The sequence below is a fragment of the Cryptomeria japonica genome, chromosome 7 (assembly GCF_030272615.1).
Source record: "Cryptomeria japonica chromosome 7, Sugi_1.0, whole genome shotgun sequence".
NCBI classification, from domain to species: domain Eukaryota; kingdom Viridiplantae; phylum Streptophyta; class Pinopsida; order Cupressales; family Cupressaceae; genus Cryptomeria; species Cryptomeria japonica.
The window spans coordinates 100,460,946-100,533,034 of NC_081411.1; the positions used below are offsets into that span (position 1 = coordinate 100,460,946).

A 72,089-nucleotide genomic window follows, 5' to 3' on the forward strand; every position below is an offset into this window, starting at 1 on the left:
ATAAAAAGACATAAATTTTATTGCATATGGGAGGGAATCTCATCTTTCTAACCACACAGATATTACTATGTTTTGGCTGGTATTTTTAGTCACATTTTTTATTGTATATTGGTGTGAATCACATCTTTCTAATCATATATATTTTATTGTGTTGGTATTTTATTAGGTATATTCATTGTGTTAGTGGCAATCCCCTGATTCTAACCATACAAATTTTATTGTGTTGTGGTTGGTTTTTTTCTCATACAAAGGGTTTTTTTTGTTTGTCACTGGGGGTATGATTTTTTAGTCTATGTGTTTGTCTTTCTGTTTGGAAAATTGTTGATTAATATATCTACAACAATATATGAAAGATTTGATATTGTGGTTGGTTCTAATTATGCAAATTGAAAATGTGAGATAGAATTATGGATCTTGTTTTTTAACGAAGATCATTATGTGCAATGGTAAGGATTTAATTCTTAAGCCTATGTATTTGTGTTTGGGGATTTTCTATTATTTTAACTTTGACCTTATTTGAAATCTTTTATATTGTGGTTGTTTCTAATTATGAAAATAGAGATTTAAAATAAAATTAATTGCACAAATGAAAGACCTATGAGAATTAATAAAATAAGACAAATATGCAAAGGTAAATACACATGATAATGCAAAATTAAATGATGATTGCATGGATAATTTTTTCTAACAAATTATATTTGAAATTAAACTCATGTTAAAGATCTTGAAACAACAAAGAAGATAACCAATAAATGGAATATTATAGAAAAGAGCATGAGCGATCACATTTCAAGATTAAATAGTCCGATCAATCAGTTAGAAATAATAAAGATAGTTAATGAAGATTCAAAATTTATAGGATTTTGATTGAGATTGTTTCAAATGAGAAAATATTTCATATGTGCATGGAGCTAAATAAAAATTCCAAGAATATGAAATTGGAATAAGCATATGGTACTTTGTGTAATGTGTTGACTCTCAAAGGTTCTCCATTTTCTCAAGTTAGCAATTAAAACTAAGACAAGGTGAATAATAATTTCAATAAAGAAGAAAAAAATGCTAATGATGGGAGCATTCTTCTTCATTAGACTTTTGTTAAATTGAGGAAGAATCACAAGTTACATTGTCATGAATCAATAAATAATCCTAATGAATTAGGAAGACACTTAGAATGTGATAGGAAATATGTGTAATTATCATTTATTGAAATTTATGAAAAGATTGCATACATCAAATGTACAAAAAATTAGACTTGAATAATAATAATTTGCACGTAGATCAAGTTTTGAAAGTTGTCTTAAATACTAATTTTTATTTACATATAGAATGTTAATTTCAACTTCATATTTTGAACGATAAACATATTTTACATGTCCTTTCCAATTTAAATTACCATAAAAAATAGCATTAAAAGTTAATCTTAATGTGTAGGTGAAAAGACTCTCATTGTTTTGGCAATCTAACACAAGGGAGAACTTACTACAATTAGTAGCAACACTCTCTACAATAATAACATGACTTATAATAAATGTTTGTAGTTGCCCATACCTAAGAATTACTCTTGTATCATTTTTTAAAAAGGATTAGGAAAGGTCAAGTTTACATTTAATTTCTCTTATGTTGTAACATATATCAGTCTTATATGCCATTCTTGGTTGTTGTTAGTTTTTTACTGCAAGTGTTCAATAATGTATATGATCGAGGACTAGTTGTTCAAATGTCATCATGTTGCCTAGTATTGACATTTTGCATACATAAGATAGTTTCAGAAGGTTCTAGTATATGAAGTTTCAATATGTAGGAAACAATATTTAATGCTCTAGTGGAAGAATATTTTACATCCTTCAAGACTATGAAGATCATGATGTGTGGATTTGGATATGTAGTTTATGTTTTATGAATGATGTACTATCAAATATATAGGTCCCCTGATTTATCAAATGATGAGGTTAGTTGTTGTTGTTTCCTAACCCTAAGGTTATCTGTTAGATTGGTCTAGAAATTACCTATTGGCTTTCGAACATAAGGATTCAAGGGTTGCAGTTTGGAGGATATTTTCATTTGGTGTGTGCAATATTCCAGTTCAATTTTCAAGTGTTGGTTTTGTTTTGCATGTCAACTATGTTGATATGTGCTCAACATGCTCTAATATGTTGAGTCTTAGTTGTTGTGGTTGATCTATCTTGTTCATATTATGCTCTTTTGGTTTGAATATGCTTTAGAAGATGAGTTATATTTTTTATATGGATCTCATGATGACATGTGGTGATTCACACTTAGTAATTTACATTGGGAGATATTTTTGGGCCGATCGATTGATGTGTTTCATTATCTTTCTACATATTTTGTTTTGTGCTAATCTTGAAGACTGTGGTAGTGTGTGTGGTTCGATGGAATCTACTTTAATAAATCTGGTATGATGTTCTTGGGTTCCCTTTATCTCCTAGACATGACAGATGTAATTGTTTTAGGTTTGGATGATTTAAATTTTACAATATTTCTTATTCCATCTTGGCCAACATAAATGGGGGTTTCGATGAAGAACTATGTATATTAGAATGTATGGTTGTATGTACTGAGTAATGGAATAAGAATGAATCATTGTGAAGTGGATTAGAATAATATTGAAAAAGATTTTGTGTTGGTGATGTGAAAAAGTCAGTTGATAAGTGCCTTGATAGTAATATCTTCAGAGTGATAGTGATTGGAGACAATATTTATGATCAAATATGTTTGTCATAATATTGGTCCCTTGACACCAAGGTTTAAGGTCAATTCCATGATCAGGAGATCTTACTCATTTTAGTTTCAACTACTTCTCTTGTCTATCAATGGACTATGAGTCTATTTGTAGAGTTCTATATCTTGCCTTAAGATAGTGCATCTCAGTTCTACAAGTCTCTTTGTAAGTTTCCCTAAGGTTGTATGCCTTAGTATTGTAAGTCCATTAGGTACATGTCTCTCCATAGTAGAACTAGCCTAAAACCTTGTAATCAGTTTTAGCATATTGTGAGTTTGATTCTCACTACAGTTTTTCCCTTATAGGGTTTTCCATGTAAATCTAGTGTTCAGGTGTTGAATGTGCTTTGTTCTTTCATGCTTTCTAATTATAGTAGAAGATTAATCTTTCTATAGATCTAAAAGGAATTGATCCAGGTAGATTCACCCCCCCCTCCCAATGTCTTAGTCCTGGGATGTGCTCAACATTATTTACCTTCAATATTTCCTTTTCTTTGAGCCTAATATACTTATCAAGAATATTCTAAACCAACCAAACAATATTCTTACCAATATATGATTAAAATATGGATGATACTAATGGAAAATGTTAAATTTAGATAATAATTCATTCTTTTTCAAGACATGATTTATTTTATGAATTGGAAAAGGTTAAATTTATATAAATTTTGTATCAAAATATTGGCATGTTGAAAGAAACCTACAACCATCTTGGAGAGTATTTTTCAAGAATAGAAAATGCATCATTAAATTCTCATTGATGTCTTATGAACAATAAATAATTTCCCAAATGGAAAACATCCTAAAGTGCATCTCTTCATTTTATATTATTTTAATTCATGTATGTCTAATCAATCATATAAATATTAGGTCATTTGTCACAAGCTTGTTTTTTTCCTCGTTATAGTGAACCTATCTTACAAATTTATTTTAGTCTTAATTAGTATCTGCAGACGTATAAAAATGACCATATTCCTAAATGAATATTTTATGTTCATTTCTCTATTTAATTAAATCCAATTTAATTAAATTACCCGTATTCCTCTATTTAATTAAGTAAATTACTCAATTAAATTCACTATACCCATTTAATGAACAAATCATTTTATTCAATTAAATCCCTTCTATCCACTTTTAATTAAATTCAAATTTAATTAAATAGTTATCCTAAATTGAATAAATCTAATTTATTTAATTTCCCCAAATTGCAACCAAATTGAATTAAATTAACTTTATTTCAATTAAATCCTATTATCCCTCCATCCACTTGCAAAATCCTACATCTCCCACTTGCCTTCCTAAACTCCTTCCTAATTTCTTCTAGACTCTTCTAATCGCTTCTAATTAGCCTAACCCATCTTCTAAACTTTGTCACATCCCTAAGCAAGGGGAGGTCACTTCTCAAAATCTTAAAGTCTTTGATAACCATTAAAGGCTTCAAGTCTTCAACCACTTAATTTTCCAAAGTCTCCCAAACCATTAATGGTTAATTCAACCCTCTTACATGGTTAGAGACTTTTTGCCTAACTTAACCTCCATCCAACCCAAGGGTCTCATCAAGCCTTTAATGCTTTGACCATGATTATTTCTTAATCATTTGCACAAGGGTTTATCCTTGGATTAACTCTTAATCCAATGGGTAAGCCTAAGGTAAGCCTAACTTAAGCTTAACCCTTATCTCTAGATGACCATGGGGTCTTCTCAGGCATTTAATGTCTCCAACCCCTTTTCTCAACCCAACCCTATGTTAACATTTGTCATCATTTCATTGGTGCAAATTGCAAACATGGATTCCCAACTTTCAAACTCAACCCTTGATCAACTCTTTCAATCCTGACCATCCATTGCCCTATTTTTGCTATAAATAGAGCTCTCATTCCTCCATTTTCATAAATCAATCCAAGTTTGTAGTATCATACTTATGCTCAAATACATTCAAGCTTTCGTATCATTTTTATGCTCATCATTTTAGCCTCTTTTAATTAGAAATTAGTCTAAATATGCATGTTTAGAATACTTTCTTTATCATTTAGCTCAATCATAGACTAATATATCATGTTAGGATAGTATTCATGCTAACCTTGTCATCTTATAGTTAGTTTATTGCATTTTAAGATCATGCATAGCTTAGGATGCATTTCATTCTAAAATCTATCAAAAGCATCCCTTGTTCTTGCATTTGTCATCCCTAAACCATTTTGCTCAGTGATCTGAGATCAAAAACATTGGTTTGATGGACCGTGTAAGATAGAGAACCATGGGACCAACCTTGGGAAGCTGAGTGATACTTCATTACTCCATAGCTTGCACCAAGAAGTCTTGTGGGTGTGTGAGCAAGGCTCCATAGAGCTCCGTTTTTCGCATTTTGAGTTCTATCGACCCGCTTCTCCCGCATACAATATCTTATTGCCATTATTGATTTGTCAATTTTATTTATTGTGTCACAAACTTATTTTCCAAAATTTCTATTCTTTGAAAATTGGATGTATATGTTCTTACCATTTGTATTTATAAATAATGAATTAAAAAGAATTAACGCACCAATGATAATGTTGTATATTTTTTTATTGTTTGCAAGTACTATTTGTTGCTATATCTTGTATAATAGTCACTACAAGTGATCTTATATATTAAATTATCGTGAGCATCATTATTATGAGGATATTTAGATAGAAACACATAATTTATAGAATTTAAATAGGAACAACAATAAAAACTATAATATGGGTCCTTTAAAGGGAACCTGGTTTGGGCAAGAGGGGGTGGCATCAATAAAAAATCAGATAGAAAAGTGGTTGCGGCCTATGTGGTCAATCATGGTATACAAAAATAGAGGATAAAATTTAATCATCAAAGGTGATTCAAGAATGTTATTATGATGTGACACAACTCAACTAAACCATGTTGGCAAGTGGTGGGTATCATTTCTTGGTGCCAAGGTTTTACTGCTACATTAGACCATGTGATATATCAACATATCCATAGAGAAGACAATGGGATTGTAGATAGGTTAGCCAACTTGGGTCTTTTCTTTGAGGGGATTAAAATATGGATAGATCAACACAAATTGCTTATAGATACTCATTCCATGGTTAATAAGGATATTAAAATCTATGAGTCCTATAGATTATAAAATCACCTATTTTCTTTGTACCCTATCCATACCATGCATCAATCATTTAATAAAGTACACTTGCCTTTTCAAAGGAAGGGAAAGTGACATTTCTAATATTTCCCTTAATTGTGCTTTTTATAATCCTAGTTTGTATAATTCAAGCTTGGCCCCCTAGCTTTAGTTTCAAATGCTGCTATGGCTATGGAAGGTGATTTAATTTAAACAAAACCTGATAGTGGTGATAAATTCAAAACAAAATGAAGCTCTTTGGGAAAAAGTGGTTGAGGGTAATCTCGTTGACTACGTGGAAGGCATGAAGGGCTTTGATACCTCATTATCAGAATAATTTATCTAGTCGTAGGAGGATGGTGAAGTCTGTGAGAAGGTGAATTTCATAGTGTCAATGGAGATTACTATAGCTACCACTAGGCTGGTTGTCGAAGGCACATCCTTACCAAAAATTCCCAAGGGAAACTATAAGGATGAATTCAAAAGATTTATGAGCTCAGGTCAGAATGTGGCCCATCTCCTAAGTAAGTTCAAAAGGTATGACCTACTGAGAATTTAGAAAGACATGGTGTTTCTCTTGATGAAATTTGTCACCCTAGATAGGTAGTTTAAGTGTTTTTACTCCCAACTATTTCTCATGATTAATCATTTAATGTATGGTGTCAAGATGAAATTCCACATCTAGATCTTCTCATCCATTTTCCAATTTTTCATGGTGGCTAAGTCTAAAGGAACCCTTCCTTTTGACCAAGGTCTCATTATACACCTTTATAATTTTCTCATAGGTTTAACTCCAACTAGTGGCCTTGCCATTAATCCTTTTATCCTAGGTTTATATGTTGAGTTATCGATCAAATGAGTTGATTCTAAAGATTCCCCAAAGCCCCAAAATAATCCCACCTATGTTAACCCTTCTAGGACCACTAAATTTAAAAACCTCCCTACCCCCCTAGTGGTGAATGCTCTATTAAAAAGCTAGTAACTGTTGAACAAGATTCAAAGGAGATGGCTTCTTAGTCATTTGGGTTTGATTGGACCCCTAAACACTTTACGAGAAAAGCTACTACCCCTCCCTCTCCTCCTTACTCCTTGTCTCCCCCTATTATTCTCCTCAAAATTCTTTGATTAAGGATGACTTTTCCCTCTTTGTGGCCAAAGTGAATGAAATATATGAGGGGTTTAACAAGCATGAACCTACCATATGTTGGCTTTTGGGATAATTTGAGGTAGAAAACAAGAAAATCAATACAATCATAGCCCTTGATGAAGCGAACACTAGATCATCAAGTTGGGATATGGATGATAAGGACTAGGGTGCTTGGATGATAGTGAGTAAATTTGTTGTAATGGTTGAAAAGTGGGAAGGGTTGGAGAAGACAATGAAGGAGCTTAATGAGAAAATAAACAAAGGTAATGAGATGAACCATTTGGTAGAAGTGGTTGAAACATTGCATGATAATTAGGACTCGATAAAAAAAAATGAAGAATATGTTTGCACATAACATAGAGATGACCAATAAGAACTCGACTAATCTCCAAGTTATACAAGATGAAATTGTGAAGAGAGGTGCAAAGAAGTGACACCATTTGGAGTCCTCCACTACCATTGGGCTAGAGGCATGTATGTTCAAGGTTAACCCAAATTTCCCAACTATCTCCTCTAGTAAAGGTTCTCATGGGAAGCTCCTTTTCAATAAAAAGAAAATAATTTTTCCAAGATAGGAAGTTTTACTTTTCTCCACCAGGTAGGGCATCGATTCGTTCCCTCAGTGGGGGTGTGTCTTGATTTTTTGTTGGTATGTTGGTTCTACTTGTTTTGTGTTTTCTAGGTTGTGGTATTTGTGTAGGATGCCTATTGGGTTTGTTCCTTTTTTGCAGTAGGCATTCTAGCCTTGGGCACTCATCCCTTGTGAGCACTTTGTTTTTCGCCTCTCACTAGTTTTACAATTATGTAAATGTTTGAGATTCTCCTACTTTTATATATTTATAACAATAAAAACTAGAATAGTAGCATTTAGTCGAACTCCAAGGTCCCCCTTGAATCATCCATAATACATTTTGATTGAGGAAGAGCAATTACTTCACCAATTTATACATACATATTAAAAGGAAAATAAAAATCATGTGAAGTGATCATAACGTTAACTGAAAGGACCGAATCTTGATTTGCTAATTTTTTTTATCTAGTGAGTTTGTTGAGTATCTTCAAAATTCTTTAAATATAAAATTTTGTGGGGGGGAAAAAGTGACACTAAGCAAACATGCCCTAATCTCACTTTCAACCACACACTTGTGGAATACAAAAGAGCCTAGAGGTATCACACAATTGGCTACTTCTTTTTGTGGAAGAGAGAGCCACGGGCTACCTATTAGGATTTCTATTCCTTTGTTGTAATAGAAAGATGAAATGATGCAAGTTCAATTCCTAACCCCAAAGTGCAAGTATGAACTAATAACAAGATTGCAGAATTGAACTTAAACAATGGAAAGCTGTAAACACAAGGACAAGGCAAGAATGCAAATGCATACCCAGAGTCAAAATCTGAGTGAAAATGTTCGGGACGGGGGCACGGGCGCCATTGTCCTGATTCTGCCCCTGAAACTGCTCCGAAAACTGCTGTTTTGCAACCTGGAAAGCTGTCAAAAATGCTGAAAACTACTGTCTGTCAGGAGGACCAGGGCGCCCAGCGCCCCTGTCCTGGTAGGACCAGGGCGCCCCACGCCCTTGTCCTGGTCTTTTGCTCTGCAATTTGGTGTATGGTTCGGTCTCCGTCTGCTTCTTTCGGATCTGCAACTTGCGGCGTTGTCCGAATCTCGAAACCTGCACTTATATCTGAAAAGGTGTGGTGGGCGGCTATATAGGGTTTTGCCTTAGTCAAACCCCCACTTTGGTGATTTCCACCTCCACGAATAGCCAAGTTGTATTGTAAAAGTAGTGTGTGTGCAGACCTTGTGTGTGTGCAAGATCCTAAAATGCAAGTAAGCAAACTAGAGCAACCTAGAAAGTAAACCCTAATTGCTTGTAAATGATAATTTAAATGCTCCAAATCAAGATGTAAAGAGATCTAAAGCATGAATACAAGTGATATAATGAGGCTTATGCAAAGACATGAAAACAACATGAAATCATACCCAACCCCAAGGGAGGGGTACAAGCCAATCTTCAGTCGGTGATCCCTTATTGCTCTTCAATGCCTTCAAAGCCCTAAATGGATGAATGAAATTGATGAATGCTTGATAGATGGATGCTGAATGTTGTTGAAGTCTTCAAAGATCTGCTCTTTCGCTGCATATGAGGTTCCTCAAAATAAAATTCCAGATCCTTTCAAATGAAGAAAGAGAGCTCTTATATATGAAACCCTAGGTCTTAATTTCACTTTTAGGCCGACTTAGAGATTGAATCTCCCGCCAATTTCTTGGGGTTAAGCTTTATTTTATGATTGGATCGCGCTCCTAAAATTTTGGGAAAAATGTCCGAGACCGTGTGCACTCCAAGCGCCATGGTCCCGACAACTTTTCACCAAATTTTCAGGACCGTCGGATATGATGATTTTAGAGAGAATCTCAAAGTTACAGGTGATTTTGAGATGTCTCGACCCCCGAAATCAAGCCCCCAAGTTCAAAATAGGACCTAATTAAGGTTTTTGATTAAATGATGTATTGGAAGAATAAAATGAAAGGGGCACACTTTAATAAAAAGGGCCCAACTTTATGATATGGGAGATGATAAAATAGAACCTTAGACCTAATTAATTTGATTAATTAAGTGCTAAAGGGGAAATGCAATGCAAAATGCAAAATGCGCCAAGGTAGGTGCTAAACTAGGTGTGAAATTGTACCACCCTAGCAAGTGCGTACAATTTACGACGCTACATTTAGCCCCCACTTTAGCGGTCATATGAACACTACGTGCATATGCAAGCTAAAGTACAGAAAAGTAAACATTATTTGAAAAAGGATATATCCATAAGTCTGTCGAACGAAGCCCCCAGCGGTATCTGCAGTACACAGTTAGGAACCGCACCCTACAAAACACACGTTAGATCACAAAATCACCTAATGCTTACTAAGGAAGGTGATGAAAATTCAAGGGTAGCTATATGCCCCCCCCTGTTTCGGCTTGCTAATTTTAGTGAGTTGAAATAGGGTATCATGTTTACCACTTCGAATTGTTAAAGAATATTGATGACAAATGCTCACAAGAAGATTTGATATGAGATCAAAAATTAATGGAGAATCATTTGGTAAGAAAGAGGACTAAATCTCAATTCCAACACAACAAAGAGTGTGAGGATTTGAGAGTTCTCTAACACAAGATGAAGTATGTAAATGGAAACAAAATGCAAAGAGAAGAAATGAAAGGAAAAAAGCATGAATACACACATTGGTGATCCATGAGAAGAATAGTGAGAGAGAAAACATGGACTTCTTGCCCCTAGATCTTGTCTAGGTGATCCATGGGAAAAAGGACATGGAAAACTAGCCCCTAGAGTCTGTCTAGGTGATCCATGTAAGGGAGGAGAGTGAGAAAGTCTAGCCTTATGCCGCTAGTTCCACTCAACCTCGTGCATGTGTGTGTAAGGGAGGTTAGAAGCACCTCATAGGAGTCTATGCCCAAGTATGCTACAACCTGTATATGTATAGTACAAAAGCGTGACATCTCGCTCTAAGAGTCTGTGCTCTGGTTCCAAGAATAATCACCTTGCATAAAAGAAAAATGGAGACATCTCGCTCTAGGAGTATGTGCTCTGGTTCCGAGAATGACCCATTGCTCAAAAAGTGTAATGTTTATGTCATAAGAAAAGTAGAACAAGGATACCTACCTTCATCACAAAAGAAGATACCCCAAAAATGCAACAATGTCATAGATCCAAGCAAGAGAGTTTTGCACTCTTTAAGCAAGGATAAGATAGTTGAAAAGGGATATCTTGTAGTATGTGTAAAGGAGATCCTTAGAGGAGAAGAGATCTTTGTTCAAAAGACACCTATCCCCAAGAGAAAACATCTTCTAGAATAAGACAAAGAAGAGAATAAGAATGCAATACTTCCTTCTTTTGCGAGGTGAAAGTGATTCTTAATGAAGGATGACGCTCTTTTTAACCCAATTGGGAGAGTGAATTCATTATGGATGTATTTTACCAAGTGCAAAAGAGGTTGTAGTCAAGGACTTACACCCCTTGTAAGAGAGAATCCTTGAACAAACAACAACAAATGCATGCAAGGAATAACATCAAGTAATAAAGTTCACACCATCCATGAAATAGGAAAAAGTGGATCCTTAGATAAAAATAAGGAAAGATCATTGCCTCAATGAGAAGGACTTACACAATATTCTAGGGAGAGATTTGGACATAAGCAAAATGTGCTACATACCCACATGAGTTCATGCAAGCAAGACATTAGTGTATGTAAAATGCTCCTCACAAGAAGTGGTTAGGATAAGAAAGAGAATACACATCTTCTCCCATATCTAGGAAAAGAGGATTCTAAAGAAAAGATGATCAATATTTCCACATTATTACCCCATAGGGAAATTTTAACCATAAAAGGAAGAGATGTATGAAATCACTCTTGTCCCCATAGGAACAAGAGATAACATAGAAAAAATTAGGCTATTATGTTGCTTCAAAAAATATGATTGCACTTGAAATTGTACCATCATGAATGACAATGAGGCCCCAGTAAATGAGCTACCAATGTCACATAATGATGAGCAACATAATAGCCATTAATGTTATTTAAAGACATGATAGATTGAATGAGGTATTTGAATATGACATGCTGAATGCTCAACTATAAGTGAGATCAAAAACATGTATAAAGTGATAAAAATTGAACAAGAAATCTTAGAAGAGGGATGGGTGTAACTTATTAGAGCCTTATCCCTGGAGGAAAGGACTTTATGATGAATAGGAGATAAAGATCCATAAGTGGATTTAGAAATTTGAGGGGAGTCATAAAGAGATTTGTTCATCACCAAGATTTCCTTATGAGGGGAATGAGAGTTGATAGAAGTAGAAGATGATTTAGTTGAAGTGAGATCATCATCACTACTAAATATAGCATTCACATTGAGAGATGGTCTTTTAGATGCTTTGGTGGGCTTAGAAAGATTATATCCAAGTCCAAATGAATATTCATGCATGTTATGTTCTAAAGGAACTTTAATTCCTTGTTCATTTGTGCCACAACCATTTCCACTATAGCCACTCTTAGCCAAAATATGAAAACCATGACCATAACGATTAGCCATTTCAGAAAGAGAAGGTGGTTTTTCATAAGACAAAGAATCAAATCCTTCAGAATTAGAGGTGTGAGGAGAAGAAGTTTGAGAAGTAGCCACAAAATTATTGTTCATAGGTTCAGGTAAGATTGATTGATTTCTAGTTTCTTCCTTCTTTTTAACTTTAAGCTTTCTAGGAGGAACCCTATACTCACCTACAAAGGTGGCATTAAAATCAAGAGATCCCCAATCGTCTTCTGCAAGAACCTTCTTAGGATCAAAAGCCTTCTCATGTGTAGATTCAAGTTGAGAAGAATCTTCTGTAGGAACTTCAGACTCATCCAAAGAATTTTGATTATCAGAGGGTGATGATTCATCCATAGGTATCTTGTTTAACGAGTCATCACTAGAAGAGGAAGGCTTAGAAGAACTCCCTTTGGAAGTAGATGTTTGCAAACAAGATTGAAAATTAGTATCACCTATCAAGGTATATGTCTTATTATTATAAATAAATTTAACTTGTCTATGCAATGTAGAGGGGACAGCTTGCATACTGTGAATCCAAGGTCTCCCTAATAACAAGTTGTATGTTAGATTTCCCGACATAACATGGATAGGAGTAGGCAAAGTAATAGGTCCCACTGTGATGGGTAAGGTGATAATACCTAATGAAGACTTAGCCACATTATCAAAGCCTCGAATGGGACGAGAGTTAGGCTCAATAAGGGATGTATCCACATTCATCTTATGCAATAGATTAATGCTACACACATTAAGGCCAGAACCATTATCTACCAGTGTTCGTCTTATAGCAGTGTCATTTACGATAACCACAATCATCAAGGGATCATATTGATGTTGAATTTCACTAGTAGGCAACTCATCTTGTGTAAACACAATTTGAGCTTTAGGATTCATCACAGAGTTAACCAAAGACACTATATTACTAGGTGTATTAGGTGGAGGAACATTCAAATTTTTCAAGGCATCTTGTAACATTCCATGATGAGCGGAAGAAGTTTGGATCAAATCCCAAAGGGATATCTTAGCAGGAGTAGTTTTAAGTTGTTCTATGAGATCATATTCCTTACCAAGAACTTGTGAAATATGCAGAGCTTGAGGAAGAATAGGTTGGGAAGGAGGAAGTGAAGTCGGGATAACTGGAGGAGGATTAGGTTGCCTATTGTTTCTTGTGTTATAGGTATGAGCAACCGCATTATAAATCTCTCTAGTCAGTTGCTTAGCATACTCATAAGGGCTCTTAGTAGAATAACCTCCTTGCACAGTAATAATAGGTTTGTTAGGAGTGCAAAAAGAATCATTAGCATAACCACCTTGAACCACTAAGATAGGCTTATTTAAAGGTTGAGAATTTTGAGAAGGACAAGCACCTTGGACAGTGAAGAGAGGTTTGTTAGGTGTTTCATTCACATGTATCAAATTGATTGAGGATGGTTTAGAGGAATGAACAAAAGTGCTGGAAGAATTATTGATAGTCTTCTCTTGCACTAAAATCTTATCACAGATTAAATCAATTTTAGGAGAGAGACAAGGGGTAGGCGTTGATGTTCTAGTAGGAAAAGTAATACTAGGAAAGGTCATATCATCCTCTATCATCAAAGGATCTACATGGGGAATAAACTCTCTAGGAGAAGGATCAACATTACTCCCTAAAGTCTCACTTTTGAGAGGGAGATCTTTGAAAGAGATGTTAACCATCTTGCTTTGAACTAGGGTTTCCTTATGAGTAGAACCAAGTTGAGGAGAGGGAGATGCTTTATTTTTAGAGTGAGAATAATTGAGATATAAGGAAGGTGAGAAACTACCAAGGGAGTTTTGAATCTTGATTTCATCCCCTTTGGCTAGGGTTCTCTCATAGGGTAGAGAATAATCTACACCTTCTTCTAATGGTTCATCCCAAATAGTGAAGTGGTTGAAAGGAATGTTTAAAGAATTGTCAATTTCGGGAGAGGAGATAACATTGTTTATTAATTCCTCATCCTCTTTCCTCAAAATATGTTCAATATGATCTTTAGGGGAGAGAGAATTAAGGAAATTGCTTATTATCTCATCTTCTTTCTCTAAGGGATGCTTATGGGTAAGACAAACTTTAGGAGAAGGGTAAGCATTTATCATTAATTCATCATCTCTAGTTGGAATTTTGTTGGAAAAGGAAATGCCATCCCTAGGAAATGTAGGGATAATGTCATCTTCTTGCACAAAAGGATCCTCATGAAGGGAGTGTTTTTTAGGAGGAACATGAACATATTTCTCCAAAGATTCATGCTTAGGAAGGAGATCTTTGAGAGAAGTGTTCATAACCTCTTGTTGCACTAACATGCCCCCATTGGAAGGACCAACTTTAGGAAAAAATAAGTCAATGTCCATCAATACCTTTTCACTTAGAGAGGCATCATGTAGGGAAGGTGAAGTAACACTAAGAAAGGTGTTTATGATATCATTCTCTTCCTCTAGGATAGCTAAATAGGAAGGGCACATTTTAGGAGAATTGTCAAGATCACTCTTAAAGTCTTCATCCTTAGAGCATGGGAGAGTCTCAAAGGGATTGGTAGCAACTCTTTTAGGCACTAAAATGTTGTTATAGATGGGGGGAGGTTCTTTAGGAGAAGGAAAAATTGAAACAAGGGAAGCTAACCCATTATCACATCTATGAAATGAATGCATCATGACAACAATTTTCCTTTTTCAAATGATAACACATGCAAAATAGAAGGAAATGTTTAATTTTAACCAATGCAAGCACTTAGAATGTAGATTTAGAAAATTAAATTTATGATTCAAATGAGTTCCTAAATCAGATTTAAAATTATTGATCCCAACTAAGCTATCCACAAGTTCAACTTTGAATTGAAAAATTAGGGTTTTAGCGAAAATTTCCTCTAAATTTTTGAATCTTGCAAGAAATTAAAACTTGTAAATACAAATTTGAATTTGAAATAGCATAAACACTCAAATTTGAAAACATAAATCAGAATTAGAGAAGATTGGAATTCACGTAGGGTTCACCAAAATGTGTGGGGGAAAAAGTGACACTAAGCAAACATGCCCTAATCTCACTTTCAACCACACACTTGTGGAATACGAAAGAGCCTAGAGGTATCACACAATTGGCTACTTCTTTTTGTGGAAGAGAGAGCCACGGGCTACCTATTAGGATTTCTATTCCTTTGTTGTAATAGAAAGATGAAATGATGCAAGTTCAATTCCTAACCCCAAAGTGCAAGTATGAACTAATAACAAGATTGCAGAATTGAACTTAAACAATGGAAAGCTGTAAACACAAGGACAAGGCAAGAATGCAAATGCATACCCGGAGTCAAAATCTGAGTGAAAATGTTCGGGACGGGGGCGCGGGCACCACTGTCCTGATTCTACCCCTGAAACTACTCCGGAAACTGCTGTTTTGCAACCTAGAAAGCTGTCAAAAATGCTGAAAACTGCTGTCTGTCAGGAGGACCAGGGCGCCCAGCGCCCCTGTCCCAGGGACCAGGGCGCCCAATGCCCCTGTCTTGGCAGGACCAGGGTGCCCCACGCCTTTGTCCTGGTCTTTTGCTCTGCAATTTGGTGTATGGTTCGGTCTCCGTCTGCTTCTTTCGGATCTGCAACTTGCGGCGTCTTCCGAATCCCGAAACCTGCACTTATATCTGAAAAGGTGTGGTGGGCGGCTATATAGGGTTTTGCCTTAGTCAAACCCCCGCTTTGGTGATTTCCACCTTCAGGAATAGCCAAGTTGTATTGTAAAAGTAGTGTGTGTGCAGACCTTGTGTGTGTGCAAGATCCTAAAATGCAAGTAAGCAAACTAGAGCGACCTAGAAAGTAAACCCTAATTGCTTGTAAATGATAATGTAAATGCTCCAAATCAAGATGTAAAGAGATCTAAAGCATGAATACAAGTGATATAATGAGGCTTATGCAAAGACATGAAAACAACATGAAATCATACCCAACCCCAAGGGAGGGATACAAGCCAATCTTCAGTCGGTGATCCCTTATTGCTCTTCAATGCCTTCAAAGCCCTAAATGGATGAATGAAATTGATGAATGCTTGATAGATGGATGATGAATGTTTTTGAAGTCTTCAAAGATCTGCTCTTTCGCTGCATATGAGGTTCCTCAAAATAAAATTCCGGATCCTTTCAAATGAAGAAAGAGAGCTCTTATATATGAAACCCTAGGTCTTAATTTCACTTTTAGGCTGACTTAGAGATTGAATCTCCCACCAATTTCTTGGGGTTAAGCTTTATTTTATGATTGGATCGCGCTCCTAAAATTTCGAGAAAAATGTCCGAGACGGTGTGCACTTCCGGCGCCATGGTCTCGACAACTTTTCACCAAATTTTCAGGACCGTTGGATATGATGATTTTAGAGAGAATCTCAAAGTTACAGGTGATTTCGAGATGTTTCGACCCCCGAAATCAAGCCCCCAAGTTCAAAATAGGACCTAATTAAGGTTTTTGATTAAATGATGTATTGGAAGAATAAAATGAAAGGGGCACACTTTAATAAAAAGGGCCCAACTTTATGATATGGGAGATGATAAAATAGAACCTTAGACCTAATTAATTTGATTAATTAAGTGCTAAAGGTGAAGTGCAATGCAAAATGCAAAATGCACCAAGGTAGGTGCTAAACTAGGTGTGAAATTGTACCACCCTAGCAAGTGCGTACAATTTACGATGCTACAAATTTATTATTTGAACAACCCTTTTTCAGTTGATTTTTTTCGTATATTTCACTTTCCTCTTATTATGTGATTTTTCAAGTTGTCATTCCCTTCTAAAGGACTTGGAGATTTCCATTTTACATTTTTTATCCTTAGATATTTCTAGAAAGGAATGGAATGTATAATCATGAAAAAGATCAAAATTGAAAAAGATGAAAATTAAAATGAAGAGCCCCATAATATAACTACTAAATCCAATCCATGCTATCTGATATAATATTTATAAAGTTAGGAAAATAATAATAATAATAATAATAATTATAGTATATTTCTATCCATTGTGACATAAGATGAACCCACAAGTTTACTAAGCATTGTAAAAATAAAAATATATGATCTTGAAATTTTCATGAAAAGATGAAGGAGAACCCAATCAAGATTTTAGAATAGAGATCTTGTTAGCATAACTTATATTATATTACATTTTCTAATAACTAAATAACTCTAATATAGTTACACAGAGGTATGCAACTACAATGATACAAGTTCAATTAATCCTCACATGTATGCATCCTTATATAAATAAATTTTATAATTAATCCAATATTGAAATGGAAAATAGTGTATCCTTCCATTATGGTACTAGAGTGATGTGGTCTTGTACTTGTAATAGTAGCATAATATTGGATGGGATAATATAAGTTGTTTAGAGTGAAGAAATCTCATCCCTCCCAGCCCAACACCATTTCTCTCCATGAGATTTAAAAGTATCAGAAGAGGACCAAGTTTTAGACAGTGAGCACCAAGATGACTATTATCTTGATGGAGTTTCACCTAATATATTGTTTTTTTTCTTTGAAGATAAATCTTCTCAACAATGTATATATTTTTTATTCAATCAACATGTTTTTGTTTTATGTTTCATTTATGTTAGTTAAACCTTAAGTGGGGTCTCTTGGAAAGGTAATATTTGAGATTTTTGGGGGGTATATTTATAAAAATAATATAATACAGAGGGAATGTTAAATTACCTTATCATATTACATTTCCTAATAAGTAATCAACTACACAATACCTATGTGAAAGTTATGTAATTAGAATTATTCAAATATAATTACTCCTAAAATGTATACCTCCTTGGATAAATGCATATATTAGTTCATCAAATATTGAAATAGATTTTTTTTATCCTATTAGATCCTTCATCAAACTAAATCTCATATTCTAGCATTTACTAAACAAACTAGTTTGGCTGTAAAACCAAGGGACCCCTATAAAAGTCAAATTTTGACTTTTTGTGCATGATAAAACCATAAAAAAATAAATTTTCGCTGAAATAATCTCCATATCTCCCTCCATCTATAAAGTTAAATATTCATAATTTTTTAAGGAAAGGTAGTGTGACTTTAATACAAATAAATTTGTGAATCAAGGCAATTTTTGAAAAATAAAACATATTTTCCACAATAACCTCTAAATTAATGATAGCAATGAGATTAACCTCAACTCCTTTGATTGATTAGAGGCGCTTGAAAGTATTTTGACTGCTACATCATATGATGAGACTTTGGTGGAAAGGAGTTTAAAGTATTTTGAAAGTACGATGTAGCAATCAAAATACTTTCAAGCCCCTCTAAATTAATGATAGCAATGAGATTAACCTCAATTCCTTTGTTTATAATTATCAACCTATTGATTAGATTGAGTAATATTCATATCTGCCATAGGAAAATTAAGAATATTTATATGACCAAATTATAAATATACATTCGTAAATAAATATAAAAATTGTAAAACAAATAAAATATAAACTGATATAAAAATAAAGCGAACATCTTAAGGTGTATATAAATAGACGAACAATAATATGAAAAAGAAAACTCAATTATAAGCAAGAATATACTATTTCCTCTCTCACATAAAATATAAAAATTTGACACTTTTATGAGGACAATTAAATTTATTCTTACTAATCAAACATGTATCAAAATAAGTTGATCGATGTAGGAGTAGGTAATGCATGATGCTCAATTTAATTAAGGGACGATTCATAATGCTCTTTCCGTTACATATTTCCATAATATCACAACTATCTCGCTATGGGTATGTCAGACTCATGGATTGTTATAGCAGAAATTCGCTCATATTGAGTGCTATCTTGGAATTCGAGTGTCACTGCTTCCTCTAAGTCATTCACCACCATTCTCATCGTCGGTTTGTGAGTTGATTTTTCTGCCACGCATGCGTAAGCCACCTCTGCAACTTTCCAAGCACTCGATAATTTATAGCGACCACCCAAAGAAGAATCCATAAGGTCCGCTATTCTACCCCAAGAGATTAGCTCTCTTGCCTGTAAATAAACCCAATTAGAATCCTATGCATTCTTAAATAATCAACATAAAATAAAGATTGCAAATGATTTTTTATTGTATTCTTCAAAATTCAATAATTACCAATTCCACTATATTTTAACTTGGTGGAGTTGGAGAAATTATCTCCAGCAAAACCACTCCAAAACTATATACATCACTCTTTACGTTTAGCGACGTTGTCCCAAAGTATCTGCATTAACTTTTCTAATTTTTATAATAAAGTTAGCAATACCAAATATGTTGGATTATAGCATATTGTTTAATGATAGAAAGAATGTAATGCTTCAGATGAATTCAGTACAAAATCTGTAACAGAGAAGGAGGAAATACTCAGGATCAAGATAACCGAGGGTCCCTCTGACCAATGTTGAAGCATGGGTTTGGCAGTTCTCCAGCAACTTGGATAGATCAAAGTCAGCTAGCTTCGCGTTCATTATTCCATTCAAAAGTATATTAGTGCATTTTATATCTCTGTGTATGATTGGCAGATCACAGCATTGATGCAGGTATGACAAACCTGAAATAATGTAAAAATCTTGACGCTAAATACAATTCTAATATTGTACATATATAGTATAAGCAAAATAAGTAAGACAATATCGATATGCATACAATTTTAAAATTGCACCCCGATAAATAATGATAAATCAATCAATATTATCAGTTAAATTACCCTCTTGCTACTTGGAGAGAAATGTTTCGTCTGGTAATCCAACCAAGTGATTTTACCAGTGCAGTGAAAATTCTATTGCAGTTACTGATTATTAATCTCCTGTCTCATAAAGATTATTTAACTGCGAAATACTGAAAAATAACACAGCTGCAATTTCACAAATAAAAAACACGCGGAAAGAAATATGCAACACAACGACACAATATTTTTGGACAATTGTCTCTGGAAATGCCCCGAAGGGAAAACTAGTACTGCAGATGAGGAATATATATTAACTACAACAAATCAAGAGATACAAATACTGCTTGCCTCTTACTGGCAGAGTTACGATGACTTCCCAATTTCTCTTGCTAAGATTTCACCCCGCTACTATCCCAATGCTATCATTGCGCCCTTGCTAACACTGCAAGTTTCTCCACAAACTTCGTATGCTCCAAATGACCCTTGACCCCTTTTTATACTACTCTCGTTGGAAAACCAATAGCCAAGATTAATTCTCAATCAACGGGTGAGATTAATAACAACTAAACAACCCTAACAAAATTTGTTGCTAGAAGATTCTAAAAGAGATCAAATAATTATCTCTATCTAACAAAATTTGTTTAGCAAACAATTATTTACTAATTATTAGATATGGAGAACCAGCTATCCTAGCTAACCAAACTAACACTCCCTCTTAGTAAGGAAGCTGTTCTGCATGACACCCAACTTCTCTCTGAAGAAGATGAATTTTGCCTTCCCCAATGCCTTTGTCAGAATGTCTGCTACCTGCTGATCTATAGGTATAAACTGTAGCTGAACAATCCCCCGCTATACACAATCTCTGATGAAGTGATACCTCATGTCTATATGTTTCGACCTATCATGAAACACCAGATTCTCAATCAACTTGATGCAACTTTGATTGTTGCATTGTATCATTGTAGTCTCCACCTTCTGACCAAACAAGGCTGCTAGCAACTTCTGAAGCCATATAGCTTCACATGTCTCCATGCTAGCTACTACTTATTCTGACTCTGCAAAACTCAGAGCCATAGACTTCTACTTCCTACTAAACCAAGAGACAACTCCTGATCCCAGACTGAAACAACACCCTGAAGTGCTTCTCTTGTCTATTGTACTACCTACCCAATCTGCGTTAGTATAGCCCATCAACCTGATTCCTTCACCTTGAGCATACCTAATCCCATACTCGATATTACCTCGCAAATAACGCAACACATGCTCTGCCGCTGTCCAATGTACTCCCTTTGGCTCAACCATGAACTGACTAAGAGAGTTTACTGCAAATGCTATATGTGGCCTGGTGTTGACCAAATACATGAGAGAACCAATCAACTGCTTGTATAAGGTGGGATCTACATCCTTCTCCCTAGATGTGTCTACCTTCCTCCAATTCGTGATCATAGTTGTAGACATGGTTTTGCAATCCTCCATCCTGAACCTTTTCAAGATTTCTATGCAATATTTCCCTTGTCTAAGGAAAATCTCTCCATTTGTCTGCCATACATCCATGCCTAGAAAGTAGTGCATAAGTCCCAAATCCTTCATCTCGAACTCTGCTACAAGGTCCCTCTTGCACTCTTCTATGAGCCCCAATGAACCTGTTAGAAACAAGTCATCCACATATAGGAAAAGAATGAGAATCTCACCCTCAACCACCAAGTAGTAGAGGTTAGCATCTGCCTCACTCTTCACAAAACCCATTCCCTACAAGTAACTATCAATGTGCTCATACCATGCTCTAGGAGCCTGCTTGAGTCTGTACAAATCTCTCTTCAATCTACACACGTGGCTCTTTTTGTTGTGTGCTACAAAGCCTTCCGGTTGTTCTATGTATACCTCCTCTTACAACTCACCATTTAGGAATGCTGTCTTGACATCCATTTGATGGATCTGCCATCCCATCTATGTTGAAACTGAGATTACAGCTCGTATAGAAGTAGACCTAGCCACTGGAACAAATGTCTCCTCATAGTCTATTCCTTCCTTCTGAGATAACCCCTTTGCCATGAACCTTGCCTTGTAATTATCGATGCTACTATCTGCACCATGCTTGATCTTGTAGATCTAGCGCAATCCAGCCACAACCCTATCTATAGATCTAGGAACTACCTCCCACACATCATTCTACATAATTGAGGTATATTCCTCAACCATTGCATCTTGCCACACCTAATGTTTTGCAACCTCTTGATAGCTAGAAGGTTCGCTATCTACCAGCTAACTAACTAATGCAACATAGTCATCATACCTGGCTAGTTATCTCCGTTGTCTACTAATCCTCCTAGGAGTACCCACTAACTCCTGAGTATTCTTTTGTGTTTGTTGAACCTCACGGTTCCTACTCCCAACTATAGAGGATGAAATGTCAAACTCCATGTCTTTTTGATGCATCTCTTCCTGCACCTATTGCTCCATACTCTATGAACTCTCACCACCTGAGCCTATACTGGTACTAGTGACTATACTCAAGTTTTTTTGCCCTTGACTCGGTTGAGCTATCCTTGGAGCTTCTGTCGGCTCTTCACTCTAATGCTCTACTGGAAAATCTCTGGACCTCCTAAATGCATTATCCTCCATGAACTTGACATCATGCCTGACTATAATCCTTCCGGTCCCTGAAATAAATATCCGATATGCCTTTGAGGTTTCACTGTACCACACAAAGTACCCCATCTCTGCACTCTGATCTAACTTGGTACGTGTATCCCTTGGAATATGAAAATATGCCAAACTCCCAAATATCCTGAAGTGACTAACATTTGGCTTCTTTCGTGTAAAAGCTTTGTCTAGTGTCATCTTCCCTAGTGCCTTATGTGGAACCCTGTTCTGTATGTATGTTGTTGTACTACATGGTTCTACCCATAAGTAGAGGGGCAGGTCCTGATCATGTAGCATAGCCCTTGCTGCCTCTGATATGGACCGATTCTTTCTCTCAGCAACCCCATTCTATTGGAGGTTGTAAGGAACAATCCACTCTCTCTTGATTCCTTCCCTGGTACATAACTCTTGGAATTCATTCCCTTTTTACTCGCCTCCATTGTCTGACCAAAGAAAATTTATCTTCCTTCCTATCGAGTTCTCCATAAGAGCCTTGAAGTCTTGGAAGTGACTAAAAACCTCATCCTTGGTCTTCAAGAAGTATACCCAGGTCTTCCTAGAGAAATCATCAATAAAAGTAACATAGTAATTATATCCTTTGAGAGACTTCATCGAAATTGGCCCACATATATCTGAATGTACTAGATCAAGAACATCCTCAGATCGAGTGTCACTCCTTGGAAAAGATGCTTTTGCAAACTTCCCCAACACACATCTCTAACATACATCATCGTGCTCTGTGCTCACCTCTGGAACACTTGTCATAGTCTCATGAAGAAATTTAAGTGCTCCATGATGTATATGGCCCATCCTCCTATGCCATAGCTCTCCAAGATCTCTAGGACTACTGCTGCTCATGAGTGCCTTAGGAGTATCAAACTGCAACCTATAAAGTCGACTAGTCCTAACTCCAATAGCTATGAGTGATTTCCAATCCTTATGCTTGATCAACACATGAGCCGCTCTAAAGAGTACATTGTAGCCTTTATCCTGAAGGACAAATACAGAAATCAGATTCATACCTAAGCCTAGCACATGCAACACATCATGAAGGGAAATCAACTTTCCATTCTCCCTTTGAATATGAATAGGCCCTTTCCCAACTGGGTTGAGTTTGGACAAGTTCCCCATAGAGATCTGGATTCTGGTGTTCTCCTCCTTGTAATTGGAGAAATATTCTCTAACTCCTATCATATGAAATGATGCCCCACTATCTATATACTAGACACTCTATGAGGTTGAGCTAACCATACAAGCTATGAGTGCAAACTCATCCTCCATTCTACTAGAGAGCTCATCTGCACTTGTTGAAGCTACCATTTGCCTCTTCCCTTTCTTCTCATTCTTCTTCTTTTGCTAGAAATCACTAACATAGTGGCCAAATTCGTGACATTCGTAGCACTTGATCTTAGACAAGTCCTTCTTCTTCTCACTTTGTGGATTTGATCCTTTGCTAGACCCCTTCTTTGTTTTCCCTTTTCTTGCTAGGGCAATGTTTTCTTGGTCCATCTCACCTTTCTCACTCTTACTGCTGGATCCACTGACAAGGCTTATTCTAAGCTCCTCCTAAGTGAAATTTCTCCAAAGTTGATCCCAACTTGGTAAGGTGTCTCGTCCATTAATAACTTGAACAAAGACATCCCACTGCTTAGAAAACCCATTTAGGGCTATCTGTACTAGCTCATCATCACCTAGCTTATCTCTAACAGTTGCTAACTCATCCTTGACAAGTCTAAGCCTGGTGAGGTAACTTGTCACATCTTCTCCCTTGTTCATCCAAGTATTCCTCAACTTTTCTCTGAGAATCAACTTCCGATTAGTGCTCGCATTCTGGTCTAGATTTAGGATGGCTCCCACATTGCCTTCACTATATCAAAATATGTGATATGCATAACTATATGATCCTTAACACCATCAAGGATTATCCTCCTCGCTCTGGCATCTTCCTTCTTATATGTTGCAAGAGGTATTGGATTTGTAGGTACAGTCACAACAGTGGTAACATATTCCTTGATACCATTCTCTTCTAGCAATAAAGAAATTCTGGCTTTCCAGACACCAAAATTTGAGGCTCCATCTAATTTGTCCTGATGTCTTTAACCGGTTGAGGCTAGCTCAAGGGATAAAAGAAATAATAATTCTAAAGAGGTCAAACTAGGTTTTATAAACCCTTGATTTTCTTTCCTTTGCCTAGGATAAACATTTTCTACTTAGCTCTGATATCATGTGAAAATTCTATTGTAGTTACTGATTATTAATCTTCTATCTCATAAAGATTATTTAACTACAAAATACTGAAAAATAACACAACTTCAACTTCATAAATTAAAAACACGCAGAAAGAAATATGCAGCATAATGACACAATATTTTCGGACAATTGTCCCTAGAAAAACCCCAAAGGGAAAACTAGTACTGTAGATGAGGAATATATATTAACTACAACTAATCAAGAGATACAAATACTGCTTTCCTCTTACTGGCAGAGCTTCAACGACCTCCCAATTTTTCTTGTTGAGATTCCACCCCGCTACTATCCCAACGCTATCACTGCGCCCTTGCTAACACTGCAAGACTACTTGCTAACACTGCAAGTTTCTCCACAAACTTCGTATACTCCAAATGACCCTTGACCCCTTTTTATACTACTCTCATTGGAAAACCAATGGTCGAGATTAATTCTCAATCCACGATTGAGATTAATAACAACTAAACAACCCTAACAAAATTGGTTGCTAGAAGTTTCTAAAAGAGATAAAATAATTAACAAATAATTGTCCCCATCTAACAAAATTTGTTTAGCAAACAATTATTTACTAATTATTACATATGGAGAACCAATTGTCCTAGCTAACCAAACTAACACTGTCCCTGTCAGTAGACATTTAATCATCTCACCGACTTTTCGGTGCATTCTGTTTTAAATTTATCTATATCTATTGTGAAGTTGAATAAGAAACACCATATAGATGATCCTTCAATGTTCCACAATCCATATATTTGTATACCAATGATTGAAGAGTTTGCTTGCAATAATTAATAAGATTTACAAGATTGTTATGATATAACCTGCAAAGAAGAGTTACCTACAGTCAATAAAAATGCAAGCAGAGTTAGTGATACATTTAGATGCAAACGAAATAAGAAATAAGACTTGTGAAGGGAGAGAAAACCTCATTTTGAAATTCTTGTTGCCCTTGATTAGAGGCGCTTGAAAGTATTTTGGCTACTACATCATACTCAGAAAGTGTACCAAGGAATACTGAACCAAAGCCTCCCTTGCCAATTAATGTAGAATACTTATTTGTCGCAACTTTAATTTCTTTCTCTATATATTTTATCGCCAATCTATGATAATTCTTTGCATGACCTCCATCTAGTAAAATGGAGTCAGATATGAACCTCACTCAGTAAGATACAAGAAATAAAAATCTATTTATTAGCAATACCTCCTTCGATTAATGGCATAAAGAATAAAATAATACCTCCATGTATTCTTGAGGTGGAAAAATTGGATGGTCTGTGATATGAGCTTGTGGTCTATGAATGTATTTCCATAGAAAAGTTACCAATACCGCTACTATTAGTGGTGCACCAATCAAACCTCCCATGATCCAATTTTTTATTTTGTGGCTTTTGTTGACCGCTAGAAAACTACTTTGAGGTGTCACTCTTCAGTGAAGAATAAATACAAATTAGAAGTATTTTTATTTATAAAAGTTGAGTGTTATGTTCGATGCAGATTTTGTGCAACTTGAAATCTACGTAGAATATGATATGCAAAATAAGTAATATCCTCTATTCAACTTACCGAAGGTCTAGTCTAGGCTTCTTTATCCCTAGTGGCACACTTCCATTTAATTTGTTGTTTTCTAAATATCTATTTAATGTGAGGAAAATAACAAGTGCAGAAAATTTTCAAAGAAGAACAATAGCATATAAGACGTAGATTTGCGTGGAAAAATTTGGTAAAAATATACCAATAAAAAACCACGTGCAAATTTTGTCTTTTTTATTGATTTTCAGGAATTACATAGTTACAACAATCTCAAAACTGCACATCAAAGCATGACTTCGAGCAGCCTAAAACAATCGAGTTGCAGAGTCCTAGTTGAAGACAACTTACTAAATATAGTATGACTTGCACAACTGCATGTAAAACACATGTCGAAATTACTAGTGGGTAATCCATGATGATGCAACCATTGCTAGCTAAGATAGCCATGATGATGCAACCATGGCTAGCTAAGATAGCCATGATGACTCAAGCACTGCTAGCTAAGAGTCCAATTTGGACTTCACATTCCAACATTTATTACTGAAGTCACTTAATATAGTTCGACCTTTATTAGTAAAATAATATTTTGGCCTATGAGATTTGAATTAATCTTAAAAGATTATATTAGTTAGTGAATGTACAATTGATTTAACATGGGAAGCTTTGCCAATGTACTCGGGATTCCTCTAGTAAGTTGGTTATTTTGCAATTGCCTTTCAACATAACAAAAAGAACTAAATATTGCCACATAGAAATTATCTTCATTATAAAAGTATAAGAAAGTTTAGATGTTAAGAGTATAAAGTAGTTTAGATATGAAGTACGAGGGAGTTGGAGAGTAAGATTCTTTAAAGAACCGATGTCTGGTATAGAACCTAGCAAATAGTTGCTTGCTAACAGCTAGCATAATGACCACAAATTTAATGACTTCTATTTTATCTTCTATGCATGTTTCTTACAAGAAGCCTGTCAGAAATGTAGAGGTGATGAAATAAGTCCAGGTTGTAGAAATATTACCAAGTGAGTTAGTGTTGCTAAGCTTGATATAATTGGAGGGATGTGGCCACCGAGACCAACATTTGTTAGATTACGGCAATAAGTTCTGAAGAGGGGAAAATGGATTAGAAGGTCAAATGATGAACAACACAATGAAATAAGCATGAAAACACTAAAACATCAAGAGATCATTTTTACCTTACTATTTTACCTTCTCCTTCAGATTGAGCTTGATGAAGTGGATGATGAGGATGCACCCTTGATGCTCCACTTTTTGTCTTGCTTGCTTGATTTGGATGTGGAATGCTCTCCAAGTGCTCAACCAGAATAATGGATTTGATAGGATTATTGGATGGATTTTGGATGGATTTGAATTAAAAGATTGAAGGAAGAAGAGGAGAAAAGAGTAGCATGACAATGAATGAGAAGTGGATGGTTTGTGAGGAGAATAGGCTCCAATTTATAGATTGGATGAGGCCAATGGAGGGCCAAGATTGATTTGATTATGAAGGGTTGAGATTGATTTTAGATAGAAGACATGGATCAAGGGTGCCTTAGGAAGATAAACAGGAATATAAAATTCCTTGGGAAAAGGGGAGAGAAATTTGAATTTCAAACATGAGGAATTAAAAATTCCAAAATAAGGATGCATTGAGGGATTCACAAAAATTTTAATTTCTTTGAGAGACTCAATGTTGATGTGACATGAGTGGGAATTAAAAAATTGAGGGATAATGATAAGCATGATTATGAGAGATTCTGGAAGGATTCATTAGGCTAACGAGATTAAGAAAATTAATTTGTAGGAATCACGTGACTAGGTTAATTAATTAGAATTAATTAACTGAGTGGGTTTAGAGGATGTGATTATTGGAAGGGACTTTAGAGGAATAGGGGAATAATTATTTTATTTGACAAATTAATTATTGGACAATAGTGACAAAATTAATTAAATTAGATTTAATTGATTTTGAGGGGAATAAGGATAACACAATTAAATTAATTAATCATGTTGATAGGCTTAAATTAATTAAATATTAATTTAATTTATTTTAGGTGTCTACATTTTGCCCCTCTTTGATATAGCATCATGAAATGATGTTATATCAAAGAAGAATAAACCATAGTGGAAGAAAAGGATAAGGACTAGTAACATGATGCCCCAGTTATGAGATGAGGAAGAATGATGAGGAGGAAGGATGAAGAGGAAGTAGTTGTATTCCCCCTCTAGAGGACGTGCAGGTTCGAAGAACACGGGTGTGCTCTCGAAAGGAATTAGAAGAATAAGTGTTGAAAGGATGAAGATAATGAAAGAGGGAACTAGGATGGGTTGGAGTGTTGTGAATGAAATGAGACAAAGAAATGATAAATGGATTGGATTCCTTGTTGAGCAAGTATAGAGAGAAAACCTAGATTTGATATTGCCATGGATAGTCTACACCACTTATTATAAGAACCAGGATGAGATGAAGATCCGAGGCATGGATTGATGCTCAATCAAACATGAATTCCTTGCACACAATCATGCAAGTGTTGATAAACACTAATGTAGGGTTGTCGGTTCGTACAAGGAAGACCTTCAAACATACCATGCCATGAAAACTATGCCCCATTATACACCAGCCAAGACATACCAAGATATAAGATGATCAAGGAAGTCCTTAACAAGTATAGTCTTGGGACACAAGATGAAAACAAAGCGAAAAGCTCAAGCATGCAAACAACATGGACATGACCAACTGACATCTCTTGCCAAGACTAGGACATGGATTTGGATAAATTGCCAGACTAGGGAAGGATACATCCCGATGGGCAGGGTGATGGATTGATTGATGGATGACAAAAGCCAAGTTGGATGCATGAGGTCTACAGATGAGAATATTTTCACTTGGATTTGATTAGCCAAGTATGGATGGGTTCTTGGATTAGGCACAAGTCAATGTGATCTCAGGTAGATAGGGAAAGCTCGATTTGATGGATTGGAAGAAGGATAAAGGATTAGATAGGATGAAAAAAAGGGGGATGGATGATTGAATAGGATTGGATTGGGGATGGGATTATTGATTGAATTGGAAGAGATGGAGAATATTATTGGATGAGATAGGGTTAGATAGGATGGGGTGGATTGGTGGATAGGATTTGATTGACTAGAACCAATGACAAGGGAGAACCAAGGAATGGTAAAAGGATGGATGGATGAATGGATGAAGATATTATTTGGATAGATGGATCAAGTGGATGGATATGGATAGGAAATGGAGGAATAAAAGATGGAGGGTAGGGTGATGTAGATCCAAGGACTATGTTGCAAAGGAGTGCAATGCACCACACTAGAGGTAGTGGAATTAAGGATGTAAGGATGGTGGATACAGATATGGATGTGATGGGAGGATAATGTGTAATGGATATGGATGGTAGAGGATTAAGGATTGTGTTTTCCAAAGCATGCATTCATATGCCTTATTTTACCTTTATATGATCAAGATGAAAGATAGGAATGGAGGATTCATTTTGATAGGATGAGGGATATGAAATGGAGGATATGGATAGGATAGTCAAGATAAAAGATAGGAAAGGAGAATGGACTTAGATATGATGTAGATGGATGGGAGGATTGTATGGATGAAGCTTTCCCCCAACTGTAAAGTGCAAGGGGATGAGGGGATTACACATGATGCTTGTTTGCCAAGTTTTCATCATGGTACTTACCCAAGGCGCCACAAGAAGTGGTTTTCACCATTGGATGAAATTATTTTTCTTTACTTTTTTTTGATATTTTTTTTTGTATTTTTTTTCTTGATTTTTTGATTTTTTAAAAAAAATTTTAGAGTAGTTTGGATGGATAAAGATGAGGATGAGTGGATATGAAAGATAGTGGATGCATGAAAGAGGAAGTGAGGAATCAAGCATCTAGTTCCATAGATAGTATCCCTTAGTATTTCTTTGAAGTGGAGGTATTCTCATAGATGTTGGTAACAATAATTGGGGAGATGAGATGGATAGGGGATGGAAGATAAGGAATTGGAAAGGATTGGACTAACGGAATGGGATTGTGAAAAATGGATGGTGGATAATGGATGGGGTTTTGAAGAATTTGTGGAGGATCAACATTGGCACACACCTTGAAGGGTGGTGGAGTAGTGGAGGAGAGTGTTTTGAATTAGATGGGGGATAGAGTGTGGATTTTGGGAAATGACAACCCAAAATAGAAGAAGGGGATGATGGAGTTGGGATGGTAGATTTGGGGACATAGGGACCCAAAATGGATTTTGAAGATGGAGGAGTATTAGATGGGGGATTGGAGAACTTATGAATGGATGAAGCTTTTGGATTAGCAAGTTTGGATGCCAATTTTGATTTTACTTTGGGATGCATTGTTTCTTTAGGAATCCACATAGTTTTTGATTTTTTCTTTTGGGGCCTTTGTGGCCTTTTTGGTTTTTATTTCTTTCGGATCATATTTTTGTTTTGAGCATGTTGTTTTGAGAGGACATGTTGATCCTTTGATTTTTTTGGATTTTGAGCTTTGTGCTTTTTAGATTGGGCATCCAAATTGCTTCCAATAGCAATGGGATAGGTGCATGAGGATGAATTACTTAAGGATTTTATGGATGGTGGGATGATGGAGGGAGCATGTTGGAAGGTATTCAATGATGTGTGCCTTTGTTGATCTTCCTTAGGGATTAATTGAGGTGATGGAGTTGTGGATGGAGGGACGTAAGGACCTAATATGGATGGAAGGGATGTAGGATTGAGCATTGGAACATAGGGGGCCAAAATGGATGGAATGAATGAAGGGTTTAACTTTGGAACATAGGGTCCCAAAATGGATGTGGATGAGGGGAGATAATGAGATTTTAATTTGTATGAAGAAAATTTGGATTTAAGAGGAATAGAGGATGTACCAACATCTTGAGCATTAGCTTGAGGACCTTTGTTATTTCGGAAACAAGATGCAAGTCCATTTTGAGGGAGATGGTATGTGGAAGGAAGATGACGATCTTTAGATGGATTGGGATTGTGACATGGAGATGAAGGGATACTTTGATCTTGACTAGGAGGGGTATCATGAGATGGAAGAGGATCATGTGATGGAGGGAGAGGGTTGGATAGAAGAATCATATGATCATGAAAGGAAGTGGAGGGAATGCCATCATTAGATGGAGTGGAGGTAAATACATCGTGAGATGGAGAGGATTATATGCTAGCATGCTTTGGAACAAGCTTTTGGCATGTTTGGAGTTGTGGGGATTCTGTGATGGAGGAAGATATGGAAGCTTTGATGTGAGTTGATGGGGAAATGGGGGTATCATGAAGTGTGGGGGATTGGGATTTGTTCTGAGGTGGAGGTGATTGGGGTGGATGGAGGACTTGAGGAGACTTGGCCACTTTTCTTTGAGGTGAGAATTTTGTCTCCTTTGCTAGAATGTCTTGGATAAGATTATGGATGATGGATTTGGAGGATGTGGACAATATGGATTTTGGAGGATTAGGATTAGATGGAGGATTAGGATAATGGATTGGGGAATTAGGATTAATGATTAGAGGACTATAGAGTAAAGGATTTGGATGGGGAGTAGAGGTAATGAATGCCTTGTAGAAGGATAGCGTTTGGGATGTAGATGGGGGGGAGATGGAGGTATACATATTGGATTAGAGGAGTATGTGGATGAGGGATAATATGGAGATATGGAGATATGGATGGGGAATAAGATGGAGATATGGATGGGTAATAAAATGGATTTCGCTTGTCGAAGGTAGAGGAAGGATAAGAGCTATGGTATAGATTGGGATTGGGTGTAATGTGTTGAGGTGGGATAGATGAAGGTATGATAGGCAAGTGGGAGATTATGGGATTAACTTGGTAGGCAGGTTCATGAATTTCCATGAGAATCTTCTCATACCAAGCTTTGAAATTTTAGGTAGTCATGTTGAGAGTGAAGAATTAGATTGGAATTGGATGAATATATTTTGGAGGGGAAAGATTATGAAGATGATGTTAAATGAAGATGAGGATTAGGAATTGGCTTGGAATGATGATGGATTAGATTTGGATTGGAATTGGTTCAATTGGATTGGTCCTTGGATTAGGACTTGATTGGATTGGATGATTGATTGATTGGATTGGATTGAATTGGATTAGATTGGATTTGATTTGGATTGTTCCTTGGATTAGGACTTGGTTTGATTTAATTGGGATTGGATTGAATTGGATTAGATTGGATTTGATTTGGATTGGTCCTTGGATTAGGACTTAATTTGATTGGATGATTGATTGGATTGGATTGGATTGAATTGGATTGGATTAGGTTGGATTTGATTTGATTTGATTTGATTGGATTGGATTAGTCCTTGGATTAGGGCTTGGTTTGATTGGATTGGATTTGATTTGATTGGAATTTTAGAGATTTGATTGGATTAGAGGGAGAATGATTGTGGAAGAATGGATAGATAAAAGGAAGAATAAAGGGGGAGGCTACCCAAAGTCAGATGAATGATTTGGACAAAAATTTGGTTGCGAAAGGATGATTGTTTCGATGGATAAAAGTGGATTGGGTATTAGAGAATTTCTTGGATAGATAGAAATGGATTAAATATTTGATGATGACAAGATGGAATTTGGAAAGAGGGAGGATTGATTGGTTGTGGGGAATGGACTTGGAAAGAGATGTCAAGTAAAGAAAACACAATGGTCAAAAGAAGTTAGACTCAAAAGACACTCATGCTCCTTCACAACATATCCTATGGTGAGTAAGGAAAATAGTCAATAGATCCCAATTGGTTTCCCAGCTACGCTTACCCAGAGTGGACACTTAGATGCTTGACCCCACTAGCTCCCCTCTATGACACTCACTTCTCTGGGGCAGCCAAGCATCAATTCCCATGAAAACTCCTCATGACAAACTTTGTGTCTCTACTAAGTGCTATAAAAATATGGGTAGCTTCGAAGGTTCGACCTCTTGCACCAATGACTAGAAGGGTTTTGGCCACTATGCACAAGGTGTTTAGTATGGATTCCCGTTAGGAGTTACCATTCATAGTTGCGCAAGCGCAATTGAGGCCAATAGCCCAATGAAGCACCAAGAACTTAGTAGTCACGCAAGCATAATTGAGATCTCTAGGATCCTACTAAGCACCCAATGTGAGAGTGAACTCTCATAGAGCCCCAACCATTGACCCTTTCGTCATCAATGGCCTATTTATTATAATGAGTTGGGAACCCCAGGTCTGAATGTACTCACTTGGGTCATTCCCCTCTTACCTTCTCAAAGAGAAAGTTGGGAGGGAAGACTCGCTAAGGGTAAGCATGCAACAAACATGAAAAACTTAGAGGGTCTGGATTTCTGATCATCTAGCTAAATGAGAGCATACTCTCCTACCTTTACGCTTTTCACAAAACACAAAGAACAATGGTTCATTTATCCCTTAATTAGATATAGGTGCCTATTTAAGAAAAAAAGACACAATGTTTGCTTGAACCTCCTAGGCAACCTGCAAAACCACTTGATTAGTAGTTTGAAAATGAAGTCTTCAACAAGCATCCTGCAAAAGACACAAGAATGACAAAAATATTTTATTTTTTTAATTTTTGAGAATGAGTAGAAAAACAAAAATAAAAACTTTTCTAGTAAAGAAAAATGTGGATTTGGAGGAAACTTTGATGGGTAATTGGGGTTTGACTAGGTTTTTGACACTTTCTAAGGGATAGGAAAGCATAAAATGGGGATTTTAGAGGTGAGGTGAAGGAATGTAAAAAAAATTTCTAAGAGGGACAAAGAAGCAAAAATTGGAGAGAGACAATATGGAAAAATTTGGAGGTGATTGGATAAAACTGGAAGAAGTTATGGCAAACCCTAAAAACAGAGAAATGTGGGATTTCGGGATTCAAAAAGTGGAATTTGGGATAAGGCCCTCAAGGAAGGAAATGTACAAAATGAAATTGTGGGGGATCTAGTGAAGTTTGGAGGAAAAAAGAGTGAAGATAAAGAAGATATGGTAAAAAAATAGAATAATTTTTTTGATTTATTTCTGCGATCGCGCTGATTAGCAGACAGTCGCGCTAATGCGCGAGCGATCACACTAATAGATAGAATATTAATATTAAACAGACTAGATAACAAAAATAGAAAAATTTACAGTCACACTGATTAGTGGGTACTCGCGCTGATGCGCGGGCGCTCACTTCAAAACCACTAGAGTTGGAGCCCAAAAATTCAAATTTAAATTTTTAACAAAATGCTCACGCTAATCGCAGAGCGGTCGTGCTGAAGTGACAATTGAAAAGAGATAGAAGTGAGAAGAACAAAAGGAATGAAGAAGAGGAGATAGATGGATTTGCATGGTGGTCGCGCTAAAGAATAGTCAAGCGCCATAAATTTTGTGAAATTTGATGCGGTCACGTCAAAGCCGAGACGGTCACGTTGATTAGCAGGTGGTCACATTGATCTATAAAATAGTCGCGTCAATGCACATGCGCTTGCGCTGAAGCGTGAACCTGCAAAAAATCTTTGCTAAAAACTCAAATTTTTATTAAATTCGGAACGTGGATCCCACTGGGCGTGCCAGAATGAAGAGAGCAAAATGGATTAGAAGGTCAAATGATGAACAACACAATGAAATAAGCATGAAAACACTAAAACATCAAGAGATCATTTTTACCTTACTATTTTACCTTCTCCTTCGGATTGAGCTTGATGAAGTGGATGATGAGGATGCGCCCTTGATGCTCCACTTGATGTACTGCTTGCTTGATTTGGATGTGGAATGCTCTCCAAGTGCTCAACCAGAATAATGGATTTGATAGGATTATTGGATAGATTTGAATTGAAAGATTGAAGGAAGAAGAGGAGAAATGAGAAGCATGACAATGCATGAGAAGTGGATGGTTTGTGAGGAGAATAGGCTCCAATTTATAGATTGAATGAGGCCAATGGAGGGCCAAGATTGATTTGATTATGAAGGGTTGAGATTGATTTTAGATAGAAGACATGGATCAAGGGTGCCTTGGGAAAATAAACAGGAATATAAAATTCCTTGGGAAAAGGGAGGAGAAATTTGAATTTCAAACATGAGGAATTAAAAATTCCAAAATAAGGATGCATTGAGGGATTCAAACAAATTTGAATTTCTTTGAGAGATTCAATATTGATGTGACATGAGTGGAAATTAAAAATTGAGGGATAATGATAAGCATGATTATGATAGATTCTAGAAGGATTAATTAGGCTAATGAGATTAGGAAAAGTGATTTGTAGGAATCACATGACTAGGTTAATTAATTAGAATTAATTAACTGAGTGGGTTTAGAGAAAATTATTATTGGAGGGGACTTTAGAGGAATAGGGGAATAATTAATTTATTTGATAAATTAATTATTGAAGAATAGTGACAGGATTAATTAAATTAGATTTAATTGATTTTGAGAGGAATGAGGATAACACAATTAAATTAATTAATTATGTTGATAAGATTAAATTAATTTAATTAATTTTAGCTGTCTACAAGTTCAAATCAAACAAATTAAAGGCCTTTACTAAGAAAAAGAAGTTAATCAAGTGCAATGCAACATTCAATGTTATAAGGAAAGAAATTATAGGATGATCACTCTTTGTGGATTGTCGTCGTTGCTAACAAATCCCATGCAAGCATAACCTGAGGGTAAACATGGATCTCCTTCGAACCAATCATCTGCTACATTGATTGAATTCACTATTTATCTAATAGCAATTACTGCATCATCAAACATATTAGAAAGTTTGCACATTTTTTAGTTCTGTTAGAGAAATAGGGATAACTTACCATCTCCGAGGTGTGTCGTCTTTTGTATGTTCTTGATCTGATATATTCATGCCGCATTTATAAAAGGACCTGTGACTGATCCTTCCCCAAGACGTAATGTTATGTTTACAGGATAAATTACTCAAAGTTCTAAATTCCTCTGTACAACGAGGCATAGGCGAAATGAATTGAATAGCAACTCGTCTGTTATCCGATAATTGTTAATGAAGACCTGGAAATTGTTGTTCACTGAAAGGCTTGTTTCCTTAATATAGAAAAAGTAAAGTGCAAAATAATAAAAGCGGCCCTCAGAGACAGAGGTAATGGGGAATGACACTATCTAGGTCTACCACTTCTTGTGTTGAAATGGCTCTCTGCAATACAGCAGCAAGTGGTTGGTTCGGCAAGCCCTGCCCAGAAATGTCGACCGATGTACTGAGATTATCACACGTGTGATGAATTTGATATCCAGAAGTGATCAAAGGGATCCTTTGGGTAGCTACAATTGTCACAACACTAGAATCATAATATAATAAAAGTAAATAGAAAGGTTAATCGTTGAATTCACAGTAATTCAAAACGATGTGAGGAGTGTGGCTCCTTAAAATGGGAAAAAATATAGTAATTTAGAAGTTAGTGATTATTACACTTACTTTATAAACCCGGATCCACCAAAATTTCTTCTACAGAGCTTAACTAATGCATTGTTGTGGAAGTCAATTGATTTGTACAATGCAGAATTTAATGGCCTCAACTCGATCGTTGAAATGAAAACATAGCTTGACGTTTCTGTTTGAGAATTTCGAGCTAGGCATAAACTTATACTTTCACTCTTGGCTTCCAAGACAATTTCGTGAGGCCCAAAACCTGGCGGATCCGATAGGACTTCAATCCACTTGATCCATTTATAAATAAATTAAAAACACAAGCTAAAGGAATACTAGTTTCGAATCCTTCCTTGAAAAATGTAGCTCTGACCAAGTAAAGTAAACCAGGCTTGACAGGAATTAAGTAGCAATATTTATTCGCTACCAAATTTGTAAAATAGGCAAATGTCTGATGCTGCAGATCGGTTACGGATACATCAGTAATGAAGGAAGTGTTCTGACTTTGAGTGAAAGGGGTATCTGAAATCCAGAGTATGCCACTGGAGTCAGTTCGGTTTGTAGAAGAGCCACAGTTGATGCTCAGAAAGCCTACACAGTAAAGGAAATTAACCAGAATGAGAATGCGAACACAAAGATCTTAGGTTTGAACGCAGTAAAATTAGTGGAAAAAAAAAAAAACTTACCGTCTGTGTTCGACTATGTACAACAAATGAATAAGACGATGAAACTCATGACAACGAAAAATGTTAAATTTGTGGACTTCATGATGATTAAAAGAAATGCGAACACAAGGCACAACTGGTGTATGTGATTAAAAGAAATCAACCATCTAAGGAAAAGACATTGTAAGGACAGGATATCAAATAATTGTATACTTCGTTAAGAAGCCATAACCTTCTTTATAGTAGAAAAGGTGGGGACGGTGGCTGGGATTGTTAATTAGATGTTCACATTTCTGGATTACTAAAGCTACATGACCATTTCAAATGGTTTTAAGGCCATATTCTTTTTCAACTCCCTTGGCCCACTAATGTAAGAAATAACCGCGTGCGGATGACTTTTGTGTTAGTATAATGTATTGCATTGTTCGTAAATGTATTACATTGATTAGGGTAGACAGTTAGAGAGGTAGTGTTTCTACGGTTAAACTATTTAACTATTTCTGCCATCTCCACCACTTTATAAAATGCATATCAAATGTAATATTTGATATTTGAATAAAAGAATATTTTATGTATTTTTTATAACAAGTGGTATCAGAGCGGTCTTCCTAAACGCATGTGAATATGCAATGAGTATTTGAAGCTGTGCATATGTTTATGTGTCTTTGAAAATCGTGTGAGAGAACAACAAACAATCTTTGTGTCTATGCTACGACAATCCAAGCAATCTTTGTGTATGTAAATTGATTGTAGTTCCCTCTTTCTTTAATCTGCAAGGGGAAGTTAGGGCTTAGAAACAAATATTGCAATTTTAGTGAAGTAATTACTGAAAAATAAAAGGGATATTTCATTATGGAGATTGTGGTTGATACGCTAGATAAATATTCTGGTTTTAATTTTCATACATGGAAAATAAAAATTCAGATGCACTTAATGAATAAAAATTTATGGGGAATAGTGAGTGGAAAAGAAACGAAACCTACATATGAATCTAAATTATTAGAGTGGGAGAACAGAGATGATAAAGCCAAAGCTATTATTGGTCTTGCCTTTTTTGATTCATAATTACATCATATAGATTTGGATAAATCATCAGAAGATAATTGGGATAACTTAAATAAATTATTTCGAGCAAAGGCATTAAATGCAAAATTCTCTCTAAAACTTCAATTGTTTAAGTTCAAAATGGAAAATGGAGTCAAAATGTCAAGTCATATAAGTAGTTTGAGATCTCTTATTAGACATGTTGTCTTCAAAATTTGATTCTCTCTGAACATCCTTAAAATAATATGATTTGAACCTGATGTAGAAATGACATCAACGATAAGGAAATTCTCAAGACAACATATCACAAGGTTTGGATTGACCTTCTACACTTCGGACTAACCTAGAGCCCAGGCGGGTATACCTTTGTGAATTAAATTCACACTTTTAAATATAAACCCACAACAAACTAGTCCTGAAAACCAGTGGATCTATTCACCTTGAAATTAACTGAAAACAAAGAGTGGAGTTATACTTAGATTCAGCGTTTCGATCAACAAAACATGCAATAAACAACTTTGAATCAATACCAGTGCCTTATCCAAGGTCACAGAGTCATCTAAAACTCAAATAATACTCCTTAAACAAAATATCTTTACGCATCCCATTGGTTTGATTTCTATGGATCCTTGTATATGCCTGACATCTATAAGAATTTATGCGTTCCAAATTAAGCTATGATCATCAAGATTCAAAGTCTCTCCCAAAGAATTTACTGGTATGAGTGATCCCTGCATCTTTAATTTCCCTCCTCAAGAGAAAAGCTAGCTAACACTCCTACTAAAAATTGCCTTACAATCCCATTTCAAACAGAATAACCCTAGATTATTCAGAATGAAAACAGTAAACAAATTGCAAACACACTTGAAGACAACACAAATCTTCACTCGAAACCAACGGTCTGTATATTAATATCAAGCTCAGAAGATATTACAAGAAGTTTTTTGAATTTTCTCCATTAAACTTAGAAAAGCTCAGATAAATTTCTGCAGCGTTTTCTTACAACTTTTTGCGATCCCTTTTCCTCTAGTCCTGATATCCATTTATAACAACATGGATGCACAAAGCTTCAGACTTCTCGACGAGAGTTTGTTACAATCATTTCTTTTCAAAATAAAGAGGTTACAAGCTTTTCGAAAAAATAGTTACAAGCTCCTTTCGGCCTCTACAGTTTCTTCAACAACCTGTTCAGTTGCAACCTCTTCTACCTTTTCTAGGGCGCTCTCCAATTGTTCCGAATCATGGGTGGCATATTTAATTGTCCACTCACCATACACCTCTTCTGTCGGCCATGAGAAATTAATCACTTTATCCTTGGTCTTAGTCAACCTTTTCCAAGAATTTCTCATTTTGTTGACTTTTGAATTGAGAAAACTATAATGTGACTTAATTTTCTCTATCTCTTGTATTGTGACAACAAAGAAAGAAGCATCATCAAGATCAATAATTCCTTTAACCCTTGCTAACAATTTAGCTTCTATCTCTTTGAGCCACATTTGTTTGTCCTTTAATTGATCCAGGCTAGTAAAAACTCCTGGGAGCAACTCAAAAACTTGATCAGTGTACTCCTTTTTGCACAAACTAACCTTCCTATCAACATTATCCACCTCTGTTGCTAATTGCATTTAGACTTTAGCGACATTAGAACTGGATTTGATGATGGGATTGGCCCTTGCTTCATCGCAGGACACACACATAAACTCTAAATCTTCTCCCTAGGCCTCCATTTGTCAAAAATAGGTGTCAAGATGGCCTTGTCTCTCCTGAGCTCATTCCATATATCCATAATTTTACCTACATTTTTGTAGAGCAATGAGGCATTTATTGTATCTACAAAACTAGAAATTGTAGCCCTTACTCTCTCCTCATACATCTTTGCATATAAGGCCTGAGCCTATTTCAAGTTTTCTAATTCTTGAGGAGTAATTTCAACCATTTGAGAGCTGGAGGGTGTTGGAGAAGGTGGAAACTCAATGATAGGACTAGTAGGTGGAGGTCTTGCAGGAGAAGAGGAGATCATCAGTGTTGAAGACTCACCTTGATGGTATTGTCCGGTAAACTAGCTCTGCAGCTTGGCAATGATGCTATCCTTACCTCTTACCTCCTCCTTGGCATTGTTATAGGCCTTCAAAACTGTTTCCAACTTGACTTGGATGGCCTCCTTCTCTTTGGCTTCCTTTTCTGCTACTACAACACTGAATTTTGTAGTCTCTAACACTGTGCTAGCAGCTTCCACTAACCCTGTACTCTACACTCTCTTCACCATCATCCCACCAAGGTAACTTGACCCTGAGGTGTCTTTGCTTTTCTTGCTCTCATTTCTCTTGAGAGACCACATAACAAGTGCAGCATTATCCCTACTAAAAGTAATCCCCTCCATGTGTTTAGTCTCTTTTCTCACTGCATCTAGTACCAGGGCATCTGCTATATCCCATTCGGGTAAAATAAGCACTCCAGCTTGTGCTACCATATCTCTTCCTTGCTCAGGGGTGATGGTTTTGAATTCTTCCATCATCTCTTGCTTTATTTCCTCATCTACCAGGGCTGGATCTTTATTAGGCTGCTCAACCTTTCTCTTTTCACATCTATCATTATATTTATCTATATGTTGTTTCCAAATAAACTACATAAATGCTTCTGATGTGACAAAATTGTTATCAGCTAGGAAGGCATTACTTGCCTGTTTTATCTCAGGATCCCACTCCTGGCCTTTGAGTTCTGTGGCAGTGATATCCATTTCAGCAACATTGGGTTCTTCTGGCATTCCTTCCTCCACTTCATCATAAGTGTAGGCAATTTCCCCTAAACTACCTAACTGTAGGAGTTGCTCAGCTGCTGCTTGCTCATTTCCTATATGGATAGGGGATTGAGATGGGGAATACAAAGGTGTATCTGATTGTATTTTTTTCCCCACCCTTTGCTTCTTTGGGCTTTCTTGGATGTCAATGACATCTTATATCTTCCTCTTTCCTTTGGAGGTAGAGGGCTCCCCTGTTGTAGGCATCAGCACACTATAACTAGATTTCTTATGCAATGTATAATCACCAGGAGGGATTGCTTTGCCAGTAGCTGACCTATTCAAGATCATTGTTGCCTTCTCAGGGTTACTTTTAATTACAGCTTCCCTCTTCTCCTTCAAGGTCTGCATCACATCTTCAAAGCAAACAATCAAAAACTTTATTTTCTCCTCTAGAGGGAAAAAAAGTAGACAATGGGTCATAGCTGGCATCAAACTGATGCACAAAATCCAAGGCTTTCTTATAAGCCACCCACTTCTCTTTCCTTAGCTCCTGCTCATCTAGATCAAACTCATTTCTGATGAGGTCTTCAGGAAACTGGAATTGATGAGGCCTACCTCTACATGCTAACTTCTTTCTAAACATACTTTTGAAGAAGTCTTCTGGGTCAGCACACCTGGACACTGCAGTGGACAAATGATAAGGCTTGAGGAAATCCTCAAAGCAATTCCAGCCTCCCTTTGTTATTACAAATTGGTGGGCTATGGTAGCTGCAGGGAAAATAGTCCCCTTACCCCTGCCTGTCAACTCTGCCTCTTGTAAACTACCGATTTGTCCAAGGATCTCTGCAATTCCTACTTTAAAAGGGACCTGGTAAGGTAGCAAAAATGGGGTGCCTCTGAAGCCAAAAACTGATAACTATGGAGACTGGATACAAATACATGTCACCCCAGTTATGAACAATTTTTATGTTCTCTGTGAATTCTTTTGATCTTATGAATTCCAGAAGAACTTTGGGGATTCTTGGGTTCTCTGAGCAGAGGAGAGTCCTAATCTTGGATGCAAAGTATTTGTCAAACTTCAAGAAACTAGCATCCTCTCTATCCCATGATAATACAGTACTCCATAATTGTACCAGCATTTTTTCTCCTTCTTTCTCTTTAACAAGGTCCAGTCCATTGGCAAAGTAATCACCACCTTTGAAGAGAAAAAGATGCATCAGGAGTGAATACCATCCGAAGGCCTATCCACCTTTCCATTCTTGATTCCTGTCAACCCTCCATGGATAGCATCAGCAATAAAAGAAGCATAATCAAATGTAATTGCCAGAGAAGGATTCAAAATCTGAGCAATCATTAACAAGTAATGATTTGGCATATTTGCTTCAGCATTTTCTCCCAAAACTTGACAAAGTGCCCAATACATTCCCTTAGCTCTCAGGGTGAACATACTTAATGAAAAGGGCTAGTGTGTTGGGTCCTACAACTGTTAACCCTCCAATCTTCACAAAAAACTCCTTGAGAGGCCCACTCCTGACATGACTCCTCTGTGCACCATAAATTTGGGCTAACGATGTGAAATTTATAGGTTCTAGAAAATTGGTGAACTCATTAAGCCCAAAAGCTTTCCCAAATTCTTCAGCATTAATCTCAACAAGGGTTTTCCCATTTATATCTCGGATGCTTCTTGTGACTGAATCATAGTTGAGCGCAATTTGGGTCAACAAATCTACATCCATAAATACCCCTGGGACTACCAGTTTCCCAACATCTAACTCCCAAATACTGTTTTGTGGGGCCGGAGAGTTTCTCATTCTGAATCCAATCTTGAATAACCCCAATCCAGATAATCCAACCTGTGGGTTTCTCAACCAGTTACCTTTGTCATACAGTCCTTCTCCTATTTTTAAACGGGGAGCTCTAGGCACTAATTCTTTTACTTTTGATGCCTGATTAGTTGACAACGTCAACTGTTCTAAAAAATCATCACAGACACTCCTCTCTGAATAGTTAACTTTGCCAGAAAATTCTCTTTTAGGAGCCATTTTGAAAATGTAAGGAAAGAATACAACTCTTAAACAATTATGTGATAAATCAATTATCTTATCTAAAAAAATACACAGGAATTGCTACACAAGAATACGAGAGAACCTGTTCTTCACTTGAAGGAATGTGCTCTGCAACTGAACCAACTTGCTTTGTACCTGAAGAAAATAACTCTGCGTCTACTCTTCTGCAGAATCCTTTAAAAGATATCTTCACCTGGTTGGTAGGAAATCAAATATTGTACTTAGGGTTTTAACTATGACATTGATTCTGCATGCTTCGGCTGTCCCTTCAAAATTGAATTCATATGAGAATTCATATTTTTCGCTCCAACGGGTCACAACGTTCCTGCAAGTGTTTCATTTTTCTCTTTCGCAACTTCACAAAGCATAACTATCGGGCAGCTTGATCCTGCGAAATAGCGCCGACCATCTGATCAAAAGAAACTTGATCGAACGTTAGATTAACTAATAGCTTTAGCTCCGTGTTGGGTCCCACTTCTCTATTGGCTACATGATACCACGTGGCACCCAACCATTGGCCTCAAAATTTCTTTCACATTCCACTTAATACTAGCCACGTGTCTTTCTTTTATACCGCTGGTTCCACCTTGACGGGCCCACAACTTTCTTCTTATACCATATGTCGCCGGACACATGGACGACTCTTGTTCACTCTTGCTATTTTGCAGGGTATAAAGGACGAGCATCTTACCCTTGCGAAATAGCGTGGGCTGTCGGATCATCTTTTAAACTGATCGACAGTTAACCATCTGAAATGGCTTTCGGGAGGGGTGGGCCCACTGATTCATACTGAACACCTGGCATCTAATCATCTTTTGAGATGACATGTCACCTTTTTTATTTGCTGAGAGAAAGCCACTGGGCTCCAGTAAATTATTGACAGCTGTACCTGCGAGGTCATCTCCTAACTACGACCTGACTCACCTCTGGGGCCCGCCTTTTAGCCTTTAATCCTGACCCGCTGACCATTGTGACTTCTGTCGCATGCCACCATTTTACTCGCTATTATCAACCAGTTGGACCGTCTATGTGGCATGCCATGTCATTTTCACAACTTTGATGGTTTTAAATTATGCGCAACTTCGCCTAGTGAAATAACGCGAGCCGTGGATCCACCTGCAAGATGCGCACTAGTTACTGGGCCCGACAACTTTAAGAGAGACATACAAAGCATAAATTTTTTGATAAATTAACATAACCGCCTAGGCAAACAACAAGGGGGGACACTTCCTATGACCCCATGACCCATTACTTAAGTGAATAAAGTAACAGAAGATTAGAAACCAGAGGGTTTAAAACAAACACAAGAGGATCTAAAATTAAAAACCCTTAAACCCTTGAGGTCTAAAACAAAGCCGAAGCATTTGAAACTACACCCTATTCAAAATTTTAACAACCATAGCCAATCATGGGAAAAGAAAAACCCATTTTTAATTAGTGATAACAACGGCTCTGACTGGGTATGGTTGATCGCAAGGTCAACACAAGAAAACTCAGAAACTTTGGAGAAATAGACGAAAACACAGACCAAAACAGAAAAGCCGGAAATGAACAAAATATGTACAAACAAAGGACCTACCGTGCATGGACATTAAGAGAAATAATGCTTTAGGAATTGTCCATGCACTGGAAATTCCTGCATTTCATCATCCATATTCTTCAAGAAATATGAATCCTTACCATTTAAGTCACAAACCATAAAAGGGCCAATCCATAGTGATTCAAATTTCTTGTGCTTTCCCTTATCTTGTCCCTTTGCATTCCACTAAAGAACCATGTCATCAATTTGAAACTTCCTTAATGATGTCCTTTTATCAAAAAGATACTTTGATTGCAACTAGATCTTCTGATTTCTCTTATGGGCAAAAGTCCTAAGCTCCTCCATTTCTACAATTTGGATCATTCTGTTTTCCATTGGTTCAGATACATCCATGTCCTCATTTTGCAAAAACTTATACACTGGAAGAAGGTTATTTACCGGCAACCTAGCTTGGGTGCCATAGACTAATTCAAAAGGTGACATTCCAATGGATTTCTTAAATGTTATTCTATTTGCCCATAGAGCCAACTTCAATTTTTGATCCCAAGACCTTTTATTCTCTTTCAGAATTTTCTTGATGATATTCAACAGACTTTTATTGTTGGATTCTGCTTGTCCATTCCCCTGAGGGTGATAAGGGGAAGAGTATGACATGAGTATACCATGACTAGTACAAAAGCCTACAAACTCTTCTGATCTAAAACACATGGCATTATCCATCACCAATTTTGTAGGCGTTCCAAATCTAGTTACAACATTATCCATCAGGAAATCAATGACCACTTTACTAGTAGCTCTTCTTGTAGGGATGGCTTCTATCCACTTGGTGAAATAATCAGTGGCCACTATGATCCATCCATGACCTCTCTGTGACCTCTCAACAATCTCTCCAATAAAATCAATGCCCCATTGGACAAAAGGAGCTTCTACAGAGACTGGATTTAAGGGTAGGGCTCCTTCATACTTGAGCTTGGATGAGAATTTCTGACATGGATCACATTTCTGAACATATACATGAGTATCTTTAAATAAAATGGGCCAATAATATCCAGCCTGGATTATCTTACCAGTAGTAGTCTTCGTAGAGTAGTGACCTCCACATACTCCATCATGCATCTCAGTCAATACCTCTTTAGCTTGGAATTCATCCAAACACATTAGTAACTCACCATCTCTTTTCCTCCAGAAAAGGTCACCCTAAATGAGCACATATTTTTGGGACTTGAGTTTTAGAGTTCTTTTCTGATTATGTGTCATTTCTTCTGGGAATGTAGCACCTTTCAAAATTTGGACTATCTCTGTGTACCAGGGTTGTCTCTCAATACTAGTGACCAAAGCATCTCTAACCTCAACATTGTTTATTTCTACATTTATGAGATTCGACTCAGTCATGAGCTTAGCCAAACCTAAACCTCTCACCAATTTGGTGATCTTTATCTCCAAGTTGGATTCTTAAATTCTATTAATCCATCTGCATCTCTTCCCAGTAACCTCAGACTGAGACAAAATATTTTTAACTGCAGCATGTGGGACATAGGCAATGATATTTGCATTCACTAAATATGGCCTAAAAGCCTTAACAGCTTTGACTAGGGCATAAGCTTGTTTCTCCATGGTTTCATATTTTAGTTCTGCCGCCTGTAGAGACTTACTGTAGAAGGCTATGGGATGTTCATATCTTTCATTGTCCTTTTGTAGTAATACTGCAGCCACAGTATAATATGAAGCAAAAGAAAACAAAGAAAAAGGCTTACTATAATCAGGGGATTTCAACACTGGTGCCTCCTGGATTGCCTTCTTAATCTCAGCAAAAGCTTTTGAAGCTTCTTGATTCCAATAAAATTTTGTATCCTTCTTAAGCAATTTGACGATAGGCTTCACTATCTTTGCAAAATTTGCAATGAATCTCCTGACAAAATTTACTTTACCTAAAAAGGATTGGATACCTTTCACATTTTTAGGTTCAGACACCTTATTAATTGCTTCAATTCTCTCAGGGTCTATTCTTACCCCCTCCTTGGAAACTATGTGTCCCAGTAACTTTCCCTCGGTGACCCCAAAATGACATTTCTTGGGATTTAGTGATACACCAAATTCCAAGGCTTTATTGAACACCTTCTCTAGATCTCCACAATGATCATCAACTTTCTTAGAGAAACAAGTTAGATCATCTTGATAAACCACCATGATGATGTTTATGAATTCTTTGAAATCTACATCCATAGCTCTCTGAAATGTAGCTCTTGCATTTTTTAATCCAAATGGCATTCTCACATATACATAAGTTCCCTAGGGAGTAGTGAAAGTTGTCTTAAACTATTCCGACTCCTTTACCGACACTTGATTATATCCTGAGAAACCATCCATCATGGATAAAAGATCACATCCTGTCACTCTCTGTAGCATGGCTTCCATATTTGGGGATGAGTAGTTATCTTTCAAGGAAGCAACATTTAAATTGCTAAAATCTACACACAATCTGATGTCTCCATTTTCCTTCCTCACTGGGACCAAATTGGAGACCCATGAAGAATGCCTTATTGGTTTGATAATTCCCCCTTCTCTCAATTTGGTCAACTCTCGTTGCATTTTAGTTTCTAACAAGGGATTGATAGGCCTCTGTTTCTATCTAAAAGGCTTAGCATCTGGAAGTAAAGGAACTTCATGCTGAAAAAGATCTTGTCTATATGCCTTTAGGTCTTCATAAGACCAAGCAAAGACATGCTTATACCTTTTCAATAAATTAATAAGGTTAGTCCTGACATGAGGGGGTAATTTCTTTCCAATATATACCAACTTAGGGGATGATTCTATCCCCAGGTTTACCTCCTCTAATTCCTCCAACTTGGTGGTAGATTTCTGATGTAAGTGACTATCATTATAACTGAACATGCTCTCTAGCTCTACTAGCCCTTTAGGTATCTTATTGGTTTCCAACTAGACCACATCATTTCCAAACATTGTCTCTCTATTGTCTACCACTTCCACCAATGCGTTACAATAAATCTTTTGTCCATCATAATCATCAACACATTGGATAAACCTAAGAATGTCTTCATCATCAGCAAAAACTTGCCAATTGTACACATTATCAGGAATAGCAGGCCTAGATTTTATTTCCACAGTCGAAATACCGATTAGAGTTGCATTATCATTTTTCAAAGCAACATTAGCTAGGAAATCTACCATAATATTTTTTGATCGCTCTATCCAATTAATAGAAAATGCATCAAAATGCTCAATAACATCCCAAACAGCATACTTATACTGCTTCAATCTATCATTCTTAGATGCATATTTAGATCTCACCCGAGAAACAACCAATTCTGAATCCCCCATTACTTTCAATAGTTGGATTCCCTGCCTTTTTGCAACCTCAAGTCCTAGTAATAGGGCTTCATACTCTGTAGTATTATTTGTGCACTAGAATGCCAATAAAAATGAGTACTTAAAAGTTATACCTGATGGGAACACAAAGAGAACCCCTGCTCTAGATCCTTCTTTAGAGCAAGCTCCATCAAAATACATCTACCACAACCCATACTGCTGTGCTTGTAGCTCAACCACAATAGGATCAGTATTTTTTAATTGAGGTAAAATTGGTTGCAGTCTAAAATTATCTAAATCTACATCAATCATACAGTTAAGCATACCAGGGTCTACATTTTCAATTACCTTAGGAGCTCATGGCTCTCTGTATAATTTGACCTGATTACCATTAATAGGAATAGTGGCATAAGATAAGTCCAGTTGAACATTTCCCCCTACTATTGCTGCCCATTGCCTGGAAAGTAACATACCATAGTGGGGTTTAGTGTCAGTAACAATAACATCCATTTTGTAAGTAGCTTCAGGGAATGCTGCTATTTTTACTTCTATATCTCTCATCGTACCTATCATAGGCACCTCTCTATTATCCATTGCATAGCACTTCCCATATATAGTGGTTACTGATAACCCTAACTCTTTCATAACACCATAGGGCATTACATTAGCAGCAACTCCTGAATCTATCATGCAGTTTTTAATCAACCGATTATTGACTAACAAGGTAACATAGAAGGGATCTACCTGAGAAGGCTCCTGAGTAATAGTGGTTCCAACATAAACCTCTGGGGTTTGGAACTCTTGATCCTTTCCAACTTTGGCTGAACCGGTGGGTAATATTGTATCACTATCAGATATACTAGAAAATAAAGACAAAGCTACATCCTTAAGTTCTTTAATCTTTAGCAATTCTACTAATAGAACAGTGACCTTCATTTGAGTTAAAGCTTGGGCCATATCAAATGTAGAACTATTGCATTTTTCAGTATTAACCCTAACCTTTTCTGTTTTGAATTGACTTGCCTTTTTCACTGTCTCTGTCTCTGCTCCTTGTACATCACCAACATTTTTATCATCTTTGCCTTTGGGTACATCTTTAACTTGTTCCCCCTTTTCTTGACCAACCTTAGGAACAGTAGTAGCACTACTTGATGCCCCCCTTTTTGTAAATTCCTTTACAAACATGGAACCCGACTCACCCTGATCAGTGTCTCTCTTGGTGCTTCTCAGGTTATAGTTATGTTTTGCTTTGGCAATGGCAGCCTTAGTGAGATTTCTAACTTCTTCTTCACTAGGCCTCCTAAGATGAACCTCCTCATCTTCAATTGTTACCACATTCAATGTAGGATGCCAATCCAAGGCTAGTTGTCCTTGTACTAGCCTTTCATTATCTAGCCAATCACTGTATTCACTTTGGACAAATTCCTCGTCACTTTTTATGATAATTTCAAACAAATTAATGTCAGGCTCTTCCTCTAATCTCATAGATTCTTCAAGAGCTTGAGCCACTGCACACTGATGAGGAGAATGTGGTCCATCACAAGCAATACACCAAGGAGTATTTTCTATATTGTGAATAGTTTTCCCTTTCAAAGGATCCAGTGTATCTTGACTTTGGGTATTTTTGGACTTCTCAATTTGGGGTTTACCATCCTTCCAATTGGTATTATATGGCATATCATGTAATCTAGGGGGTCTATCTTGCCAGTTATAATGAGGTTTATCATTCTTATTAACCTTGGCAGTAAAATCTTTCATAGCAGTAACCAATTTCTCTATTTTATCATCCGCTTTAGCAACTTTATTAGGTTGTTGTTTGGTTTCTTGCCATAATCTACCATCTGTCCTCCTTCCTAATTTTCCGGATGCTTTTCTGTTACTTTCTACATTTATGGCAATTCTAAAAGCATCTCTCAAGTTATGGGGATTTTTATCTCTCAAGATATAAGCCATTTTAGAATCAAATGCATTGTAATATGTATTAAGACACATGTTATCATCTAGCCTCATCACTTGATACAATCTATGTATGGCCTTCTGGAATCTGGCATTGAAATCAGTGACCATTTCGTTTTCAGATTTTCTAATATTGTTAAATTCATTCAGCATGAAACTCACATTAGTCTTGTCACCATACTGCTCTTGAAAACAATTTTTAAAATCTTCCCATGAACCTATGCTATTGACTGGAAGACCTCTGTACTAATCTCTTACATCATCAACCAAGGATTGAACAAACAGTTTCATAATAACATCCTCATCCACTATCTCATAATCATTTATTAGATCCCCAAAAGATTTCAGATGTTCCTCAGCACTAATTGCATTGTTCTGAGCAAATTTATGGAGTTTATCTCTTAGCTCAGTAGGAACATAATTTGGATATCCCGGGATCCCATCAAAGAACAATTGTCTATATTGTTCTAGATTGATTGGTCTTCTTTGAAAAGGGGTAATAGCACTATTACTTTCCATGGTCATTTTAGCTTTTGGGATTGGAGATTGAGGTGTTTGGGTGTATTGTTTGTTCACAGGGATTTGACTTATGAAGGCAATATTAGCTTGCACTGCAGGTTGAGTAGTAGCTTGAGGAAGGGAAATATGTTGGGGATTAGGCTTGCTAAGATCTTCTGATGGGAATATAATAGGGGGAGCCTTTAAGTAATTAATCTTCCTCTTCACTTCCTAATTCGCTGCTTCTAACTCAGCCTTTTCTAATTCCATTTGGAGATCTTCTTTCTCTTTCCTCATCCTTTCCATTTCTCTCTCATGTGCTGAAAGCCTATGAGAGATCTCTTCTGCAGTTTTGGATTCTATCCCATCATCTACCCACTTCTGTTTTCCTTTATCTATATTAGCTTTAGGAAGATGGGAATCATTAAATAATTCCCTAGTTGGCTGAGCTACTGTCTTACAAGCTTGTTTAGTTTTAGGGATTAGAATTTCTCTAATCACAGGGCCTTCCTCATCACTTTTTTCTTTCTCCTTAGTGAGTATTTCAAGGTCAGCTATCTATCTAAGGAGCCTATCCCTCTCCATTAATTTGGCTTTAACTTCCTTCTCACTATTTGCCTCCTTTTGGGCTCTTAGGGAGATTAAGTGATGGACTCTCTTGTTTAAGTCTTCAATCTCTTGAGACACTTTGTCTTCATCAGGAAAGTTTTCTTCAGAGTCTGATGCGTTAACTTGATCTATGTCAATCAGACTAATGTTCCCATCAATTGTTCTAGGAACAGAGTGTCTAATTACATTTGAACTAGTTCTATCTCTTGCAGAAACACTAACATGAGATAAATCTTTCTTTAAAATGGGTGCATTATCAATATTTCCAAACAATCCCGAATGGAAACCTAAAATATCTTTTTCTGAATCTCTGGAAGATGAACTAGACTTTGCATAAACAGGTCGATCAGGCATCTTACCAGTATTGTTGTTTTTCTGCACCCAAGCAGCATTTGATGGCTCATGTAACACAGATCTCTTCTGGACTCTCCGTGACTATTCTGGAAGACCTTCTTGCAAGGTTTCACAAGGATGTTTCTTCATGAATGATCTCGTATTTTTTGCTCCTTGCATCTCGCTTATCTTCCTTTTAGAAATATTTATATCTCACAAGGACTGGTTCAAAAGTAACAGAGTCGCCACCCACAAAACTATGGGAATTTAGAAAACAAGCAATCTAATCCATAGACACGTAACAATTTTTTTTCTTTATAAACCTTAGCACAGATCTGCGTTTATATCTTTATTGCAACTCTCCCTAGAAGAGTCGTCACTTTTGTTGTCTTCAAAATTTAATTCTCTCTGAACATGCTTAAAATAATATGATTTGAACTTGATGCAGAAAAGACATCAACAAAACGGAAATTCTCAAGACAACATATGACAAGGTTTGGATTGACCTTCTACACTTCGAACTAACCTAGAGCCCAGGCGAGTATACCTTTGTGAATTAAATTCACACTTTTAAATATAAACCCACAGCAAACCAGTCCTGAAAACCAGTGGATCTATTCACCTTGAAATTAACTGAAAACAAAGAGTGGTGTTATACTTAGATTCGGCGTTTCGATCAACAAAACATGCAATAAATAACTTTGAATCAATACCAGTGCCTTATCCAAGGTCATAGAGTCATCTAAAACTCAAATAATACTCCTTAAACAAAATATCTTTACGCATCCCTTTGGTTTGATTTCTATGAATCCTTCTATATGCCTGACATCTACAAGAATTTATGCATTCCAAATTAAGCTATGATCATCAAGATTCAAAGTCTCTCCCAAATAATTTACTGGTATGAGTGATCCCTGCATCTTTAATTTCCCTCCTAAAGAGAAAAGCTAGCTAACACTCCTACTGAAAATTGCCTTACAATCCCATTTCAAACAGAATAACCCTAGATTATTCAGAATGAAAACAGTAAACAAATTGCAAACACACTTGAAGAAAACACAAAGCTTCACTCGAAACCAATGGTCTGTATATTAATATCAAGCTCAGAAGATATTACAAGAAGTTTTTTGAATTTTCTCCATTAAACTTAGAAAAGCTCAGATAAATTTCTGCAGCGTTTTCTTACAACTTTTTGCGATCCCTTTTCCTCTAGTCCTGATATCCATTTATAACAACATGGATGCACAAAGCTTCGGACTTCTCAAGGAGAGTTTGTTACAATCATTTCTTTTCAAAATAAAGAGGTTACAAGCTTTTCACAAAAATAGTTACAAGCTCCTTTTGGCCTCTACAGTTTCTTCAACAACTTGTTCAGTTGCAACCTCTTCTACCTTTTCTGGGGTGCTCTCCAACTGTTCCAGATCATGGGTGGCATATTTAATTGTCCACTCACCATACATCTCTTCTGTCGGCCATGAGAAATTAATCACTTTATCCTTGGTCTTAGTCAACCTTTTCCAAGAATTTCTCATTTTGTTGACTTCTGAATTGAGAAAACCATAATGTGACTTAATTTTCTCTATCTCTTGTATTGTCACAACAAAGAAAGAAGCATCATCAAGATCAATAATTCCTTTAACCCTTGCTGCCAATTTAGCTTCTATCTCTTTGAGCCACATTTGTTTGTCCTTTAATTGATCCGGGCTAGCAAAAACTTCTGGGAGCAACTCAAAAACTTGATCAGTGTACTCCTTTTTGCACAAACTAACCTTCCTATCAACATTATCCACCTCTGCTGCTAATTGCATTAAGACTTTAGCGACATTAGAAGTGGATTTGATGATGGGATTGGCCCTTGCTTCATCGCAACATACACACATAAACTCTAAATCTTGCTCCCTAGGCCTCCATTTGTCAAAAATAGGTGTCAAGATGGCCTTGTCTCTCCTAAGCTCATTCCATATATCCATAATTTTACCTACATTGTTGTAGAGCAATGAGGCATTTATTGTATCTGTAAAACTGGAATTTGTAGCCCTTACTGTCTCCTCATACTTCTTTGCATATAAGGCCTGAGCCTGTTTCAAGTTTTTTAATTCTTGAGGAGTAATTTCAACCATTTGAGAGCTGGAGGGTGCTGAAGATGGTGGAAACTCAATGATAGGGCTAGTAGGTGGAGGTCTTGCAGGAGAAGAGGAGATCATCAGTGTTGAAGACTCACCTTGATGGTATTGTCCGGTCAACTGGCTCTGCAGCTTGGCAATGATGCTATCCTTACCTCTTACCTCCTCCTTGGCATTGTTATAGGCCTTCAAAACTGTTTCCAACTTGACTTGGAGGGCCTCCTTCTCTTTGGCTTCCTTTTCTACTACTGCAACACTGAATTTTGCAGTCTCTAACACTGTGCTAGCAGCTTCCACTACCCCTGTACTCTGCACTCTCTTCACCATCATCCCACCAAGGTAACTTGACCCTGAGGTGTCTTTGCTTTTCTTGCTCTCGTTTCTCTTGAGAGACCACATAACAAGTGCACAATTATCCTTACTGAAAGTAATCCCCTCCATGGGTTTAGTCTCTTTTCTCACTGCATCTAGTACCAGGGCATCTGCTATATCCCATTCGGGTAAAATAAGCACTCCAACTTGTGCTACCATATCTCTTCCTTGCTCAGGGGTGATGGTTTTGAATTCTTCCATCATCTCTTGCTTTATTTCCTCATCTACCAGGGTTGGATCTTTATTAGGCTGCTCAACCTTTCTCTTTTCACATCTATCATTATATTTATCTATATGCTATTTCCAAACAAACTGCATAAATGCTTCTGATGTGACAAAATTATTATCAGCTAGGAAGGCATTACTTGCCTGTTTTATCTCAGGATCCTACTCCTGGCCTTTGAGTTCTATGGCAGTGATATCCATTTCAGCAGCATTGGGTTCTTCTAGCATTCCTTCCTCCACTTCATCATAAGTGTAGGCAATTTCCCCTAAACTACCTAACTGTAGGAGTTGCTCAGCTGCTGCTTGCTCATTTCCTATATGGATAGGGGATTGGGATGGGGAATATAAAGGTGTATCTGATTGTATTTCTTTCTCCACCCTTTTCTTCTTTGGGCTTTCTTGGATGTCAATGACATCTTGTATCTTCCTCTTTCCTTTAGAGGTAGAGGGCTCCCCTGTTGTAGGCATCAACACACTATAATTGGATTTCTTATGCAGTGTATAATCACCAGGAGGGGTTGCTTTGCCAGAAGCTGACCTACTCAAGATCATTCTTGCCTTCTCAGGGTTACTTTTAATTACAGCTTCCCTCTTCTCCTTCATGGTCTGCATCACATCTTCAAAGCAAACAATCAAAAACTTTATTTTCTCCTCTAGAGGGAAAAAACTAGACAATGTGTCATAGCTGGCATCAAACTGATGCACAAAATCCAAGGCTTTCTTATAAGCCACCCACTTCTCTTTCCTTAGCTCCTGCTCATTTAGATCAAACTCATTTCTAATGAGGTCTTCAGGCAACTGGAATTGATGAGGCCTACCTCTACATGCTACCTTCTTTCTAAACATACCGTTGAAGAAGTCTTCTGGGTCAGCACACCTGGACACTGCAGTGGACAAACGATAAGGCTTGAGGAAATCCTCAAAGCAATTCCAGCCTCCCTTTGTTATTACAAATTGATGGGCTATGGTAGCTGCAGGGAAAATAGTCCCCTTACCCCTGCCTGTCAACTCTGCCTCTTGTAAACTACCGATTTGTCCAAGGATCTCTGCAATTCCTACTTTAAGAGGGACCTGGTAAGGTAGCAAAAATGGGGTGCCTTTGAAGCCAAACACTCTGAAAACTGTGGAGACTGGATACAAATACATGTCACCCCAGTTATGAACAATTTTTATGTTTTCTGTGAATTCTTTTGGTCTTATGAATTCCAGAAGAACTTTGGGGATTCTTGGGTTCTCTGAGCAGAGGAGAGTCCTAATCTTGGATGCAAAGTATTTGTCAAACTTCAAGAAACTGGCATCCTCTCTATCCCATGATAATACAGTACTCCATAATTGTACCAGCATTTTTTCTCCTTCTTTCTCTTTAACAAGGTCCAGTCCACTGGCAAAGTAATCACCACCTTTGAAGAGAAAAAGATGCATCAGGAGTGAATACCATCCGAAAGGCCTATCCACCTTTCCATTCTTGATTCCTGTCAACCCTCCATGGATAGCATCAGCAATAAAAGAAGCATAATCAAATGTAATTGCCAGAGAAGGATTCAAAATCTGAGCAATCATTAACAAGTAATGATTTGGCATATTTGCTTCAACATCTTCTCCCAAAACTTGACAAAGTGCCCAATACATTCCCTTAGCTCTCAGGGTGAACATACTTAATGAAAAGGGCTCTTGTGTGTTGGGTCCTACAACTATTAACCCTCCAATCTTCACAAAAAACTCCTTGAGAGGCCAACTCCTGAGATGAATCCTCTGTGCACCATAAATTTGGGCTAACGATGTGAAATTTATAGGTTCTAGAAAATTGGTGAACTCATTAAGCCCAAAAGCTTTCCTGAATTCTTCAGCATTAATCTCAACAAGGGTTTTCCCATTTATATCCCGGATGCTTCTTGTGACTGAATCATAGTTGAACGCAATTTGGGTCAACAAATCTACATCCATAAATACCCCTGGGACTACCAGTTTCGTAACATCTAACTCCCAAATACTGTTTTGCGGGGCCAGAGAGTTTCTCATTCCGAATCCAATCTTGAATAACCCCAATCCAGACAATCCAACCTGTGGGTCTCTCAACTAGTTACCTTTGTCATACAGTCCTTCTCCTATTTTTAAACGGGGAGCTCTAGGCACTAATTCTTTTACTTTTGATGCCTGATTAGTTGACAACGTCAACTGTTCTAAAAAATCATCACAGACACTCCTCTCTGAATAGTTAACTTTGCCAGAAAATTCTCTTTTAGGAGCCATTTTGAAAATGTAAGGAAAGAATACCACTCTTAAACAATTCTGTGATGAATCAATTATCTTATCTAAAACAATACATAGGAATTGCTACACAAGAATACGAGAGAGCCTGTTCTTCACTTGAAGGAATGTGCTCTACAATTGAACCAACTTGCTTTGTACCTGAAGAGAATAACTCTGCGTCTACTCTTCAGCAAAATCCTTTAAAAAATATCTTCACCTGGTTGGTAGGAAATCAAATATTGTACTCAGGGTTTTAACTATGACATTGATTCCGCATGCTTCGGCCGTCCCTTCAAAATTGAATTCATATGAGAATTCGTATTTTTCGCTCCAACGGGTCACAACGTTGCTGCAAGTGTTTCATTTTGCTCTTTCACAACTTCGCGAAGCATAACTATCGGGCAGCTTGATCCTGCGAAATAGCGTTGACCGTCCAATCTAAAGAAACTTGATCGAACGTTAGATTAACTAACAGCTTTGGCTCCGCACTGGGTCCCGCTTCTCTATTGGCTACATGATACCACATGGAACCCAACCATTGGCCTCAAAATTTCTTTCGCATTCCACTTAATACTGGCCACATGTCTTTCTTTTATACTGCTGGTTCCACCTTGGTGGGCCCACAACTTTCTTCTTATACCACATGTCACCGGACACGTGGACGGCTCTCATTCACTCTCGCTATTTCACGGGGTATAAAGGACGAGCATCTTACCCTTGTGAAATAGCACGGGCTGTCGGATCATCTTTTAAACTAATTGGTAGATAACCATCTGAAATGGCTTTCGGGAGGGGTGGGCCCGCTGATTCATACTGAACACCTAGCATCTAATCATCTTCTGAGATGACGTGTCACCTTTTTTATTTGCTGAGAGAAAGCCACTGGCCTCCAGTAAATTATTGATAGCTGTACCCGCCAGGTCATCTCCTAACTGCGACCTGACTCACCTCTGGGGCCCGCCTTTTAGCCTTTAATCTTGACCCACTGACCATTGTGACTTCTATCGCGTGCCACCATTTTACTCACTATTATCAACCAGCTGGACCATCTATGTGGCATGCCATGTCATTTTCACAACTTCGCCTAGCGAAATAACATGAGCCGTGGATCCACCCACACGATGCGCACTAGTTACTGGGCCCGACAACTTTAAGAGAGAGACATACAAGGCATAAATTTTTTGATAAATTAACATAACTGCCTAGGCAAACAACAAGGGGGGACACTTCCTACAACCCCATGACCCATTACTTAAGTGAATAAAGTAACGAAAGATTAGAAACCAGAGGGTTTAAAACAAACACAAGAGGATCTAAAATTAAAAACCCTTAAACCCTTGAGGTCTAAAACAAAGCCGAAGCATTTGAAACTACACCCTATTCAAAATTCTAACAACCATAGCCAATCATGGGAAAAGAAAAACCCATTTTTAATCAGTGATAACAAGACAATTAGCAGAAGTTAAGCCTCCAATAAATGGTGAAGATGCTAAGGCTATCATGTTAAACAACTTTCCTGCAAAATACAATAATATTATTTTTACACTCAGCCAAATAACCTCCCTGAGTTTAGAAGATATGATTTCAACCCTTTTAGCAAAAGATAAGAGAACAGATGCAAAATATTTAGAAGGTATTTCTCAACTGGAAAATGCATTATATGTTCAAAACCATAATAAAAGATCAACCACAAGTAATGATGACATTAAATGTTTCTATTGTAAGAATAAAGCTCATAGAGCTTGGTTATGTAAAATTCAACCTAGGGATGTTCTTAAAGGAAAGTTCAAAGACAAAATCAATGAAGAAAACATTTCTTATATTGAGAATGGGGATTCATCAAATGATGAAGTTATTATTTATGATTCTCTTAGTGATTTTGGAGGAGTTCTATAAGTCTTCACTGTATTGGAGGCTAGTGGCACAAGAGGATGGAGGATTTCCATCATCTCAAGTTAGCTTCTCGCTTTGAGATGGTGTTTTGCTTGAGAAGCATTTTTTGGTTTTTTGGTTTCTTGTTTATTCCTTCTTATTGCTGGCATATTTGAAGATACATGTATTGTGAAGTCTGTTTTTGGAGATAGGTAAGAGGTTTGGTGTAAAGCTCAATATGGATGGTTGTCTAGTAGTACTCGAGGCTGTGTTCAAGAATTATACCCTTACGAGGGTTATCAGGCAACTTGATGAAGCCATGTGGTTGGAGGGCTCAGTATGGATTGTTGCCAAATAATTTGGGATATCCTTTCCAATGGTTATGAGACAACTTGATGGAGCTAAAATTGATTCATAATTTGTTTCTTCAAATAATTTTTTCACAAAATGTGTATATATATATTCTGTAATCAACAATTTTTATTATGTAAGGTTTAAGGGGGGGTTTCTTGATAAACATTTATAAAGAACAATGTAATAGGGGGGATTGTTAGTATAATATATTACATTCTAGTAAATGTATTACAATGATTAGGGTAGATAGTTAGAGATGTAGTTTCTGCACGGTTAAACTTTTTAACTGCTTTCTGTCGTCTCCACCACTTTATAAAATGCATATCAAATGTAATATTTAATATTGAAATAAAGGAATATTTTATTTATTTTTCATAACATTTTGACTGATTCAAATGGCTCCCAGTCTATGACAACAGGATAAGAAATAATTTCATATTTAATACAACCCTTTCATAATGTTGTACGATCGGGGCAATGCCACACTCTTTCCTTATAGGGGATGAATGTGTATGCTCAAATGCCTCTGTCCAATTCACTATCATTACGGATCAATGGATCCATTTTCCCTTCATAAGACTTTGACATTGTTTCATGAATGTGTACACTCGAATTCCTCTATCCAATTTACTAGATCATTAAGATGAACTGACCCATTTTTCCTACCTAAAGACTTTGATATAATTCCAGATTAACTAACCCATTTTTCCTACATAAAGACTTTGATCAACTGATCCATTTTTCCTACATAAGACTTTGATATAATTCTAGACTAGAAATTGCACCTTAGTGTGCAATGGGTATGCTAAAGAGTTTTTAAAGGTCTATTGGGAAAAAATGGTCTAATTTTTGTATATAATTTTGCAGTTAATGAGATCAATTGATATACCATTTAATGAATGATGTTGTTTGTGTAATTAACGTATGAATGAAGAAGGCATAGCTTCAAACCAACTATGCATCTACTTACAAGTATCCAAGCATGACTGCAACACAACTTTGAATCTTTCAATGTTGATAGAGTATTCGTAGTTTTCCTTTTAAAAACATGTGAAGATCATGACTTGCATATATTATCATTCTATGGACCTAAGCATGATTTTAGGGTTTGGAATATGTTGCTTGAGCTATGCAAATATATTACGTTAGAAAAGGGAAAATATGATGTTTAATACATGATTGTAGAAATAATATATGGTTACGGATGTGACTAAAAGAATATTATGATATTACATAATTCTTTGAAATTCATTCAAAATTATCCTAATTTGTCATTTATGGAGCATTTTGATTGAATTAGTTGAGACACATTTTTATGATAAAATAGTCGAGATTCCAATAAAATTGTATCATTATATATTGGTTGAATCAATTAGAGGTATCATTTTAGATTAGTAAATGCTTACTTTTTACAATCATACTATTTCCAATTTATATTACTACAATTTTCTTGCATAGAGAGTAAGAAATGAATAAAAAGATTGTCTCCCTACTTGTAATGTAAAAGGTATGAAAACATAAGCAATAATTGAAGATCATGATATTATATACTTTTAAATACAATTTTTTTAAAATTTTTATGGATATAATTTAAAATATATTATCTAGATGTGTTTCTTGATTTAACAAATTTTATTATAATTATATTTTTTATTTTAAATTATGAATTTATAATGATACCAATGATGCCTAATTCCCTTCACCAAAATATTGGTTCTTCATTATTTCATAAATATACATCTATATCCATGCACCTTCCTAAGCATCCCGTTTGACAATGTTGGTGAAAATGAAAAATTATATAAAGGCCTACCACTTGAAACTTGATTAAAATGAAGGTCACAAATCTTGCCACATGGTTTTCATAATGATAACATCTAAAGTTAACCTACAATGGGGTTCCACAATGATAAAATAGATCATTTTTGTCTTTGCAGACATTAGTGGTGTCTCTCAATGCTAGATCCTTGAGCACTTTTTCCCTTCATGGCAACATTATCCATTGATGTTCCTTACACACCATCCCATGAATAATCAACATTATTTCACTTAATTATATTTAATGTTGGTAGAATTTGATAAGGGAGCCATATCAATTTAGAGATTGTTAAAGCTTAAATTTTAACTTTTATGTTAAAGACTATAAATGAAACCAAATTATCAAAAGAAAACAATAAAGTGGAATCTATTTAAAAAAGAAATGTTAATTCATAAATTATTTATTTAATTAGGTCAACTTATATATGATTAATAATTATTAATTTTAGTATTTAAAAAATAATTATATTTATCAAAAACTTATTTCATATTTATATAAGTTAAATAATAATATTATTAAAAAATTTATATAATATATATAAAATCAATTATTTATATATTATACATTATAATATAATAATTATTAAATTAAATTAAAAAATTAATTTTGTTGAGGCATGGACCAGCTAGGACTCGAACCTAGGACCTTACATATGCTGCTAGAGTGCTCTACCACTGAGCTACTAGCCCCTCTTGGACCAGTCCGAGTGTGGCTTATTTTCAACACCAACACCAACACCAACACCCTCCTTTAGCCAAACCTCTCGTGTACTTCAGGCTCCTAGCCTGGACCTGGCTCTAATACCATGTTGAGACATGGACCAGCTAGGACTCAAACCTGGGACCTTTCATACGTTGTTGGAGTGCTCTACCACTGAGCTACTGACCCCTCTTAGACCGATCCATCGTCGGTCTGGGTGTGGCTTTTTTCCAACACCAACAAATTCAACATATATGAATAAAATAATTATTAATAATATCATTATTTAAAAACAATTATATTTATTAAAAATTATTTGATATTTATATAAATTAAATATTATCGTTATTATAAAAAATAGGGTCTGCAATGGGTAGGTTGCCATGGGTGGGAAGGATTTTTCAAAATCACAGTCAAAGAAGGTATGCTTAGAGTGGCAGACCGAGGCAGGAGTATGGTGGTCCATTTATAGTTTGATAGAATCTATCTAGAAGACAAGATCCTCATTTGAGGTTAAGTAGAGATAAACAATCATTTTTTGACATTTGTGAGGAAGAAGCCTTTGACATGCCAGCTAATCCACAGAAGGATAGAAATTTCCTTAATAAACAACTTAGAGATTCAGAGAAAGATCTCAATTCTTTTTCAAATAATGGGGAAGGGTTCGAATGTCAGTAGCTTCCTTCCTGTTAAAAAACCCTAGATTTTTTCAGAGCCAATTGTATTCCGCTCCATGAAGCTAATCGCTCTCAACTTCAGTCAAAATTTAGAGCACCCTTCAATCCAAAATATCTCTCTTAGAATTGGCAACCTCGATGGACCAAGAAGGGGAAATCAAAGTTTTCAGGTATGTGGAGGCAAAATCAGCCCATGGAAAAGGAGCCTATTCACTTAGAGGGCCAAAACTTCTGGAAACAGAGGACAAAATGGAGGGTTTTTTCGAGTTACACTTATAGATTTTATCCTTCAAGCGCAAATTTCCCATCATCAGGAGAGAACACTTATAGATAAGTTATGGGGCACTTCTCAATCTACTTCAGATCTAGAGTTATGGCTAAAAATGTTTGGATAGGGGTTCAAGAGGTCTTCTAAATGGATAATGGATCATCTTATTTCATCAGTATCTTTGAGTCTAAAGAGGATAGATATTTTGTTCATAGTTTTAAGTGGTGGCTCTATAATGGCTATGGGCTATTTACTTTAAAGTGGATTCCTAACTTTCAATTAGATGTTGAATATTGTAAATTTGCCCCATTCTGGATTACCTTTCTTGGAATTCCTTTAGAATACAAGGATTTGGCTAAGTTATTGATGAATCAAATGGGCATTTTTGTCAAGCATGACCCGCTGCCATTTGAGTTCACACATCTGCAAGTCAGATCTTATCTCCTTCTTGATCTTTCCAAACCCTTCCCCAAGACCTTATCAATAGTCTCAAAATTTGGCTCCTAGGAACAAGAGATTGTGATCCAAGACCCCAAAATAGTGGATAAGCATGCGGATTCTTTAGGCCATTTCACTACTCAATGTCAAGTAGGAAAGGATCACCAGTTAATAAAAGTTTGTGATGACCACTCTTCAGATCCGAGCCTCTTCTCTTTTGTTAATCACTCAATATTGGATATTTATGAACCAATCCCAATACAAGATGCTCAGATAGATGAGCCTATCCAAGTCAATCTAAAATAGACCACTTCGGGGCTAGTTCCAAAGTTAAGTTCACAAGCCAATCCTATGCAAAACCAAAAGCACTTCAAGCTGCCCCCGATGGTGTATTTGGTCAAAAAATGGTCTTTACATGCAAATTTGGGTATTCCAGTTCAAGTAACCATTTATAGTCCAAAAGATGTCAATTTGCCACAATTAATGGCCCCAACTAAGTCAACATTTATTATAAATAAGGAATTTTTGTTGTAGTTCAAGCAATCATTCTTGCAGAGGAATCATGACTCCTTAGTAGAAGAACAACTTAAAAAAGCATGCTCCATAATTCTAGATGAAATGCTTCTCTAGGAAATAAAAATTTTAAGCAATGAAGATCTTTACACAATGTATCATTGAGTTGTGATGGAGAATCCTCCACAAGAAGGCCCAACATTTCTCCTCACAAATGAGACAAGCCCCAAACTACATTCACTGAAGTGTCTTTTACTTCAAGATAAAGTGAGCAGATGCATGGAATCTCCTAGGAACTTAATACATTTAGGTTTTACTGAACATCTAAAGAAACCTATTGTACATGAAAATCATGAGACTCAAGGGATAATACTAGCAGATAGTTCAGAGGTTACTCCTCAACAAAGGATCAGGGAGGAGCTAGACAATCCTCTACAAGAAGGCCCAACATTTCTCCTAACAAATGAGACTAGCCCCAAAATGGATTCATTGAAGTGTCCTTTACTTCAAGATAAAGTATGAAAACAAATGGAATCTCTTCAGATCTTAATACATTTAGGTTTTATTGAACCTCTGAAGCAACCTATTGTACATGAAAATAATGAGACTCAAGGTACAATACTAGTAGACAGTTCCGAGGTCACTCCTCAACAAAGGAGCAGGGAGGAGCTAGAAAGTAAAATAACTCCCTCAATTTATCAGACCTTATCTAAGAAAACAACCTTTTTTCCCACTCCTTGAGGAAGAGATAGGCCACCAAAGAAGAAGAGATCTTCTATGAAGACTAAATAGGAAGTCCAAATGGCAATGCAATTAACTCTAGATGACAGTTTTTTCTTTGAGAGAACAACATGTTCTCCTATCCAGGAATGAGAATTGTATCATGTAATGTTAAATTCCCCTAACAAAAGAACACCTCATTAAGTCTCAAATTGATTCTTGTGGGGTTGATCCTTGTCTTTTACAAGAAACCAAATTATCTTCCGAGTAGGACCTATAGCCATTCAATAGATGGAAGGGTTGGAAGTTTGTTTCCTATCAATCTATAGGAGCTTCCGAGGGTATGGCAGTGTTTTGTAAAAAGAATAGAATGCAGGTTCAATCGGTTGAAATAAAGGACAACTTTATATATGTCAAGATCTCAGAGGCAAGGGGAAACTTCCACTTGATATCAATATATGGTCCAAGTTCAACAATAGGGAAGAAATTTGTTTGGAATGCTTTGTCATAGTCCTTAGCTCAGTTTATGGATGAACTTTTTCTCTTGGGTGGAGATTTCAATTCAATAATATCTATTAGGGATAAAAAATGGGTATCATTCCCCCCCTAAGACCATGTATGCAAGATTTTAACAAGTTTGTTATTGCTAATTGCCTTAAAAATTGCTTGCCCCAAAATGGTCAAGTAACTTGGACAAACAGAAGACAAGGCTTCCATCATATTGCAGTTAGGTTGGACAGGTTCTTTGTGAATCCATCATGGTGTGCTTCTTATGGTGTCATGTAGAGTCAAATCTTGCCTTTAATTAGGCTTGATCACTTTGCATTAAAAGTGGAAGTCCCCATCAAGCCTGTCACTAGAAGCTTTACCCACACATTCAAATTTTAGCACATGTGGTTTAGAGACATTTTTTCATTTTAAATCTTGAGGAGTGGTGGTTTTCATTCCATTTTGTTGATGATTCTACGATGTTTTAGTTTGCAAAAAATTTGTAATGGGTTAAAACTAAAATCAAAGAATGGAATCATAGGGTCTTCAAAAATATCTTTGTTGTGAAGAAAAAAATAGAAGAATACATCAAATGTATAAATGGGAATATTATCAAAAATGGTATTAACGTCAATTCTTATAAGCACCAAATTTATTTAAATCTATAGCTTCAAGAAATATTGCTAAGAGAGGAGTTATTTTGGAAGCAGAAATCTAGGGAGAAGTGGTTAAGGGATGGGGATAGGAACACAAAGTATATTCATGTTTTAGTCAAAATGAGGAGAGCTACCAATATGATTGCTCAAATAAAAAATGGTGATGGGAAAATTCTTATTAAGGAGGATAAAATTCAAGAGGAGGCAGCTAGGTTTTTTTTGGCCTTGTTTACTAAATCAATTGAAGAGGATGATGAGATAGAAGCCAAAACAAAAAAATCCTAAATCATATTCCACAACTAATAACTAATCATGATAATCTGCTCTTAATGAATCCCTTTTCACTCGAAGAGGTGAAAAATGCAGTTTTTCTATGCATCCAGATAAGGCAGTGGGACCAGATGGTTTTCTAGCAGTATTTATTCAAAAGTGTTGGCCTTTTATGGGAGCAGATATTTGGAAGGTGGTTGGAGAATTGAGGAAGTATGATAATGTATTAAAACAATTCAACACAACTCTTATTGTTTTAATTCCAAATATGGTTAATCCATCCTCTTTTGCTAATTTTAGACCAATCTCACTGTGTAACACAATCTATAAGATCATCACTGAGGCCATATCATTAAGATTAACTCCTCTAATCCTAAGGATTGTATCGGTTGAACAAGGAGGTTTCATCCCAAGGAGAGAAACCATTGGAGGAGCTTTTGTGGTTCTTGAAATTATTCATTAGGTCTTTTCTCATAAGGAGAAGGTGATGCTAATCAAAATATACATGATGAAAGCATATGATAGAGTAAGTTGGCATTTATTGTATCTAGTTTTTCTTAAATTTGGTTTTTTGAAACTATGGTGTAAATGGATCTTATCTTGTATTTCAAGGGCACAAATTTCAGTCTTAGTTAATGGATTGTCAGTAAGATTTTTCTCTCCTTCAAAAGGTTTTAGGTAGGGAGATCCTTTATCCCCCTAAATTTTCATTATCATGGTAGAGGGATTTAGTAGATGTGCCAGATATCTTCATAGTTCTTCCCTTTGGAAAGGCATTGTTGTTCCACAAACACAAGTCAAGGTCACTAACTGTTTATTTGCTGATGATACCATATTGTTTGGGGAAACATCTATCAGGGAATAAAAGGTTATTAAAAAGGCTTTAAAACAGTATTGTGATGTTTCAGGACAAAAGATAAATGAGGCTAAATCCAAAATTTTCTTCTATAAGTGCTCCCCAGATTTGTCAAGAAAACTTCAATTTATTCTTGGTTTTAAGAAGACATCCCTCCCATGTAAATATCTAGGTATTCCATTATTCTCTAGGTTAAAAAAGAGGACCTATTGGAATTCTATCACTGAGGCAATAAAAAATAGGATAACATTTTGGAAAAATAGTTGGTTATCATTTGCTGGCATAATTCTATTGATTCATTTAGTTTTGCTAATAATTTCAAATTATATGACATCCATCCTCCCAATGCCATCCAGAGTAAGAATAGAGTTAGAATCTATTCTTAAATCTTTCCTTTGGAAGGTAATAAGTCACCCAAAAATATAATCCTTTTATTGGCATGGGATAAACTATGCTTTCCCAAGTCATGTGGGGGAGCAGCTATCCCCAACTTTGAAGATGGAAATGTTGCCCTAGGAGAAAAGATAGCTTGGACATTGTATTCACATCCTTCTTCATTATGGGCTACCATTATTATTGAAATAATTAGAGTCAGACCTACCAAAAGTAATATTCACTATACAAGATCTTGCCAAAGGTTCCCGAATGTGGACCTTTATTTTGAAATGTAGATGAATTATTTTGCCAAATTTGACTTGGTTAATTCATGATGGAAAGAAAGCTAGATTCTGGGAGGACTCTTGGAATGGGTTTGCACCTTTGGAAAGAATGGAGGAAATACAAGATCTTAAAAATATATTGAAAAATGAGCTGGGTGTCTTGATGTGTAACTATTTTCAGGTGTCATTTTCAAATGGATTTTAGCATGTTAAATGGAGATATCTTGTGAAGGTAATTGCTCTGGTTGATCAGATTAAAGTGCTAGAAGAAATTCTTAAATTAAGGAAGATCTTTTATAATAATTCAGTAGACAAACTAGTGTGTCTCACATCTAAGACATGATCATATAAGGTAAAGGATGGTTATAGAAACTTATCTCTAAGGAAAATAGATCAAAATGAAAGAAGATTTTCATTTTGTTGGAATCTCAAGGGGTTGAACAAGGAAGGTTCTCTTGCTTGGCTAGCCTTAAAAAGAAGAATACTAAAAAGAGAAAGGTTAAAAAAGCAAGCCATTGTAGAGGATTTCAATTGTGTTCTATGTTGTTGGCCATTTGGTGGAATTGATTATGTGTTGCATTGATGTTTTGTCATTGATGTCAATACTAGCTGCTTGGATGCTTTACTGGCACCCTTTTGGTCCCAATAGGTTAATTGGTTTTTGGTTAACTTGGATCTGGTATGATCCATCAGACTTTGGTATAGTCTGGTGATGGAATTGGCTTGTTCATGACACTTATACTTATATTTGATCCTGGTTGGTTTTGGTTTGGTGATCAGATGATATCCTGCTTGCTTAGAAGATTGGTTTCTAGTCTCGACGAGGGTTTCACCGATGGAACTTTTGATGGAGATCTTTGATAAATTGCATAAGTTGAGTTGGTACAACTTCTGATGGAGTTTCAGGATTTTTTTGGTGATCATGTTCGAGACTTGGTAGATGGAGATGATTGCTGAAGCGTGTGGACCTATACTTGGTCCCAGTTGATCTAGGTTAAGGACCAGCTTTAATGTAACGTGTGGAAAGGACCTATTGATGTATTTCTGGGATGTCTTATGAGTTGGATATTATTTGTTTGGTCTAAGGCCAAGATGGTTTGTAATTATGTAATCAGTTTATTGTCTGGTGGCCGACCTGATTATTTATGGTCTAGGGTTTTGTATAAATAAATGTAAGATCTCAATGTAGATCATCATGGTTAATGTAAGAGGTCATGGTCAAGGAATGTAATGTGCGAATAATTTAATATCATCTAGGTAGAAGAGTTGATTGATCATTGGAGATAGAATTGGGTTTAAGTAAGAGGATTTAGTCCTCCAGTATTGAGCTTAACCGAAACTGTACTCTGGCATAGAAGCTGTTATCTTTTGCAGTTCAACACTTCTCCAGATTGTAGTTTGGATTTCTATGTAATCAGTGAGGCTCCTTTTGTGATGAGCAGTGCGCTCTAGGTTGTTGGCCTTATTGCAAGTGTAGGCCCCTTCATTGTAATTCACATACTTACTACAGAAGTATTATCTGACTGTGGGTAGGCTTCCCACCATGGTTTTTCCCTTTACCAGGTTTTCCACGTACAAATCTTGGTGTTGTGTGGATGGATTTTATTATGTGATTATTGTTTATGCTTAATTGGTTTAACTTCTATTCCGGTATTCATGTTTTGGGTTCCGATATTAAAGATTTAATTGCTGAATGTTCTTATAATGTGTGACAATTGATTCACCCCCCTCTCAATTATCTTTCGGTTATCTGAACTATGTAACAATTGGTATCAGAGCTTTGGTCCTCTCTGCAGAAAGATTAATCGCTTGAGGGAGATCTTATGGCGACTAAGAATCTAAGTTCATCCAGTTCTTCAGGAGCTATCTTTTGAAGGGATATTCGAGGCTTGACGAAACAAATTACACCGTATGGAAGTTCTAGATGAAGACTCATCTGAGATGTCTTGGCAAGGAGATTTGGGAGATCACACAGAATGGTGTCACACCCTATAATCTAGGATCTGGCAATCCTCCTCTGGCAAACCTAGACAAGGAACTTGAGAATTATTGTAGAGCAAGAGAAGCCCTCTTGTGTGCACTTTCTGATTAGCAAATAATGGTATTAATTGACAAATCATCTAGAAAGGCTATATGGGATAAGTGGGAGACTCTTAATGAAGGTGACCCTATAGTGAAGATTGCTAAACTTTATGTTTACCAAGTGAGATATGAAAACCTGAAGATGGAAGAAGATGAAAGGATTACTGCATTCATGGAAAGGGTAAATGAGATTATAATGGGAATTCAATGTTGTGGTGGAACTCTGAGTGAAGATGAAATTGTTTCTATAGTCCTGAGAGCCCTACCACTGGCTTACAAAATGAAGGCTACTACTACTAATGAGTTGAGAACAATGGCTAATACATCTGTCAACAGAGATACCTTGGTTGGGAAACTATTTTCTTTTGAGCTTGAAGAATTTGGACCCTCTAGAACTGTGAAAACTAAACCTCCTTTTCATGCATCTACATCTACAACCGGTGAGCAAGACTAGAAATCTTTCTATGCAAAAGAATTGGAAGATATGAAGAGAGAAGATGATGAGTTTGAGAAATTTGAAGTACTATTTGCTAGAACAGTATCGAAAGGACCGATAGGAAGTAAGTATGAAGGAAAAGCACCTTTTAAATGTTTTGCATGTAATAAGATTGGTCATTTTGCATCTAGATGTCCTAAAAGGAATTCAAGATTTGAAGAAAGAGTTGAAAGATCATTTAAGCCTAACCCTAGATATCAAGAAAATATAAGTACAAGAAAAACAAAGACAAATCATGCTACATATCAAATGAGGAAGGCATTATTGATTCAAATGATTAACCGAAAGAAGACTCTACTAGTGGATTCGACAATGGGAAGGAATGGGTATTCCTGGCTATCAAGGAAGATGATCCAGCACTGGAAGATAATGTACCTGAAGAGAAGGCACTTGCTGCTAAAATTGAAGACAAGGATGAATGGGTAATTGACAGTGGTTGTTCACATCATATGACTGGAGAAAAAGGGAAGTTTCTATCTTTGCAAGAATTTGATGGTGGTCTAGTTAGATTTGGAGATGACAAGGCATGTATGATTAAAGGAAAAGGAACTTTATCATTGGATAGTAAGAATGATACTGACAATGTTTATTATGTTAAAGGTTTGAAGCATAATCTTTTGAGTGTAGGATAATTGGTATACAAGGGATCTCAATTATAGTTGAAGGATGGAAAATGCAAAATCATTAACAGATCTAGCTTGGAGATTACAACCGGTACAAAGACAAAAGGTACTATATTTCATTTGAACTCCGGTGAGAAGACATGTTTGATTACACAAATTGATGAGAGTTAGCTATGGCATAAAAGGCTATGTCATGTGAAATTTGATTGCATTGTGAAGATCAGTTCAACTAAGGCAGTTAGGAATATACCTAAGATTATGAAGCCCTATAATCTAGTATGTAAAGAATGTCAAATGGGTAAACAGGTCAGAACCTCTTTTAGGAGTATACAAGATAAATCAAATGACATTCTTGATCTTATAAATACTGATTTATATTACTATGCTAGAGTTAAAAGTTTTTATGGTGATAGATATTTCATGCTATTCATTGATGATTATTCTAGAATGATGTGGGTTACTTTTTTGAGAAAAAATCTGAAGCATTTGAAAAGTTTAAAATCTTAAGGCTAAAGTAGAAATTGAGACAGGATTGAAGATTAAATGTATGAGATTAGATCATGGTGGAGAATTCAAATCTGGTGAGTTTAATAACTTTTGTGACAAGCATGGTATAAGAAAAAAAATTTATGCTCCTCGGACACCTCAATAGAATGGAGTTGTGGAAAGAAAGAACAAAACTTTCTTAGATGTTGCTCGAATAATGATGATGGAAGCTAGTCTACCTCATATCTACTAGAGAGAAGCAGTGAGTACAACGGTTTATAAATTCAACATAGTACATATCAAAGGAGAAATCGGTAAGTCACCTTATGAATTATGGTTTGGCAATACACCTATAGTTAAGTGTTGTAGAATTTTTGGTAGTAAATGTTATATCAGGAGAGATGATACTATTGGGAAATTTGATCCTAGATGTGATGAAGACATATTTCTTGGTTATTCTAATGAAAGAAAAGCATATAGATGTTATAACAAGAGATTGCAAAGAATTGTGGAGAGTGCTAATGTTAAAGTAGAGGAGATGAATAGAAGTCAAATCAGAGTTTATGAGAAGGAACAAGCAGTGGAAATGATTATATCTGAACCAGTAGCACCTTTACGGTAACAAAAAATTGAACCAGTTACTCCAACAAAATCATATAATTCTATAGGGAAGAGGAACAAAAAAGTTAGAAGACTCCTAGGTATGTGAAATTGAATCATTTTGAAGATCAAATCATTGGGGATAAGAGAAATGGAGTGATGACAAGAAGAAGACTGGCAACTAATGAGGTATGTTTAATTTCACAAGTTGAACCGATATCAGTAATTGAAGCATGTAAACATGAACATTGGTTGAAAGCTATGGAAGAAGAATTAGATCAAATTGAGATAAATAACACATGGAATTTGGTTCCCTTGCCTAAAAATAAAAAATGTTATTGGAACTAAATGGGTTATTAGGAATAAATTGAATGAGGATGATCAAGTTATAAGGAATAACACTAGATTGGTTTGTAAAGGATATTATTAGAAGGAAGCAATCGATTATGGAGAGACTTTTGCACCTATAGCTAGGATTGAAGCTGTAAGATTATTTCTTGCATATGCTTCTTATAAAAACTACAATGTTTATCAGATGGATGTTAAATGTGCATTATTGAATGGGGATCTTAATGAGGAAGTTTATATTGAGCAACCTAATAGTTTTTCACCATCAAATGAGACAAATATGGTTTGCAGGTTAAGGAAATCTATATATGGATTGGAACAAGCACCTAGAGCAACCTAGAGCTTTATTTCTTTTGAAGTTTGGTTTTACTAAGGGAAGTGCTGAAAATAATTTATATTATAAAACGCAGATGATGACATACTAAATGTTGAAGTATTTGTTGATGACATTATCTTTGGAGGTGAAGATAAGTTATGCATAGAATTTTCTAAGAATATGGAGAAAGAATTTGAGATGTCTATGATTGGTGAGATGAAATTTTTCTTAGGTTTACAGATTACTCAGACTGACAAAGGTATTTTCATCTGTCAAACTAAATATGCTAAGGAATTGTTGAAAAAAATTGGTATGGGAGATTATAAACCAGTAAGTACTCCTATGGTTACAAGTGAGAAATTGACAAGAAAAGATGTTTCTGCACCGGTAAATCCTACAAGATACAAATCTATGATTGGAGGTCTTCTCTATTTGACTACAACTAGGCCTGACATTATGAATTCTATTTGTATTATTTCAAGATTTTAGAGTGATCCTAGAGATAATCATGAGATGGTGGTGAA

The 72,089-nt window shown here is 36.3% G+C and overlaps 1 pseudogene; it reads right to left on the reverse strand.

Annotated features, from left to right (window-relative positions):
• Positions 1–18,860: 18,860 nt before the first annotated feature.
• Positions 18,861–37,311, reverse strand: LOC131073434 (putative leucine-rich repeat receptor-like serine/threonine-protein kinase At2g14440; annotated as a pseudogene).
• Between the last annotated feature and the right edge of the window lie 34,778 nt (positions 37,312–72,089).